The sequence below is a fragment of the Coffea arabica genome, chromosome 6c, assembly GCF_036785885.1.
Source record: "Coffea arabica cultivar ET-39 chromosome 6c, Coffea Arabica ET-39 HiFi, whole genome shotgun sequence".
Classification (NCBI taxonomy): domain Eukaryota; kingdom Viridiplantae; phylum Streptophyta; class Magnoliopsida; order Gentianales; family Rubiaceae; genus Coffea; species Coffea arabica.
Genome location: NC_092320.1, coordinates 20,824,669 through 20,896,194, shown reverse-complemented (window position 1 = coordinate 20,896,194; position 71,526 = coordinate 20,824,669). Strand labels below are relative to the sequence as shown.

The following is a 71,526-nucleotide window of genomic DNA, read 5'->3' as shown; positions in this document are numbered from 1 at the left end:
CGTACGAAGAGTTGGTTTAAATGTTAGGTGCGTAGGTAGGTGGTGGGCCATGGATGGGATAGGTGAAAGCTTCTTCAAGTGGATGTGGAGGAAAAAGGGTTTGAGTACGAGATATGGATAATGGTCATGGTTCATTTTGACTAACAGGTACAGGCTCATGTTGAGTACTGCTATCATGTCCAGCAACTAATTGATCTACTACGTGCCGTTGTGCATTCATTTCCATACTCAACTCATTGAATCTGTTTAGTACTTCGCTCAGTTGAACTCCTAGATTCGCCAAGTCAGTTGATGATGTCGTTATAGGCCTATCGGACGATTCCGAGTGCGTACTCATGTTTACACAATTTCTCAAAACCCGACTATGAGATCGTGCGACGATGGGGTTTCTTCTTGTAGCTATGTTTGCAATTATCTGAAAATTTAGAAAAACCCTTTTTAGATTCCCCTTTGATTAACTGCTGCCAAAAAGAAAAGAAAGAAAAAGAAAAAGACACGAGTTAGTATATATTGAGGCAATTCGGATGCATGTCCTATTGGGGGATCCTTTTTGTGCCAAGAGTAGGCCTAACATGATGTAATCCTCTGAGGTAGGCACTATACCATACCTGATGAATCCGATCAACTCATTGACAGTTGGTTGGAAAGCAATTTGAAAATTTTGGGCCAATTGAATGGCGGGAGACAAATCCGAATGAATGAATAATTTTGATTGGCACAGGAATTCATACGAATTGATTAAACTTTGACGAACTTGCTATTGGAAAAATTGCAATTTCTTAACATGGAACGAACACCATGGGTGATTTTCTCAAAACAACTAGTCATTCCAGTTCTAAAGTTGATATTGAAACCCTACGTTGTCAAATGGATCGGATGAAACCGATAAATTATTAAAAATTGACTGGGTCACCCTAAAGATGGATAAATTGGGCAAATGAAATTGATGATTTATTCGAAATTGACTAGATCACCTTAAAAAAGGATAAACTGGTCAAATGAATTGAATGAAATTTGATAACTTATTCAAAATTGACTAGATCACCCTAAAAAGGGTAAATTGATCAAATGAATGGAATGAAATTGATGATTTATTCAAAATTGACCGAATTGTCCTAAAATGAATGACTGGATTAAGTTAATAATTTAGTTAATAATTTATTCAAAAATGATTAAATTATTCTAAGAGTGAATGAATTGACCAAATGAATTCGACGGTTTATTTGAAAATCAATTGAATTGTCCGGCCATTGGTGGTTTCAAAATTTTATTGTGATACATTAGTCTATGAGCTTTCTAAAATCAAGATTTGGCCTCAATATATTTATCATCTCAATAATGAGGAATTATTCGTGAGTTTTCAACTTAATGTCCTTCCAGCAAGGGATTTTTAAAGATGGCTAAAAAAAAATGATTGTTAGACGCTCATATCATAATGTACAAAAGTTATTGTGTTATTAGGGGAAAGATCGGATTCTACCTTATCTCGTGCACTACCCCTTTGGATGATACAAATGTAAACATGCAAGTCTCATTGGATTAAGTATCCGAGACACGAGATGGCTTATTCCTAACACGGGATTCCCTAAATGGCATTCCCTTCTAATGTGGATGCATGATGCCAATTTATCAAAGCGACTAAATATGCAGTATACAAATGAAACATGACCTAAAAGAACCCCCTTTTGTATGTCGGGGTGAGTCTAAAATGAAATATATTCATGCTGTAAATGTGAAGTATTGAATTTAAACGTGTCATATCAAATAGGGTAGGTTCCTAGAGAGTACCATGTCAGGACTCTTATTTTCTAGGGCTTATGAATGCAATGGAGACAAAAATCAAGAAAAGTTAGTTCAATTAGATAAATACACATAACACATTGTAGAAATACAAAGAGATAAAGCAATAAAAAGAAAAAAAAGATTGGATCCCTCCCCTCGTGAATAGTGTCCCTAATAGGGTAAGGCAGACTCTACCCTAAGTAAACTATCATCGATGCATGGGGCTGAGACTCACTAATGCATCTATACTCGATAGGTTTTAGGTCCCCGAACCTTCAGACTTGGAAACCAATGGTCATCAATCTCAAGGTTCTTTATCGATGGCTCAAGCGATTCCCCAAATATTGCTACGCACACATTGTGTCACGGCTACATGTCATGAGTGAATCTATCGAAAATTCTCAACCTTCGACTGAAAGCTAAAGGCTATGAACCCAAAGTTTAAAATGGAAGATTGAGTGACCCCTCGGATCATGCTACGCACACATCGTGTTGTGATTACAAGTCTAAGTGAGTCGCCTAAAATCCTAATAGGGTGGAGTGGCGTGACAAGCCATTAAAAGAAAAATAAATGAGGGATAAAAAATAATAAAAGCGTATGCACGTATGCAAATGCTCGTTTGGAGGGGAGGGATTAAGAACCAACGCGAGATTCTAGGGAAATATCCCCCCACCCAAATGCAATGCAATGCGTGAGATCATATCACATAAATAAACCATCCATCCATCAAATCAATCGTACGCAAATAGGTGAGGGAGTGAGTTGATACGCGCGAAATGGAAAAAATCCTAAAAAAAGAAAAAATGCAACCCTAAACATCCAAATGTGATACATAAAAAAGGTAAAATAGGAAAAGAATAACTAAATCAAGTGCTCGAACCCACTTAGAAATTCCCCAGTGGAGTCGCCAAGCTGTCGCGCCCCATTTTTTGAGAAAAAGTAAAGTAAGTAAAGTTGTTTGAAGTCATAATACGTAATTTGCATGAAATGTGTGAAGTGTGTGAATGTGGGAAATAAAGGGAAAGGCCATGGGACTTTTTAAATGCAACAGTTTGGCCAAATTGATAATCTAAAAAGGTTTTTAAACATAAAAGTAGGAGTCGCCACTTGGTATTGAGTTGGGGTGTGCTAAGTCATCCAAAAAACAGTTTTTGAAAAAAATGAAGCAAAAACCTTTTTAGACGACTCCTAGTCTACGAAAATCAAAGAGACGAGTTCGGGTGTCACGGTTGATAAAAGGGAAGGCAAAGACAAAGTCTAAGGTACCCTTTTACCCTAACCTAAGCTAGTTGCGTGATTTAGTGACAATTTTTCTAATTTCTACCTAAAAGATGTATTGCGTTTTGGATGTGTTTAACATAAATGCAAATCTAAATCTAATGATTGGTTCGAAAGGAACAAAATGTCTCTTTTGAGACTCAATTGGTCCTAATCACATAAATTGTGATAGCCAATGGTGAATTCTCAAAGAGGTCACGAATAAATGCAAATGAATGCTTGAGTAATAATAAGAAAAAAAAAAAGAAGAGTGTGTGAAAATGTCTTTAAGTGTAAAAACGAGTGCCAGGTGCAAATATGCAAAGTGCAAGTGTGCAAATGGGTGTGTAAAGTGCAAGGGTGCAAATGAGAATGTAAAAGTGTAAATATACAGATGTGAGAGAGTATAAAGTAAAGTGAGAGTGTGCAAAATGAGAATTTTGTAAGTGGGAGTGCGAAGTGATAGTGGGTAACGTGATAGTGTGCAAAGTGAGAATTTTGTAAAGTGATAGTATGTAAAGGGTAAGTGTGCAAATGGTAATGTACCTTGAAAATGCATGAGCCCTAAAGGAATGCAATCAAAACGGGTGCGGAGAGATCCTAAATCGTGACTTTTGATTTGCCTTTTGGTTAGAAAGGAAACAAGCGTGCTAAGGCTATGTGTAGCTATACTCGTCTATTTTCCTTACCAAAAGGGTGACTTCCTAATCTAATCAAGCAAATGAACTAATAACTAGAATGAAATGCAAAATCCTAAAAATCGTATTTCAAATACGGAAAAGGGAATGAAGGGTCATGCAAAAATGCAAAACTAAAAAGGAAAATGAATGAAGATGTAGTGAAGGCATGCAAGTATGTACTAGCGAGAGACGGTCCTATTAGATCTAACATTGGACTAGCCCTTTACTAACGTTCTCTCACAAGCATTGGACTTGTGAGCTCGAGGGGAAGACCATGACTAGCATTGGACTAGCCACGGTAACGTACATTCCATCCACATAATCAAATATAATACTAAAGCAAATAGACATGCAAAGCATATAGTTTCACATAGCCCATAGCACATAAGCATGCTTATCTAGATGCAAAAGCCTAGGAAAAACAATTAAACACATAGGCATATAGGCACACGCAAACACATAGCACATAAGCGCTATCTATTACACTTGGCGAACCCTACTAATAAATAAATAAAATAATAACCTAACTATTACAACTTTGGCATTAAATTACCTTTCAAATGATCAAAATTGAACTAAAATAAATATACCAAACTGAAGCCAATAAAGCAAACAAATAAATAAATGAAATAAATAAAAAACATTCATGAGGCATACAATCAAACACGTAAAGTCACATAGAGTACGTAGAGTCAAATAAAGTAAGAAATAAGGGATAGGGTGTACCTTCCTTGAATTGGGGCCCTAATGGAGTGAAATTACTTATTTACCCTCCAAAAACAAAGAAAGGGGTCAAAGCATCACTTTAATTAACAAATAATCATAAAAGATGAAAATAAACATGAAATTGAATCAATTAGGTTATGTAAACAATCTACATTCAAGAAATTAAAACAAGCAAGGACTCAATTACAAAAATTAATAAAGTTTTGGGGAACAAATCATCATTATCACAAAGATCTAGGGTCAAAATTAAAGAAAAATAATATTTAGGGACCTATTTGCAATTAAATTAGGCACCCAATTGAAAGAAATTAAAGGTTTTTAGGGCCGTAGTGAAAATACTCAAAAGTACAGGAACCCATTTGCAAATTCGTTTTCTGATTTCTTGAGATCATCATGTCATTGGGCCATTTTTCTTTCTTTGGGCCGTAACTCACTAAGCCCGACTCAAAAATCCAAGGAAAATGTACAGGCCAGACCATGATCTTACCCCAAACAAATGAAATCAAAAGGGTTGGCTTTTATCTCCTAAGCCCAAGCTAAAAAAACCCAAGTAAATTAACCAAGCCCATTTACCAAACCCAACCAGATTCTTAACATTAATATGCCCCAAAAGCCCTAAGAAGATATTAACCCAAGCCTTTAATCTATTTTACTAATCCAAGAAGGTAATAAATCTAAAAAAAAAATGTTGGACCTTAATCATGCATTAAATCCCAAGATTAATCTACACAACAAGTCACATATCACAATCAGAAGAAGATTAAAATTTTGAAGGGGCAAAATTGGTTCAATTGCGAAAGTATTTGGGCTATAGTAAAATGAATTAAACTTTGGGGGTAAAAATGCAATTTGAGAAAAAGAACATGCAGCCTGTACGAAGAAGCTTTCTTCTTCAACATTTTTCCTTCTGCAACTTTCTTTTCACCATTTCTGGGTTTCATTTCCACCAAACGCACGAAACGAGTTTCCCAAGCAAGCTAGCTCTTATAACTTATGTGTTTTATTTCACAACCCAATGCTAAACATAAACAGGAACAGGCCATAATCAAGAAAATAATCTGAAGTCAAGCATGGTAGAAACATGAAACAAACCCAGCAGCAACAAAGTCCAAACTCACGTCCAAAGGGTCATGTTCTTCATAAAAATGTGTTAAACCAAGCGAGAAAGAGTGTCATGGTTGCCTGATGAAGTTTTTGGGACCGGATTTGAGCGAACAAACACAGACGGAAGTGGATTTGACGAAGTCCTCCGCAAGGTTGTAGTTTGAGCCGGGAGCATTAAAGCAGCAACTTTGGAGCTTCGATTTGGTCACCTCGAAGGCGTTTTCACTGAACGATTTCTGAACAAAATTTGTTCCCAAGTATACGTAGAAGGTGAAGGAAAAGAAATCTCGCTCTAAGAGTTGGAGATTAGATTGTAATTTGACCGGAAATGGAGCTGTTTCGCCAACCTTCCCGACGAAATTTTTTTGCAGAAATTTTTCTCCTTTCTTTTCTCTCTCGATTTCTCCCCTTTCTCTCCATTTTTTCTCTTTCTGTTCCTTGTTCCACCGCCCCCCTCTCTTGCGTTCTTTTGGAGCCTTTTTATGGGCACTAAAACACCCCAAAACCTAGCATCTAAGGATCAGATTTAGAAATGCATTTTTGGTCCATTTCAAGCCATTAGATGGCTTTTAATCTGGAAGCTTCTTGTCAATTGGGATTGGGTTACGTGGTTTGGTACTGAAGGGTTAAAAGGGAAATACAAATGCCCAAAAATGGGTGGAAAATGGCAGCTGGAAATCGGTACTATTTGCTGGTTTTTGTACCAGCTCCGTGAAGAAGAAGGTGCGCGCGTGGTGCTTGTGCGCGGTTTTTTTTTTTTTTTTTGAATTTTCTAAAATGATTTTTTTCAAGAAATATAAAATGAAACAAAAATAAATTAAAAATAAAATAAAAAGAAAAATATAAAAAAATAAATAAAAACTGGTAAAATTTTGGTGTCTACAGTTTACAACTGTCTATTCTTATAAAGTTGCTGATTTCCCAATCCCAAACATAGTACACTTTATGTTTGCACACTCCACCAGCTTCAGTGAGTCTATCTATTTCAAAAATACTTAAACCTATGCTTTCTAAATAGTTTGACATAAACATCTCCACCCTCATAATGTAGATGAGGGGTGTACGAGATCAGCCCACCGTGGTGACACTTTAGTGTTATAAGTGTAGAACCTTGTTTTGATAAAAAAAATTCACATACAAATCAATGAATCAGGCAAAGCAACTCATAGCAGCAAAAATGTAACCAACAATGCGAACAGCTTGGACCCATCTTAAATATCATAATCGAAAATAGGGACCACATGTAGATTATTCTACCATATATGCTCCGACAAAGCCAAATAAAAATATTTAATCTTTTTACAAAAAAACTCAAATTCTCACTCATATCCAAGCCCAAAGGCCTTCGGCATTTTTTTACTAACCCTCACTCAGATTCTCACTCATACACCCACAACACAAACATCAAGGACCACATTGACATATTATAGCCACAAAAGTTGCTAAATTTACATAATTTATTCTGGTGACTAATTAATGTGAAAACCCTATAAATTTACCGTAGGTTGGCGGCGGCTGATCGTTCAATTCTTTTTCCAAATCGACATCACTCCTATGCTGGCTTTAATCACGATTCGTTAACCTCCAATGTACTGATTTCTGGATTCGAATGTGTAGTTGAAAGGGGTAGAATGGAGGAGCGAGGAACGGGAAGATGAAATTGGGGAGAGGCTATAAATTTTGTTTGATTTTGACTGTTTGACTGAGTATTGTATATCACTTAATAGCCATGTGCAACGCACGTGATCCTCTCTGTCTAATTTCGACAAATTAACGTTTTCTGACCAAATGTGTCCAAAAAAAATTAATTCAGAGACCAAATATGTACCACCTGAAAGTTGAGGGACGAAATGTGTCTCTGACTTAAAGTTTGGGAACCAAAAGTGAATTTTTCCCTTTTCCCATCCATCCCAATGAAAGATAGTTGTGACTCACTAGTCACTAGGTGATAGCGATCAGCTGCTACAACAATATTGGACGACGTCTTTATCTGGAGGAGTCGGTGCCTTTATTTGGTAAAGGATCCTATTTCCCTTTCACGAGATAGATTTGCTCATGGATGTATTTCCCTCTCGCCAGACTCCTATTTGTTACTTTACGCTACACTCCAACTCAACTTTGACTTCTTGAGCATCGGAGTTATCCTAGAGAAAAGTCCCAAGCAGCGTCAGGGTTATCCCCGGGGAGGGGGGAGGAAGTCCCACGCCATAACTTCGTGTGTGATCTTGTATTTTTCAGATATATCCACGGCTACTCATCCCGGTATCAATGAACCAGTTACTCGGGACGTAAAGAAAGATGGTCTGTATAACTCGTACTCAAATCATTCAGAAGGACTGTTTGCTTCCTGGCAACATAGTTAGAATTGTAACTTAGGATACCTTTGATAAAATTAAAATTTAAAATCTAAAAATTTAAAAATTGAAATCTGAAATTTGAAATTTGAATTCATTAAGTTATTGAATTATTAAGTATTAAATCTAATACATTTGAATGTATATCACATTCAGTGATAAGTGAATAACTTGTCACTTAATTTTAGAAACAAGTTTTATTTAGAGAATTCAGTACTACTTAATTAATTTAGATGTTTAAGTTTTTTGTTATCAAACGGTCTAAATATATTATCTAAATCCATTAATTTTAAGTGTTGAACTAAGTTTAAATGCTCGACTGCATTATCAAACAGTGCTTTAGATTTTATTCATCGGTTTGCTTGTCCAAAAAATCGTTCATGTAAAACTCTTCTATTGTAGAATACTTTTAGCATGTTTTGACGAAAGCTTGTGGAGTTTACAGTATACTTTCTAGATTAATACCCAGTGGGAATGGTGACAAATATTGCACTTTTATATATCTTTCACAATTATTAGATCTGTCTTCAAACTCTGTTCGGAAAACTGGGAACAGAAGATATTGCCGATTGTAAAAATCAATAATATATTCTCACTTTCTCAATTATAATAATTGGGCATTCTTCTTATTGCTGTACTACTATGTTTGTAGTGAATATTTTGGCAATGGACAAGACAGTGGTAGAGCCATGATAACTTCTGGATAGGGTCAAAATTAAACAAGTTTCTTTAGTCCGACAAATCAAAACAGACAACATTAATATTCACATAACAAGAATGTAATTACTAATTAACATAAAGTTAATGCAATTGCATCTCATTGAACTACGAGTAACTATAGTCATCATAAGAGTGACCAATTATGTTGCCTTACAAATTAAGGGGGAATAAGGAACAAAAATTACAAGGAAAACAAAGAATCAGAAAAATTACAGGTGCCAAGCTGCTCCAAATCCCATACGCTGACAACCGAAAGTATATTTTTTTTCCGAAAAGTTATTTGAAATTAGTATTCTAAACGAGTCGAATTAAGTCGAACTTTTGATGTTTAAGCTCCACTCATAGTTAGTGAGCTGAGCTCAACTCGACTCGTTTATGTAACGAGCCAAAATTTGTGTTCGAGTTCAGCTTATTAAAATTATCCCAAGCTCGAACTCGACTCATATGACATAAACCAGCCGAGTTTGAATTGGGCTTGAACTTAAAAAAAAAAAAAACTTAAATATGTTTGAATATCTTATATAGCTTTGCAATTCAAAAAAATATAACTAATTTAATTTGCGTAATAAAAAAATTCACTAAATATAAGAAGATTCCCAATATTTAAAAAAAATAAATTCCTAAATAATCAAGACAAGGAAAATCTACATAATTACTAAGAAAAATTAGTAATACTAGCTTAAATAAATATACCAACGAGCCTAAACGAACTGAAATGAACCATTCGTGAGCCAAATTTGACTTGGCTCTTTTTGAAAACGAGCTTAATTTGATATTTGAATTCGACTCATTTAATTAAACAAACGAGCCCAACTCGAACTTATACGATCTGAGCTAAACTGATCTCAAGAGCCATTCATTCGTTTTATAGCTCTATTTAAAATATCCATGTTTAAAAACACATGGAAAAAAATTGATAAGAGCACAGATCTTTTTCAAGACAAACTCATCCAGAGACATGTTTACATAAGGCAGGTTGTGAGTAATTAGAATAATTATGAAGCAATGATGGTGTAATAACATTAAACGACAAAGATTTTGGGTATGGTTTTATCAAGGATAAGTCAGTTTCTCTCATCAGCTTCCCCAATCACTAAGATCTCATGAAAATGACAATTATTCCTACATTTTAGACTGTTGATGTGGTTAACTCGTTCCAGTTAGGGGTGGGCACGGGTCGGATACCCGCCCCCGAACGACAATTGGCTGACCCGACCCTAACATATCGGGTCGCTATTTTTTTGACTCTAATCCGAAAAAATAGGGGCAGGTCATAGGGTACCCGCCCCTATTTAAAGAATGCAAATTCTTGTATATGAACCTGCCGTACGTGATTAATCTAGCCAAAACAAAGACAATAGCAGCATTCGTTTCAAACTAGACAAAGACAATATCATATTCAATTCTCAATAGTTCAGACTTGTGTCAACAACTTGAATGTCAACAAATACAATAAAATTTTAAGAAAAATTACAATCCCTAAAATGTTTTATCAACCTCATCCTTCTACAACACATTAAGGAGCACAATCTTCAAGAATCATCAATCTTCAATATTAATAATAGAATGGTCCTCTGTCAAACCTGAAAAAAAATTAGCTCTGCAACAAGACACGTTAGGATCTATGCAGCTTATTTTGACCCTGAAACTAGTGAATTTGATCAAACACAGATGGACAAACTTACTCTTATTCTTGATCCTACTGATGAGTTCGTTTGGACTGATGATACGTGTAATCAGGTTTACTCTTATTTCCAAGAACTTGTGGATCATTACGAGGTAACTTTTTTCTTTTTTTTTTTCACTTTGCTTAATTATTTAATTCATGGAACAGGAACTTGCTTTTTCGTTCTCTTTTTTTCCCAGTTTTTGCCATGTTGGCTGAATTAGGATGATTAGTACTATAGCAGGTCTTAAATTACGTTTACATTATTATTTTCTGGACTATCTATCCTAGGCTCCTAGCCATCACAATTTGCAAGATGCAGCATTCAAGCACTAAGACTACTCAACAAATCAAAGTTTTCACTGAAGGTCGGCATTCTAAAAAAAACAAAAAAACAAACCTGCAGATGAAGGTCGGTGTAGAACTTCTGCTTGAGGCTTGAGAAATCTGTTGAACAGTCTGCTTGAGGCTTGCAGAAATCGAAATCCAAAGTCTCTGTTGAATCGTCTGCTTGAGGAGGCTTGCAGGCTTGAGTTCAACTTGACAAAATTGAAGAGATGGAGAAAGGGAGTTTTCGAGAAAGAGAAGGAGAAAGTAAAGTGTCGGCTGCTGATCTGAATGGATGACCATTCCAAATTTTCCAATTGACCTTAGGGTTAATAACTTTAAGATATTACACAATTACCCTTATATTTTTAATATTTATATATTATACCCCGGGTCGGGTACCCGCGAATTTTTATTTCTATGATCCGTATCTGTATCTGAATGTTTAGGATACCCGACCCTATCTGATCCATTGATAAAAATCGGATCGGATATCCTATTTTTCGGTGCGAATCGGATCAGGTTTCTCGAATTTTCGAATTTTCGAATTTTTTTACCCACCCCTAGTTCCAGTGGATTTGGGATTTTTCTAACGTCAACATGCTCAATAATCAATGCACTTTCTTCTTTTAAAAGGATGGGATTTATATGGGCATGACTGATTATTGGTTTAAGGTGCCCAAGTCAGAAATTTCATCTTCTTGAGATCTGTTCTTCATTTTCTCATAAAGCAAGCCATCCAATCAGAAAATAGAATTTACCATGTGATATCTTTAATTTTGGACATGCTAAGGGAGAATGTACCATATCTTGAAAAGAAGAAATGCAGCAGCTATTGGAAAGATTACTGTCTAATTGCAGTTCCTGTTATTACATATGACAATAAGGAGAATTTAATTAGAAGGATACACAACTGTGACTTAAAAAACCTCCTCCTTTTTGGTGCAAATACACCTTGATGAGATTAGATCTACTACAAAAAAAATAGCCTCAGGGACTTCAAGTGCATGTCCTTACAGAGCAAGGCAACAATATGAATTCTCATGTTACAGAAATTTAGTATTTCTTGACAAGATTTGATACTGAATTATAAGTCCCCACGCATGCACTCACCAATCCCAGTGCAACAATAGCAATACTGAGCACAACCTGGAAGTAAAAGCCACATGTAATCAAGTGAAAAGATGCAATTATATTCAACACAAGATAAAGGTAACATAAAACACAAGAAACACTTGGGGCATGCTTCTGCTATCTTGACTAGTTAACAAAAACTTGTTCGGTTTCCCAAATGACTATGCTTTCCATTATCGCTAGCTTAGCATGTGGTTATACTTCAGGTTGTGGTTATATTGCATATCTACTACAGTTCAGAAACTTATCCTTAAAGAAATTTTTCCTGCCAAAAAGATGTTCATCACATATGTTTTGACTACAAAATTTATCCAGATTCCTGAATCTTGGCGAAAATCTAAGTTTTGTCTATAACCCTCCCAACATTTTGTTCTACATCTTGCACCTTGTACAGAGAAAAAGGACCAGATAGACAGAGAAGCAGTTCATATATGTTACAACAGCAAAATAGTGCAAGGACTTGCTCATACCTGAGTTCTGTTTGCCTTTTTCCCCAATATTTTCACAAAGCATAGTGCTGGCATTACAATTGCCTGGATCAAGTGGCATGTGTTATATAGACAAGTAACAGCAAATGACAGAACAATTGAAGCATATAATATTTTTTGCCAAAAAAAAAAAAGAGAAACATGAGAAGTCAAAGCAATTGAAAAAGAATCAACATTTTGAGGTGTGAAGTGTGGGAGTGGAATGTAAACTCCTTTTCTGCCATTCTCCTCTTATTTTTTTTTTAAACTCTTTAATTATGCAAGTAACCAGTTACCCTGAAAAGATACCTAGCTTGGTTTAGAACACGAAAAAGCAATACAAACAGCTCTCTGTATGATTCCACATCCCAACATACATGGCACTTCAAGAACAACTTTTCCAGCCTATGGGAAGAGGTGAAAATTAGAATTAAACCAATAGTGATTAGTGAGTCTCTAATTACAGACAAAAATTGAGTAACAGTTACAAGTGGAACAGCCATATAGGTGAGGTGCTTTACAATACTGACATAATTTCCCACGAAGCTTTACATGCCTAATGAATACATAAAGCTAGTGAATGACCAGCACTCCCATAAGAAAACTTGGCATTCTACAAATAACATTAAGTTCCTGCTTACAAAGGTGTACTGGACTTACCATAAGAATGCTAAAGAGCGAACCAACTAGAGCCATCACCAGACCTACAACAGAGAGAGAATACACACTTGAGTTGATCTGGTGGTTGTGTCATCGACAGCAGAATAATCTCTCGAATAGCAAACAATCATGTCACAGATTTAGAAACTCTAATTGGTAGTTTCATCTTGGGGACCTATTAGTTATGTCACTAAACAAAGATTTCTGTTGACAAAATATTTTCTGGTTGACATCAACCAACTTAACTTTGCATCATTAAGAAAATTAGACGAGGATGTAGTAGGCCAATTTATGATAAGAGTCCATTAGGATTCCTTGCAGATATTAAAGAGTGATGAACTTGCTTAAACAATGTTCAAACCAGAATTATAGCCTCACCAACCCATTCTCACGTTTAAAGAAAGTCAAGCCCCAAAAGGAACAAAAATAAGACAAGCACTACTTACCAAAGAAAGGAAGAACGAATGCAACACAGAGAGAAGATAGGACAAGTGCTGTCCTTACAGAAATGAAGCACCAGAGATTATCAGAGAACCTAGCAGGAAGCAACTCTTCTATACTTCTAGCCAAGGGATTCATCAACAGGGCATATTTAAGCAGAGCATTAAGGAATTTATCAGAGCAGTTCTCGAGAACATACGATAACATAACATACAAATTGCTTATATTATCAACAACAAAAACTTATAGCAAAGGATATTTAGTGAGTGGGGTGACAACCTGTACAAAGTGAAAAGAACCAGATGATTAACATTGCGTTGAAGTTGGGCAACCAACAAAATGTATAATTGTACAGAGAGATGTAGACAGATATTTCAGATTTTACTCACTGTCGTCCACAATGCAATTTTCGAACCAACTGCATGTTTTGGCAAATTCAGAGTAATCTGAGATTTTGTGCTTTGACCAAACATAAGAAATCCCATGATTGCAGAACCACCATATAGTAAAACACATAGCATGAAACTGCACAAGCAAGGTGACATTTGCAATTCAAAGCCCGTCAAATATAGTTAACCTGACAAGTGTGCTTATGTGGAAACTTCCACAAGATAAGTGCTTTTTACCTTATGACCACTGCTTTAGTAAATTTGGTTTTATCAGCCATTGATTGGTAGATGTTTGGGAAAACAGAGTGCCCTGAATAGCAGAACCCATAGACCCCAATAGCAAAAGGAATACCGCTCCAGTTCACTAATGGACCATTATGTTGAAATCCAACATGATCTACTGTGCCAAGAATAAATAGGCACAAAACTACGATTACATTTGAAATGACCCCTCCAGCTGCAAAAATCACAGTCAACATTCACATTAAGCAGAAATTATCAGCCCACTTTTCAAACAACAAAACCTTAATAAGAAACAATAGCAGAGCAACACAAAGACCTGAAAGATAAGAGATCAAGCGTAGATCTTTTAGCCAAAGAGTGGGTAGAATGACAAGAGCTGTTAAAACTCCAAACAAATGCGTGGAATCCAGTTGAAAACCAGAAAAATCCATAGATGCACGAGGGAATAATCTGGACAGGTTATCTCCTTCTAGAATTATAAACTCCACGCATGTTGTCTGCACTCCAATGAATATGTGTTAGAAACCCGTGATAGGATAAACTTGCAAAGGGATATATAAACACGTAAGGCAAGTGCTTTGCGTACATATAATTCCGCATACAAGATGATCTGCACCAAAACCGAAGAAAGCAATCAGTGAAACTTCAAATTAATTGCTTAGCTACCATGCATTCACTGTATTACATTTTCCACCTACTTGTTTCCGTTTAATTGAAACAGGAGGGTGGCAGCATCAGAATTAGCTTGCTAGCAAGAAAGGTTTAAGTGCCATAACAGTGTCTTTGTGGGAATTAGTATATAAGTTTATCAGAACTAGAGTTGCAGAACTAGCCCCACATTTATAATTTTTACTGAAGTCTGTGTGGTTGGTTAATTGCTGATGATGCTACATAAATATGGCATCTATCTTGTTGGCAAGCATAAGAAGATTAAAAAGAAAGCCATGCCACTGCAATGAATTGTTGATGACAGAATTAAAGTTTCCTACATCAAACCACTCAGTCATTATTAAGCATGAAATCTGCTAGAGTTCAAGTTTAGAAAAACTTACAGAAACAAAAATCCGTCCAAATCTCCCAAATGCTGCCTCTCCCATGTCTGGAAAGGTTAAGATGCCTTCTTTGCTTTCAAAGCAGTGTCTCATAAGTTCAGCAGTATAGCAACAGACACATGCAAAGAGAATAAGCACAAACAAACTTGCCCAGCCACCTTCTCTAACAGTATAAGGTGTAGAAAGAAGTGCAGCTCCAGCCATAACATTTATCCCTGTTTCATTGCAAGACAATATAGGCTGTTATTAACAAGATAAATTCCGCAAGAAAAACAACAAATATTTTCAGTCCTCATTGCCTCTCATCCCAACAAACACACTCATACAATCATGCTCATACCACTACGTTCTATTGTCTCCATGTATGGTAAGGTATCAGCTTTGCACTCTTAAAATGAGCAAGTACACAAGCCCCAATGAATTTGTTCCACCCCCTTTACATGTTTATGGTGTTTGTCCATAGCCTCAGTAAGAGAAACTGTAATTTCTTTTCAAAACATACAGGTAAATTCCAGAAAAACGAAAGACTGAATGTCAAAGAGTAGCAGAAACAAGAAAAACACATTCACAAATAAAGTTGTTACTGAATTTTAATCTACTTTTGGGAATTCCATAGATAGATAATCAAACGAACCACAGGTGTATGAATACTTTAAACAAACGCCAGTCATTCTTGTAAAGGATATGAAGGAAATGCCTACCATTGAATATAGTTTGTGTTAAGTTACATCCCTGACCAATAGGAAGTTCTCCAGTCAATTGTCGGTAAACAGAACTCTTTTCCAGCCAAGAGGACTGCCTTGCAGATATCCTATCTACTTCTCCTTTCTGATTTATGTTCTTGTACTCGGAAAGCAAAGGTGTCTTCCCACTAATGTCCAAGCTATTCTGACTGCTGCCGTCAGGATAAAATGCACCAGATATGCCCCGAAGATTTCCGAAATTTGGCGATGCTGCAATTGAGTAGAAATCCGTTGTTTCTCTGGAATAATACGGAAAAATTAAAGTACATCCATCAACTTTGCAGAACATATCAAATTTATGTGATCGTCACTAAAATCCATTTTGAGTCATAAAAAAAAATGTTTAAAAGCATATATCAAGATTCAAAAGCAAAACAGAGCACCTTATAGAGTATAACCTCACAAATTTGAGTACTAAAACATGGAAAATGCCATCTTCTTGGAACTAAAACGCCCATAGAACTCAACCATGGACTGATTTTGGCAAATACTGAAGTTATAAGAACATCCAATCAGCAAATAACTCAATCCCAATAGACTAAACGCAGAAAGTTCATGCAAGCACCCATGGAATACCAGATTGGTTGGGAGCAAATCCCACTCCTCCACTTTCCCTGGTACCAAAGCAAAACTTTACGCATGCCCACTAGTTGTAAATCTAAATCAGGTAATCAGGCTTCAAATTGATCAATTCTACCATGAATCCTCAGGTTCGAATTGCTATTGCACAAAAGAAACAGAGCTTCTGTACGAAGCCGTATTCGCATAAATTACAAACTTACTTGCAACTCTGAGGCCATTGTTGAGAAATGAACGAAGAAGAAGGCGAAAAACTACGACGTCCACTTTCATTATCAACATCAGCAACACTTTTGTCTCCTTCTTCTTCTTCTTCTTCTGATTCCATCCCCTCTTCTACATCCCCATCCTCTTCCCCACTTTCGAAGAAAACCACTTCTTCTTTCGCCCATTTCGTCATAGCTACTCCTCCAAATACGCTTTAACTCCTCAACCCGACACCAAAATCCCCAGACCCTTTTCCTATAAATGCTTGCTTTTGTTTAAACGTCCAGAATATACGCGAGAGATCAGATGTTTGAATGACAAGAAACCGACGCCTTATACGATGCTTTCTCTGACTTGTATTTGTCTAACCCAAAATTAACGAGGAACATGTGGATGGCTGAAATTGGAACATTATTTATCGTTATGACGACAAAACCACAACTACGTCAAGGTTGAAAGAGATTGAGATGCTGACAAAGCAAGGAAAAAGGACAGAGATGACAGAGTTGCAATGTGTAAATCTGACTGAATGATTGTTATTATCTGCACGGGGCGGGCGCAAGACTGGTTTGGTTTGGTTTGAACTTTGAAGATAAGCGCGTTCGACGCTGATCTTGCAGCCTGCTGGGTGCCACTGCCACCTAAGTCTATGTGTCTAATGTAGGACGACCTAAGCCTGCTGCGTGTTCTGGCTGAACATTGTAGACGACCCTCGCAGTTACGATGAAGGCCGGGGAGACTTTATGTTTTGTTTTGTCTTTTTTTTTAAAAAAAAAAAAAGAAAAGAAAGAAGTGCTATTGTAAAATTTATAAATTAGGGTATTCATCAACCGATCATTGGAAATTCGGTTTAAAAAATTTATTGATTTTATCGATTTTATTCTGTAAGACCAACATTCGATTACCATATGTCGTAAATTGGGCATTGTTAATTGTTTTTTTTTTTTTTGAGGGACCGATTCCAAAATGTAAAAATAAAACAAAAATTCTGAGTTTCTTCCCACCATCAAATTAAAAACAAGGGGTTGGAATTTGAAAAGTAAAGTTTATAGTACGATAAGTTATAATACTTTTTATTAGTAGGTTAGGACCAAATACGGAATAATGGTAGATAATAATATTTGCTAGTTAGATAATATAACAATTTAAATATCTTCTCAGCTTAAACACTACCAGAGGGCGTGATGGGGGAATATAAGAAAAATTCAAAATTCTTTTTAGGGATAATTTCAGAAACCTCCCCTGAGGTTTGTAATAATTTCATTGAGCTCTCTTGAGGTTTTCAATATTACATTTACCTCCCTTGATGATAAACAATGACTATAATAACCTTCATGATTTTTTCAAAGACAAGTCATTGATAAAAAAGTAACAAAAAAAAAAGAGAAAACAATTCTTCTTGACCAGACCACATATTGTGACCAAACTATTTTACCCAAGCCTATCAAATTGTAACCTTCTATCACACAAAAAATGAAGAATTTTGGCAATTGAGGGACTTGGCTGTTTGAGTAGGAAAAAAGTAAGGATTGTGAGTTTTATGACTAACAGTTTGGTAGGCAATATATGGAAGAAACCTATAGAGAAGTAAAGATTACAAAGGTAAGAATTATGAAAGTGGATTTTGTCATCTAAAATAAAGAGTTTGTTTGAAAAAAGAAGAAGTGATAAGAGTTTGAAAATTTGGGTGGACGTAGGAAACCATGGAATGGAAAATATCAGGACATTGGCTAAGTAATAAAACTCATAATTTTGTAGTATACAAGTGTATTTTTTATTTTTAAAAATTTTTAATGACTATTCATATTCTGAAAATTAGATGAGGGCAATTTTGGGCATTCATATACTTTTTGGTCTTACCTCATCAATGTGAAACCCAAACTTATGTTCTAGAGGAGGTATGTGTTATTTTCAAAACATGAGAAGAGCTGTTTGAAATTATCAGAAACATAGGGAGGTTTCTGAAATTATCCCTTCTTTTTATAAGCTCTAATCATTGTCAATGAAATGGACTGTAAGAGAAGTATAGCCATCAATAGCAATCGACATCCACAAATCACAAGTAAAACAAATTCTGTTTTAGCAATCAAATGATATAACTTTCACCTTCTTAGACAAATTTTGTTTTACATGCATTTTTGGGATATCCATTTTGGCAGGATTCCTAGTGATATGCTTCACCTTTGGATTTAAGTACTCAAAAATCTCCTTAATCCCCTCATATTCAACAAATAAGAAAGGCATATCATGCAGAAAAGAAATGAATAATAACTCTCTAAACTTCTCCTGTTAAGTTTAGGATTTTTGAGAGAGCCATGCTTTGTGTCAATAACGTGCTTGTCTAATGTCTTTCGTGTTTGATTTAGGACAAACAATAAGATGATGTTTCATGTTTCCAGTCCTATTTCTACTTTTAAAACGATATACCTTAGCATAATGGATATAGCTTACCATCTAGGCCATCTTTATCCTACAATAAAATGAATATTTTATCAATACTGAATGAAATAAGAATCAAGAGAAGGAAGAAAATTCATAGAACATCAATTGTTTGATTATAGATTATAACATTAGCTTTGTAAATTGGAGTTAAATACTCTTAGTAATTTCATTTTTTTATACAAAGATGAAATTTTTACTTAAGATTCACTGACAAATTAATGTCAAAAGAAATTAAAAGTTTTTAGGAAAAATACGTTTGGTCAACATAGTATGAGAATACATAAGAATACAAAATCTGGCATTCAACTAAATATCAATTGTTCTTGTCGAAAGAAAATAAGCATATTACTTGACAAAAATAGACATATCAGTTGTCTCCACTTTGGAACCAAGGAAAACGAAATTCTATTATTGTCACCATGTAACCTAGTATTAAGCCAAAGTTTAAACTTCAAAAATATTAGTACAACTCCAACTCCAAACGCAATACATCTACTATTTGGTATGGATATAAATATTCACGATAGAATTCATAATTATGTTAAACAAATTTCAACTAAATCCCAGTCAAATTATTTTTTGAATTTTTTCTTTAACTTTTGACCAATATACTGCACATGCCTGATGTAAAGAAAGATCAATACCTACTCAAACAATATACTTGCAAGTCCAAACTTGTGATTTAGGGAATGGGTTTTAAGAAAAGAAGTATGGCGGTAGGGGTGTAGGGTTTTGAATTTAGAGGAAGACAATTAGATAAATGAGTTGGAGGAAGATTAATGAGTCGTCTTGCATTACGTTGATAATTTATTAGTTTGATTTGTAGGTTTTTAGTTTTTAAGAATTGCCTAGTTTATAATATTCTAAAAAAACTATTTTTTACCAAGTTAACATGTCAACCTGTAGGTTGGCCCATCCCAACTCCTTTTTCGTTATATTATTAATAGGTTGACCTAACAATGATCCACTTGATTTCAAGTCATGTTAATACCTGCTAATTCCAGGTCATGTTCGAGTGTTATGTTATCGTGTCGTGTTAGAAATTCACACCCCTACTCAAATGGGTAAAGTGCCACTTTCAAGGGGACCAAAGTTTTATGAACCCTAAAAATAAAAAATTATTGTAGCTTCAAAATTTGAGCTTTGACACTTAGTACTGGGACCAAAGGAGTCACCTATGTAAATCCACTTCTTAGAAGAAAAAGACACCAAGAAAACTCGCGTTTGTACATCAGCTGGTTTCCAAGTCGATTTCGAACTATAGAACTCACCAATTTGTGATTGGATTAGGATTCAAGGATAATGAAGCTGCCCTGAATGAATTTTCTTTGCCGTGTTGAGCCTCGCAACAATTATCGAGGGATTCCTTGTCCAAGTCATAACACGAGTCAGGATATTAGTAGATGATGTATATAATTCTTAGGCTTGTAGTCTTAAGAATCATGACCTATTGTGTATTTTGATATTTTTAATTGATGAATAGAACTTTAATAAATTTTTTATTTGATTTTCTTTCCAGATTTAATGGAAATTATATTTTGTACAACTAGCTAAAGTCCTCCTTTCATCACAATGGAATGATGAGAAGGCGTGGAATATGAAACCATATCTTCAGACCAAGTGAAAATTTTCATATGCTACTAATTAAAGTTTTTCCCATCAAGAATTACTGCAGAAAATATCATTATTTTGCGGGAGGGTCAGGTTAGTTGATAAGGTGAGAGAAATTATAAGCAAAAAATATAGATTTAATATCTCTCACTTACTACAAAAAAAATGTAAAATTATTTCCCCAGGATGTAAATATTGCGGCAGACCTCCTAGGGAAGCGTAAAACATCTCTCATTATGTCATAAAGCTACGAGATTGAAAATTAAGATTTGCAGCAATTAATTAATTAAATCACAAAGCGGAGAGGGTTAGGTAGAAGGGGTGTTTTTGCTTTATCAATTTAAATTTATTTTGGGTTTTGTTAGTGTTCTTAAATTTGAGAAAGATTGTTTTGGCTCAAAGCATGATTATTTGGACTTTCCTTCTTTTTATTAAAAAAAAAAAAAAAAAGAAAACGATGAATTTTACTTTGCTTCTTCTAAATTGTACCTGATTCTCACTTTAACACTCCGAATTTCAATTTTGGACATTTATACTCTAAACTCTCAAATCTGATTCACTCCAATCCAATTATCAATTGCATTAACAATTGTAGATTTTTTTTTTTTTTTTTTGGATTGTTTACTATAAAAACATCACCCAAATACATAAACTACCACTTTGTATAGGCAACAACTATTGAATTTTCGAAATTATTTTTCTCTACTCTCATAATGACAAGAATTTCCTTCATTTTCGAACCAATTATAGTCTTATAGCACGTCAATGATTTGGACTAGAGGGACGCGAATTGGGGTACCAATTAACCGCTCACATTTAGTCAATTTTCGCTATTAATAGCTCCTCTTATCATTTTGTATGATGACTGATTTTTTGTTTGTGGACATAACATTAATTAGTGGTCTATCATTCGATAGAATCATTAATTATGCCTTCCTTAGCCGTTCATATAAATCTCCCCAGAGTCTGAATATTTGTTTTTGGGATAAGTCTAGGCAATAACATGAAGCAACCAAAAGTAACTTCTCCTTGACCTTCAAGGAATCTAATATTCTCATCCCTCACTTCCAAGTTTCATTAATCTATGCCTCACAAGACATTTAAATCCTCCACATTCTACAATTGTCAACCAAAACCCTTGATTTCTTCCTAGCTAACTTAACTCCTCCAGACATGGGCCAAGTTCTCAAGAAATTTGGTTCTCTTATCTTTCTCTTGATCCCTCATTATCACATAATTTTGCATCTTTTTCCCCTTTATTTGGGCTATTGTGGAGCTAATACTATCTTCTTTAACTCATTTTGATGCAGGAGGTGATGAGAAAAAGGACAAAGACATGGTTCCTGTAATACAAGAATGTTACGACAAATTCTCTGTGGACACTGAGAATTGGAGCAGGGCTGACTTCTACCATGCAGTGTGCTTGACTGTCGAGTATTCAAAATTTTTTTATTTTTCTCTTTTTTTTTTTAAATTTCTTTTCTAATTTAAAGAGCACTAGAATTTTTAAAATTTCCTTTTTGTACGTAAAATAAAGAAATTAGGATAAAGATAAATTTTGTTGATTCATGTTCTTTGGTCCTTGGCAGAGAAATCAACAAAAAGTTGGGCAGCACACAATTTCGGGTGCCAAAGGCATCAACCCTTCAGCAAGCATATGAAGTAAGTTTATCATTCCAAATTTTTCCTAATATGTCAATGTATCATATTTCAGTCTGATGCTGATTTTAATTAGTGTAAAATTTGATAATTTATTGATCTCATTACAGTATTTAATCGAGCTCTAAGATGATTATTTAGACCAATTGAACATTTTCTTCATGTTGTAATAGTAGAATGTGGTGTATGATGTGCAAGAACATCACTTTTTTGAGGTGCAAGGTGTATTTTCTGATCATTAAGAGGGAAACTGTCTATTTCCAATATCTCTCCATGCTAATTTTCCAGTTTCGAAAATTTAGATTTGCTACAAAATTTTGGTAGATAAAAAAAAAAAATACCAAGGACTTTGTATTAAACGAACCTAATAGCCAATGAAAGCAGCAAGAAACTGAAAAATTGGTTGTCCCATATCAAATAATTTTGCTGTCCCAACTTTTGAGGAAAAAAAAGGGGTTTCAATTAAAGTTTGCTGTTAAATAGTAAAGGAAAATTATACTGCAATTCCAAATTAAATCATCACTTCAAAATATGTGATGTAAAGGGTAACTTAATTTCTTGAAGTTTCATAAGAAAAGAAAAGCCTAACTTTAACATTTTTATTCATCTGTTATCACTTTCAGAAGCATCACCAAGGCAAAGGTAAGGCTTTGACAAAGGAAGAATTTCAGAAGATACTCCAAGATGTAATTCTTGATACAGGAGTCACTGGCATTGGAGCAAAAGATACCCTATTCTACATGTTAGGCGTTCCAGTGACTGCACTATTTTTCAAACAACGCCTAATTCCAACAGCAATACCTAACGAAATCTTCATTCCTGGGGTCACATCTGCAACTGTTTTTCTTCTTGCAAAACTCAACAAGATATGAACAAAGCCCAGTTGAGTTCTTCTATGTAAATGTACCCATGTAATTGATTGGTTGTTGGATTTTTTTTCTAATCTTTTTGAGCTATGCCAAGTATGTTTTAAGCTGCTATTTGCAAATTTGCTTTTCGTCAATTTGTTCTATAATCAGCTACAATGCTAATGATATGACTTATCCAAACAAGTCCTTTCTTCCAATGATTTCTACTTTTCTTTAGTACATGGTGTTGCTTTAGTGCATCAAGCCAAAAGGGGAATGAATGCAGCTATTGAAAGTGACAACATGACAAGTAAATCCAACCCTTCCTCTGCGAAAAGTTGGAAAACATGTTAAACCATGTTAATTGATTGTAATAAAGACACCAAACAATAGCCGTAAGTGATAACCTACAGCAAAAATCATCTATTCACCCTAGTGAAACATACGAGTCAAATTTAAAGATGATCAAATTTTGTAGATTTGGAATTGGGGCGAGTTATTTCATGAATTTAAAGTCCTTTGAATATAGTTTACAATGTAATAAATAGCACCCAATTTCGAATTTTCTCAAGATATGGCCAAAATACTAAAATTGTTATCTAATTTTTTGAAAATGGTAGGATCGCATCAGGATCGTAGGATTGTAGAGTCCAAATCAGAATCCTATCGATGTTCCTAATTTAAGGCTAAATTTCGATCCTACTTATGATCTGGATCGTTAATTTTGATTCCTACGATCCGACTCGTAATCCTAACAACTGCGAAAAAACACACACATACACACACACAAAATTGATGTATAACAATTATAGGAGTGCAGAGTCCCTCATTCATCCAAAAATAAAAAAAGAAGGAAGAAAATAACAAAATAGTAAAATGAAATTTCTAACAAGGCCCGCTAACCAAAATTACCTCTCCAGTACAATGTCGAGGTGCTTTACCAATAGATTATACGGATCATTACCTTAAATCCGCTATTGCCTCCAAATGTCAGATGGCCTTCCCATCAAATTTGTGTTTGCGGTTATAGCGGTTTATCAAAGAAGAATAAGTCTTCCTTCCAAACCACCAATAGGGGGACCAAAAGTAGAAAAAGAATTAACAGCACCTTGGACCAACATTGGCAAGATATGCCCCTTAAATGGCTGTCAAATACCAATTCAACGTATTTTCAGATTAATTGCTCTCTGGATCTTGATTTGACCTATGTCCAATGACTTTAGATACTCTAAGCACAATCAGACTTGTACTGTCACATGTTGACCATTATAGTATCAACAGGTGTCCTATGTTAGTTCTTTCCTTTCGTTAGCATGATCATAGGGTCTTTGTGGATTTGCTGTCTCTCAACTCAGCACAACCTAAGATTAGACAAAAATGTACACCAAATTTGGCAACTTTGGTGGTTTGTCTTGCTTGCCTCCTTTCCACATTCTTCACAGAAAAATGAGGAGAGAGAGAAAACAGAGAGAAATAGAGTAACAGCCAGAGAGAGAGAGAGACAGGGAGAACGTTCCAACTTCCAATCATTATGCATGCTTCTGCATGGTGAATCAATGCTGATTGAATTTGCTTCTGCGATTTCCATGAAATACAGGTTCCTAGATTTGCATTGGTTTTGAAAGCTAGGAGATTATTGATATTGAAATCAATGTTGATGAACTTATCCACATTGTACAAAAGAATAGTTAAACGATCAAATAGTGTCAAATAGAGAGAGGGATAAATATATATAGACCTGTGGCATCATGAAGGCTTGGGAGGCAACAGTAAGAAAAACGCAGGCCGTGGCGAAGAAACGAGCCAATACCATCTTTGGGACGTATGCAGCAGCCCCAAATGTGGAAGAAGAAATGATTGAGGACTATGAGGAAGAAGAACATCCAAGTGGAGAGGTGTATCAAGCAGAGAGATTTCTTCCCAATGGCGACTACTACACGGGGTATTGGGCAGACAATTTTCCTCATGGAACTGGAAAGTATTGGTGGACAGATGGATGTATGTATGTAGGAGAATGGTTTAGAGGGAAGACTATGGGAAAAGGTACGTTTAGTTGGCCTTCTGGGGCTATGTATGAAGGCAATTTCAAGAGTGGTTTCATGGATGGAGAAGGTACATATTCAAGTTCCAATGGTGACACATATAGGGGTTCTTGGATGATGAATTTTAAGCATGGCCGTGGTATAAAAGAATATGCCAACGGAGATTGTTACGAAGGAGAATGGTGTCGCGGGCTGCAGGAAGGTCAGGGGAAATATCAATGGAAGAATGGGAATTATTATGTTGGTGAATGGAAAAATGGAATTATTTGTGGTAAAGGAAAATTATGTTGGACCAATGGAAACGTGTATGAAGGTAATTGGGAAGATGGATTACCTAAGGGAAACGGAACTTTCAAATGGCCTGATGGGAGTCTTTATAGTGGTAATTGGAGTAAGGATCCAAAGGATCAGAACGGGACTTATTATCCAGCAGGATCAACATTGCTGGATGGAAATCTTGAATGGGATCCTCAAGAAGTGTATAATGTGGATTTGAAAGATTGTAAGGTGTGCCCAAGTGAAAAGGTTTCAATTTTGCCATCTAATAAGAAGCTAGCTATGTGGAGATCTACAAAGGCATCTGATTCCAGCACAAGGCCAAGAAGAATGTCAGTTGATGGGAGAATAGATGCTGGCATAGATAAGGAATTTGCTAGAATTCCGACACCTGATGCTGCTGCTGGCAGACATAGTTCTGCTGGTACTTCTGATAGAAATGGGATGGATGAAAGCTTTGCAGGTCTACAGATTGAAGATGTCAGTACACGCGGAAGCCCAATTAGGATACCAAAGGTGGTGAAGAAACAAGGAGAGACCATCTCTAAAGGGCATAAGAATTATGAGTTAATGCTCAATTTGCAATTGGGAATCAGGTAACTCGCCTTGTAGAGGTTCTAGTACATCTCATTAAACATTTTACCATTCTGCTTCCTGCTTTTGGTTTCAGGCTCCTGTCTTCTTCTAGAAATGACGATTTCTCACAATAAATGCAACATTTCTTGAGTTTCAAATTTCAAAGGCACATTAAAATGCACCAGTTAATGTGCTTTAGGCATTAAGTTGTAGCCTTGTACCCTCTGTTGAACCTTCTTGTGGATCAGCTTGTCCCTTTGAATCATCTTTCAGGAAGGAAACTAATTAAAGTCATACATGATAAGGTGAAAGTTAGTTGCAGTATACAAAATAGCAAATCTGTGGAAACTTAACAGGAAATAGCAAACCTGTGGAAACTGCAATAAAACTTTTAAATACTGTACAATTAAGAAAATGACAAGCATTTGGCTTAATTAATCAAGAAGTCCACCAGAACATGAATCAGAAGCATTCAAGGTCTAAATTAGTGATTATCAATCAGGTGGAGTAATTTATGTACAGATGGATGGTAGAGATCATACTAAGAATAAAGCATTAACCATTTTTTAATGGTTACGCAGGCATTCTGTAGGGAAACCTGGTCCACCTCCATCACTTGATCTGAAACCATCAGCTTTTGACCCTAAGGAAAAGTACTGGACAAGATTTCCTCCAGAGGGATCCAAGAATACTCCACCACACCCGTCGTGTGAGTTCCGATGGAAGGATTACTGCCCAAAAGTTTTCAGGTCAGTCTTGTGACTGTTTTATCCTAGCTTTCAGACAATTGAAGGTTATGATTATCATTGTTCAAAATATTAGCAACTTACCATGCACTCAGATGAAGTATAGTTGTTTTTCATGACATATTTTACATCAGGACCCTAAGATTGTTATTCAAGGTGGATCCAGCGGATTACATGTTATCCATTTGTGGAAATGATGCCCTCCGTGAACTTTGTTCACCTGGCAAAAGTGGAAGCTTCTTTTACTTGACCAACGATGATCGCTACATGATAAAGACAATGAAGAAAGCAGAAGTGAAGGTATTATTTAACATAAGCGGCTGAAATCAGCATTGGTTTCACCAAAAACTGACCTCAGTTTTCGTATCCTGTTTAGGTTCTTCTGAGGATGCTAAATGCCTACTATAACCATGTTCGAGCATTTGAGAACACTCTTGTGATCAAATACTTTGGTCTACACTGTGTTAGGTTAAATGGACCAGCACAAAAGAAGGTACGAAAGACAGAACTAGAATTCATGTGCAGTAAGTGTAATGCAAGTACTTGATGCAATGAGTGATATAGGTACGCTTCATCATCATGGGAAACCTGTTCTGCACAGACTACACGATTCACAGACGATACGACTTGAAGGGATCTACTTTTGGCCGCATTACTGATAAGCCAGAATCGGAGATTGATGCAAATACAACTCTAAAGGACCTAGATCTTGACTTCATATTCCGATTGCAGAAGAATTGGTTTCAAGAGTTTCGAAGGTAAGTAAATCTTGCTTTAGAATTTTATGTCCTTGTTACTTCCAATCTGTTTCTATTACTTAAGCAGAGCCATCCAAATTTCGAAGTCATCCATAAGAATTCTATCTTCATTTGCATCCAAAGACTGAGGATTGAGATCTCAAACTAAAGAGAAATTGGTCATTTCTCTACCCTTTTCTGCTTCACCTTTTGCAAGGAGTTAAAAACAAAACTTCTTCTTGCAGACAAGTTGACAGGGACTGTGAGTTTCTCGAGCAGGAGAGGATAATGGACTATAGCCTTTTGGTTGGTCTTCACTTCAGAGAAGCAACAAACAGCTGCGACCATACTCCCCCTGGTTGTGTAACACCAACAGGTAATTACCAATTGAAGCCCTGTGCCATCATATACCATCATCATCTTTTAGTCATTAATTATTCTTGGCTGTTATATGTCATTGGCCTCTTTTTCTTGGTTAATTCCTTATCAAGAATTAAAGAAGCTATCACTTTTGAAACAACTAAGAAACGTCTCTCCACATTAAGCAGATAATGGTGGTGCAGAAGAATCTCTTCCCCGCCTTTCTAGAGCAGACATGGATCAACTGCTTCTGGATCCTGCAGGGTAATTAGTCATCCTATTCAAGAAAAACATTACCGTTGTTCATCTACAATCTCTTACGATTACAATCAATCTCTCGGTAACCCATCAGTGCTAAATATATTTACAATCTTTTGTCACCACAGGTGGGCTAGCATCAGATTGGGAGTGAATATGCCTGCCAAGGTTGAAAGGACAGAGAGGAAAAACGATGGCGAAATTCAGCTAGTAGGAGAACCAACTGGAGAATACTATGATGTAATAATATTCTTTAGCATCATAGACATACTTCAAGACTATGACATTTCCAAGAAGCTCGAGCATGCATACAAGTCCATCCAATATGATCCAACTTCCATATCAGCTGTGGATCCTAAACAATACTCGAGGCGTTTTCGAGATTACATATTCAAAGTTTTTGCAGAAGACATTTGAAGGATCAGCCGGCAACTGCAAGCCTCCAATCCCTTACTTATGCTTATTTGTAGCACATCCATAAGGCTAACAAGATGGAGCTTGATTCATATACTAAGATGAAACGCCCACCAACAATTATGCATTGCTCCAATACGTCTTGGAGGACCAAACTGTGTCATAATGGCTGTGGCTTAGACGACAATTTCTTGTTATGTTCATTCTTTTTATTTCTGTACAAACATATTTCTTCCCCCTGTATTCTTTGATTGTTTACACACACACAGAGCACAGAGTTAGACATTCGTTCGCTAATCGCGATAGCGGACTGTAGACTTATAGAAAGAGGTGTATAAAATCTTGCCACCAGAAACTGTTTACAAGGTTCAGTGTTCTCGTAATCAAGTCTTTATTCTTTGGTTTCTCAGCTCATGAACTGAAATAATTCTTTGGTTTCTCAGCTCATGAATTGAAATAGTCATTCTGAGTGCTTATGACTGTGACATGGCATTAGTAGCTATACAAATTGAGGTCTCCCTAACAAAAGAAAATTTAAAAAAATAAAAACCATCCATTTTTCTTCCTATTCCAGAATTAAATAACGAAGTTTTGATCTGTTTCATAATGTCCTTTGTCAACCATAAAATTCAAAAGGGTCCATTTTATGTCAAATACATATGAACCGAATTTGCAAAGTGATGATGCCTGAAGTAGACTACAAATTAATAAAGTTTGCACAATGAGCTACCATCCCATTTCTACGGCTCCTCAACACCTTGGCTGCCTACACGACTTAGGATTGGCAGGAATGTAGCCGCCAGCCACCCTCCTAGTGCCATGCAGGGAGTAGACTTCATCATTTTCCACCATAGATTCCTCTACTATAAATACCCCTCTCACCACTCACAAAAAGGGGGATTCACTACTACTGTTTATCCTTTAACTCCTGATCTATAACTGACTTTAGTATCAGAGTTAGACCGACGGGGCCTAAACCCCAGCCATTCTCTACTTTGACAGGTGATCGTCAGCTGCTCGTTGTCAACTCGCCTTGCGCACCCAAAAATCACCTCATCAATGGGGATGGGTGTCGATGAAGAAAGTGAAGATCACTCGTATGGCAACCATTTTTTTTTAGCATCAATCAGGTATAAGAACAGTAGCAATCGAAGTGCACCACCATCGAAGAACAAGACATAGGTGCATTTGATAAAACTGAAATCTGAATCTATTAATTTATTGAAGTGTAAATACTAAAACACTAACATTTGAATGCATTCTATATTAAATGATAATGGTATATCACTTATTTTTTAGAATAAGTTTTAACTACACAATTCAGACCGTCACTTAATTAATTAAGATGATCTATTTTTGATTATCAAACATTTCTAAACATGTTAAGATCTTAATTTATTAAGTTCAAATACTAAATTAGATTGTCGAGCAGGACATCAGCTGGGCATGGTCTTGATATAGCATTTCGTCTAGGATTAAAATTTTGCTTTTAAGTATAAACATTTACCTAGTGGGATATTCTAAAAACTTTTAATAATTGCTTGATCAACATTTTAAGGACTAGACTAATTTAGTAGCCCCTTAGGTTTCTGTGATATGGTCAAAATCACAAACGCAGCGGACAATATATATTCTTTCCGTGTTTACTAACACACGTACACCTTCAAGAAAAGGAACTTATGAATGACAGGAATTTCTGTTTTCAAGTGGTATTTTTCTAGTTCATTTGCTGTGTAAAAAGATAGTAATTTGTTGCACCACCAACTTCATAACGAAACAATAACGACTCCCATCAACTAACTGTGTCTTATTATTATTGTTGTTGTTGTTGTTGTTATTGCATAATGAAATAGATATGGTAAAGAGAGATGCATTTCTTTTACATCTCCAACAAAACGCAATATCACATTGTCTCGCGAGACAAACATCAGGGAAGCCCATTATCATCCCAGCAACAATTGGTAGCATCTCTACCACCTTCAAATGCAATTAAACAAAAATGGAAAGCAGTGATCAAACAGGAAACGCTTGTAAAACCCTCCACCCTTTCCGAAGCAGAACCAGAGAGCTTAGTTCCGTCCCCTGACCACTCAGAAAATGCCATCAATTACCAAGTACAAAGATTTTCAGTGTTGTCTGAAAAGTTCAGTTAACAAAATCCCTCCATCGCTTCTGGCATTGTCATTCCACACCAAACTAAACATCCTTCAATTCAGCTGCTAAAACATTGTCAAACTAACAAAAGGAAGAATTTCTCTCTCGTTTTGTCACACACTTGCAATTTAGATCCGCAGCACAAGGTTATTCTGATCTAGTAGTAGTTTCATAGAGAGGTTACACTAGTATTTTTTCCCCCCCTCCCACAAAATATCATAATTCAGACGTTTAAAATATGCAAAGGCAACCAATGGACAAAAGATACCTGCTTTCATAGATTCGACAAATGACAGGACATTTGCAAGATAGAATAAACATCAAAATAAGTAACATATCTCTAGACGTCAAAGAGAGATTCCAAGTCTCAGTGGTAATACCACTTTGTCCACACAGCAGAACACAAAAGCACAAATACAGCATCAGTCTATATTATCAACCCTGAAAGTTGAATACTGTATGCGTTCATAGTCGCATATTTATTGCCAACCAACGTCCACAAGATAACTCCAATTATAACATAACCATCTTCCATGATTCTCACTTGAGAACTTCTGGGCAGACATGGGACTGCCAAGATACTTACCTTAAGCATTCAACCAATGGGAACTGCTCATCATGGCATGCCCGGCAAAGACTACTACGACTCCTCATAAATACCTTCTATGAGCCAGGTAAATTTGCTAGTATATCTTTTATTCCCTTCCAGTTTCCCACCACAATCCCAAATCTGAAGTCACGTCCAACCCATCCAACCAGACAAGGCACTTAATATCAGAAATCTCCCAATTTTTGCACCTATCGACATCATAATCAGTGTCAACCAGCCTGGAAAGCTCGGCACCAGCTGCACAGCAATTTAAAAAAAAAAAATGAGTTAGCAATGTCACGAGAAAATATTCTATCACCACTCACAGTACTCGTAAAGAATTGCACACACATCCTCAGAACATCACAAAGATTCTTTAATATATAGAAGTGCAAGGACAGGAAATGATCCTCATTCCCCCACATCCTCCAACTTATCTACAGCATAGCTTGTAACAGGTTACATAGAATGGTAAAACAGACCAGCAACGCAAGCAAAGAGATGAGTAGAGCATGCAAGATGCACAATGCGCCAATCATTATATGCCCTAACATAAATCTCCAATTATTCTTTTAGTCCTTAAACCATCTCCATACAACTGCACAGTGGTCAACAAAATCAGACTTTACACTTGCCACAGAGAGGGGTATAAAAGATATACCCGTTCAATAGCAGGTGCCTGCTAGATTCCAAGACCATCCATGCTCCAAGAAAAACTTAATAACATTGGCCACACTGCAAATGCACGATGGCTGAACTTGCAGCACCAAGAACTGGACAACTGCTGTTGTAAAGTGTTCACAACCTTCACAAATAAGAAAAGAACAAAATAAGCATTTCAATCTTGAAATAAAAAATTGAGTATTTATTGAACACGAGGCTCAAACAGAAAGTTATTCATCTTACCATCTACCCTTCATAATCTCTCACACAAAGAAACGACCTTCCCAAAGAGATTGTCCCTGATACTGCTGTTGCAACACAGCAGATTGCTGATTTGCTTTCTGAAGTTGCTGCTGTTGCTCCTTGAATAGTTTCATCTGTTCAGAGAACTGGTAATCCTGCCAACTCTTCTCATTCTCAATTGGGACTTGCAATGTAGTTGTCTGCTTCCCAGGAAAAGGAAAGCTCGGCATCCCCATTGAGCTGCTGCTCTTGCTACCAATAGGGTAACCCTGTCCTGGATGATTAGAACTATTAAGCCCGGCCACACTTCTATTGACCAGAGGCAACTGATAGCCATCGAGCCAGCTGTAATCATCCATTTGGGGAATGGTAGCATTTTCGTTCTTAAAGGACATAGCAGATAGTGACTCATCAACAGTTTTGGATGGTACAGAACCAAAGCCAGGTGGAGGACCGAGATGCCGAAGAGGTCGACCTACTGGATTTTTCTTCAACCCAGCAGGTGAGACGGATGAAGGCTTCATGGATATGTTATCAGCTCCTAGAGACATGATTGAATCAAGCTTTGAAGGTACCACAGTTTCGGGTAACTGATTAGGGAAATTGCTGCCAGTGCCAAAACTCGAGTCTGGAAGGGAAACAGGAAAGGTTTGAGCTGGCAAAGCTCCAAAGTGTTTTTGCGATTCAGGTTTCTTTATGAACCCATTCTCGAACAAATTCAAATTACCAAGCCCATTCACAAGAGTTCCTTGTTCTGCCATCCAAGTGGTACTTGGTTGAACTGGTTGCAGATAACTAGAATTCACAAGGGAAGTAGGTGGCCTTAAGCTTGCACTGAAAGCATTCTGTGCAATATAACCCTCACGTCCGGTAGAGAAAGATCCAACATCACCCCCTATACTGGCAGCATTCATAGTAGATCCAAATACCTCTGAAGAAGTCGGATTTAAAGCTATCCCATCTAAATGCTTTTCAGTCATAGATGGCTTGAACACAATTACCTCATCATCCTCTTCTTCACCTTCCATGTACAACTGCGGCTTTTGCTCCAAGGCCCTAGGAGTCATTTGACCTGAAACTAGATTATCCTCCACTACACCACTTAATTTTGGGGCTTCCAAAGTAGTAGTAAGTGAAAAATCATCAGAAACTTGAGGTTCAACGCCAACAACAAATCTCTTCGATTTTGTGTCAAAGTAAATTCCCTCTTCCCCAATCCGGACCACATTAGCAAGAGCCTTTCCAGCCGCTATAATCCTCTGAACACGGGCCTTTTTTTCCTTATTGCTGTCGCTTCTGAAGGAATGCTTCCTTGAAAAATCAAGAATGAGTTGCGCAGGAAGAAGAGGAACAAATCCCCTCAACTCAAAGTCCTCAGATAATGCCAGCCGGTTAGCGGTTTCACTTTCATCATACCTGCTCATGTTAGAAAAACATGTCTCTTCTTCATCTTCATCAACAAACATAAACCCTGAAGATATGAGCCTGTTGAAGAAGGAGATACAGTTGTTCCAGAAAAATAACCTAGCACTCGCTTGTTTTTCTTCCAATTCACTTCCAACTGCAATATCTTGATGACAAGCCAACCATTCCACAAAAACCATGATACCAGGTAACAGATAGCTCGATGAAGGATCATTTAATTGGCTGCAGCGTTCAAGAATGTGGCCCATAAACTCAAAAGTAGCAGTAAATGCATTCTGCAGTAGGACCGAGCGTTGAAGAATTTCAGCATAGGACTGGTTCTCAGTTTCCCTATTCACATTGTGAATGGTGAAAATGAGAATAGCAACCATTCTGCCAATAGCCAGTCTACAATCAGTAGCATCTGACCCAAAATTGTACTCCTCATCAGTCCCAGAAGAAAGAAGCTCCAGCAAATCACCTCTAACCACAGCAAAAACATCCCCAAATGTCTCCAAGCTGATTCAAATTAGCAATAGAACACATCATTAAGTGTACCGAATATTTACAACACTACAATTAACAAGAAAAGTAATACCTTGTGCGTGTGAAGAGAATGCCATTTAGCCGAACAAATCGTATCCCAAATGCTCTGAAAGTTTCCAATGTGGTGGATGTTTTTTCCTTGACAGAACTTGCTTCTACTTTGTTATCCTTGGATGCAACCCTGCTTTCACCTCTGCCCCTTCCTTTCCCATTTCCACGCACTGAAGTTGTCTTGACAGAGGAAGCTCTGGCATCTCCGAGCAGCTGGGCAAAGCTCTGGCGATTCTGCCAAATCGATCATAAAATCAGTATTTTGACAAACATTTCATGTTTCATTATCAAGGAGGAAACAAGGATCAGGAGCAGGAGCAGGAGCAGGAAAAACCAGCTTAAGAATGGTTCTGTCATTCAAATTTGAACAAAAAATAACAGAAACATACAAAACATTAGAAGAAAATAGTACTTGAGCAAGTGCATGTACAAAGTGCAGGATATAATTGTCCATACAAAAGCTAAACTCCAGATATGCATGGAACTTAAGATAAATTCCCATTCTATTACTTCTTTCTAGCTTAAACCAATGGAACGATGGAACTCTCAACCTGCTATAATCAATTTACTGGCAGGGCTATAACATCTTGATTTCAAGTCGATACTGAACTTTATTTTATTACCCAAGAATCAACTACTTAACAATTGCCTCCATCCAATGACCACAACAGACCTCCTTCAAATGCACAAGGGGAGTTGTGTGGTGGTTGTAATAATGGTGAAGCAAGGAAGGAAAGGCAGTTAGAGGGATAAGATAGGGTCTCCGGTACTGTTGGTGTTTGATCTGGTAGAATAGTGGAAGGATATCAAATTGCCCTAAAATGTGGTGTCTAGAGGCATCGAGATCCAGATGTTACCGGTCGATGGTGGTGGGTTGAAAGAGGCATCCAGGTCTTGGCAGCCGATGGTTGTGGGTTGAGATGGTTGAGCTATGGGAATTAGTGAGATAGAACTACTTAGAAGGGAAGATCGTTGTGTCGAGTGCTGGAAACTCTGGTTTGTTAATGGTTATGACATGGCAGATTCTCCAACACAAGTTTTTGCCCAGGACCATACAACTCAGATGGTCAAAATAGACATTCCAAATACACAAAACAGAGACCCAGGAAGATATTCAACATAGAGAATCAGAGATTAACCAGTATTGACTGTAACCATGATTTATGCACAATTTAAGTAGCAACACTGCACTGAAATGAATAATTGTCTAAAAGCAGGAGCAAAAAGAAAATAAAGGCTCCTTTCGTCATAAATTGTTCTTTTGAAAAGCTCACCTTCTCAAATGCAATAATCAAGTTATCTCTAGCTGTTGTAAATGGACTATCAACTGCCAAGCTTCGAAAATACCGGTAAATGGCCACCAATTCATCACCAGAGTAGGAAGCCAAAATAGCAAGCTGAAAAGCAATAGATCACAGAATAAATCAGGCAAGCTATGTACTAATAACCTGTTCAAAATGAAAAAAAAAAAAAAAAAGAGTAAATCACCAAGCAAATGGCCAAGAAATACAACACCTGGTGATGTGGATTGCCACTTGAAGGCCAAAGGGAAGCTGCTTGCATGTAGTAACTAGAAGCTGCTGCAAAGTCCCGAGATTTAGAATCACCTTCACCATACAAGCCCTTATAACGAGCAAGATCCCCCAGATAAATCAAACAACGATGACAGGATATCAATCCTTTCTTCACTTCTGCAGATTTATTCCCATCTTTACATAAAGGAATCTGATTCTCTGAATCATCGGAGAAATAACCCAATGGCAAACCATACTTCGCCCTAATCTTCAACATTAAATCATGATAAAATCCAGTGGCCTCTGACAGGAAGGTTTTAAATTGAGTACGGATCTTTGTAAGTCGATCAGGTCCACCACGTGTTGGACCTTTACCGTTCTGTGATGTATTTGATCCTGCTGAAACAGAAGCAGCAGCAGCATTGAAGTGTGCTCGCAATTCCTCAATTCTTCTGTAATGCAACTGCCACAAGGCATACTCTATTTCATGTTGTTCAGAAAAGGCATGATCTTCTAAGACAATAGCTTCATAGTTCTCCCGCATTTGTTGCCATGCATTTGGGTCAGAAGGAATTCTGGCCTGAGCTGCCTTACGACGCCTATTTTCCAGCTCAACATTCTAAAGGAACACATGAACCAAAATAAATGTAATAAATGAATACCACGCTTCACCGCAAGAAAGATATCCAGCTAGAAAACAAGTAACTGTAATACAACCACGGATATTATGCCTATTCAACTACTTATCATACAAATGACAGAAAATACAAGGGGACACATGAGCATACCTTGTTAAAAAGTTTTTGAACACGCTCCCTTGATGAATTATCTGGATTGTTATCCATCGGAATAGTCATTATCCATCAAATGATTGAACTGATGAACTTTAAAATCAGTAACCCCGTTGGCAACATACATCTAATCCGCAAAAGAACCTACAGCACATCAAAACCATCATGCATGAATATTTTGAAGTAAATCCTGCAATAGAATGCAAGTCTTTTAGAAGAAAAAAAAATCACATATACAATTTGCACTAACTAGTAACCATGAGATCAGGCTCCAGAAGGACTTATTTTAAGTACAACCAAGACAGAATCCCCTAAAAAGAGTTCTAAGTCACTTGATATTTTTTCCACAACAAACTCGATAGAACACCCCTTTAACCTCCTGGCAATAGCGGCAAAACCCTAAAACTGGTTAAATAAACTAATAAAAAATGGGGCTAAGTATAAAAACTCTCAGACCAGTAAACTTGCTTGATATGCTGCATACAGACAAACCTCATCCATGGCAAGCAAGTCCAAGTTACCCCATCATTAAATAGACGCAGTCACTCTTAACTTGTTAATGATTATCACAAAACTTATGAAAATATTAATATCCAAAACTACACACGAAAACATGTAAAGCATTGATTTATGACCAAACAAAAGCAACCAAAAAAGCAGACAAGAGACAGGAACAATATCTTTGCTACAACTTTAATAAAGAAACATACTCTTTACTAATTTGGAGTGCATTATCTGAAAGGAAGCATACAAACCTCAAGCATGGCACACAACCATACCAAAACATCCAGTCAGACACGATAAACAAACAACAAAGGACGCCGCCACCACATTCAATGGCAACATTCTGAGAAAACTACGCCATAGGCTGATCGACAATCAGATACCTTTTTAATCTTACCATTACCAAAACATCCAGTCAGACAAGCTAAACAAGTGACTAAGGACGCCACCACCACATTCAATAGCGACATTCTGAGAAAACTACACCATAGGCTGATCAACAATCAGATAATGGGACAACACCAATCAATTAAAACTACGAGTCAAACCGTTACCCATTGCTAAAGTAAATTCATAAGATACCTTTTTAAAACAAGAAATAGGCAAATCATTAAAATTGCTTTCAACCAATGGAGCTTTTCTACCATAAAACACATCCCTATACTTTGTGCACCCAACCAAACACACACACACACACACACAGCCCCCCAAAAAAAAACTCCAAAAAACCAAATAGGAAAAAACAACAACAAAAACCGACAGCATCAAAAATACCCTTGACCGTATGAAAACCAGGAAGTAACCCAAAAAAAAGCCACCACCGCCAGGACCTCAGCTCCGCGTTGACTTAATATGATTTTCTCCTTTACCTCTGTTTTCTTCAGCCAAAAATGGCCTTGAGATTTCTGTGACGACTTCGTATCTAGGATACCGGCAACACAAACCCAATGGACATCAAAAATCTTTTTTATAATTAAAAAAATGCCCACAAATATTAATTCAATTTTTTCTTCCAAACCCCAAAAAAATCAAACTCAAATTTACATAAACAGTACAAGATTTTAGCATAAAAACCCTAATCCCAACTCTCAATTCTAACTCCCAATTTCTATCAAATAAAAAATATTCTGGAAAAAGGTTGACCAATCAAGAAAATAAACAAGCCAAAAAATCCAACTAATTCAAAGACATACAACCAAAAACCAGAAAGAAAACAAGTAAGTTAACGACCAGAATAGAAAACCCAGAAGCTTACCCTAATTCATAGCCAGATCTAAGCAGATCCCCCGGCGAATTCTCCCCCAACCACCTCTATTCCGTCTCAATTAGCTGTTGTCCTCGAGCGACGAGAGGACAGAAAGAAGGGAATTAGGGTTTGTGAAATTTGGGGCTCAAATTATGAGTTGAAAAGGACAAGAAGGAGGAGGAGGAGGAGAAGAAGAAGAGGAGGAGGAGAAAAGAAGGAAAACAGGCAGCGAGAGACAGAGAGAAATAGAAAGAGAAAGAGAAGAAAAGACTCTTTGTATTTTATTTTTATTTTTCAATTTTAAGTTTGTTACGATGAGACGATGAAATCATTGGAAGGTGTGTTTTTTTCCAGGCGCTGTCTGCAGGCGGCGACGACTTAAAATATAAATTATGTAATATAAATAATAATAAATTAGTACGGGGCACACAGTAAAGGATGTGCCTGTACTTTTCAATATGAAAGCACACACATTTACATCTTTCTTAATTCTTGCCAAAAAAAAAACACTCTAAGAAAAAATATTGAATAAAAGTATACATAATTACATCTTTCTTTAATTCTTATCAAAAAATGACAGTAAGATAAAAGAAAAAAAGTCTGTTTAATGAGTGCCTAGAGGACAATAATTAATATATACTTTATATGATGTGATGTATGTGAGATAAAAAATTATTGAAAATATAAAAAGGTGGATTGGACGCAAGCGAAATATTATTTGGAATAATTGACTATCCAAACAAACCCATGTTAGATTTTTAAAAAAATAAAATTAATTAGAAAAAGTGTATAAAGGTAAAAGGATTAATTAAGGAAAGTGCATAAATGCATAATAATGTAATAATTTCAGGTGTTAGATTTTTAGAATTATAAAATTAATTAGAAAAAATACATAAATACAAAGGAATTAATTAGGAAAAGTATATAAATGCAAAAGAACGTAGTACTTAATTGTTAGTGCATATGTACGTACACATAATAGATTGAGTGGAATGTAAATGTGTTAACGGACACCTATTAGAAAATTTTGAAAAAAAAAATGGGAGTAATGGTTTTATACACCATTTTAAATGATCAATGGCTAGATTTGATCCAAAATTTAAATTTAAATTTAAAACATGCATGGTATAGATTACACAAAGAATTTTCCGATGTTGCCAATTAATGTTTCACATGATACACATTCCTACTTTAACTTTGGGAAAATATGATAAAACTAGTTTTGTACCCATTCGTTGAACGGGAATCATCGAAAAATAATAAACTATTTAATTAATTTTATAAAAATGTCGATATAAAATAAAATTTTAATGTATAATCTATTATAATTTATCTTAAGTATATTACTATGTGCGCATTGTAATACAAAGTATTCTTATAATATAAATTTGAACATCTAATTCAGTGAATAATAATTCAAAAATAGAAAAAATTTCATTCAACAATACCATAACATTAAAAAACTTGAAAATAAATAAAAAGTGCAGTAAATAGTGTCAAATAATATTCTATTCTTCATAAACTTGTTTTTGTTTTTCTTCTGTTTGAACATTCTCCTTGATCTGTCGGTGCAAACCAGCATTTATTGATTTTCCATTATCGCTGCATGATAGCAAAGCAGGATAACTAACTAATGGAAAAAAATGATTTATCGCATTCAAAGTTGTGTATAACAATACGTAAAAATTATAATTTAAGAAAGTAAAATAGTATATTAAATTTACCTTCGCATGCAAATCTTTTTATGAGCATTCCCTTCCTCTGTAGTTTTTGTTGAACCCTCTAATAAATGATTCATATAAAGTGTATTGAAATGTTGTTGATTAGAATCATCTGTTATACTAATTGGGATCTAGGAAGAAAATGCTTCAGATTGGTATTGGTTGTCGGTTCCACCAATCTGATAATGATTTATCAAAATTAAAGACAAAAATATCATATGAGATATAATATGTGAAATATAAGATAAATTTATTGCACATTACCTATGAAAACATGAAATGCGTTTCCCTCCCGAAATCACAGCGGAACCATCTAGTCACTGTAAATCTATTACTACCTTGTTCCAGATTATAATTGTTCAACTTGATTTGGAACACAAAAGATTTTCACGTGATCTTATTTATAATTGATGACACGATTTCACTGCTAAATCTTTCTTGAAAATGAAATGCATAATAGATTTTTTTTTGTTAACGGCTAAGATAAGTGTCAGATTGTCAACTATTATTAAAAGAGTAAATCTTTCCTATACTGACAGCGTATACACTATTATCGTTGAATTCATGACATGTGTGCAAAAATTGAATTTCAAATTCAAATTTTGCATAGTTGTCATTCATCAAATGCTGATAGTATAGGAAAAATTAATCCTTATTAAAAATATTTTTAAAAATTAGATATAAGTTTACCTTGTTAAATTCGTCAAGAACAAAAGAAAGTTTGTGTTCTATTTTTTTTTCAGCCTCTTGATCAAATATAACAAACCAAGCACTACCGGTTGCATCACTTGCCAAGACTTTTAACATATACCTATATAAATATACATATTTAAAAGTTATATCTATCTAGATATTGTAACAATTAAAATGATAAAAAGGTTAACATTTTCTTTATGGACTTTTCCAGAAATTTTCAATCAGATGAAATGCCATTTCTCTTTGCATATCAATTATGCATGGGGACTGTGAGTCTTGTAAAAACTTTCTTGGGCTAACTTTCTTTAATTTTCATGTATAGATTATTTGTACGTTGTTCTATATATGGGTAGATTATCTTAAAATAAAAAGGATGTATGATGAAGCTGTAAAAAAAATTAAAAAAAGGACACTATAAAAAATATATATTATGATTTATTCCTATATATCTAATAAAGGAGATGTATGTCTCTTTTATTTATATCGAATTACTTTTTAGTTCCTTTTTTGGGTAAGAAATAAGAATCATATAATATTAAGAATTCTTATAGGAAATAAGAATTGATATACATCCAAACAAAAAAGTAGCAAGCCACATAGGAAACTACTTGCCGTCTCATTAAGCCACGTAAGTAAGAGAAAACGCGAAACGATAAGTATGAGGATACGACTTTATTATTTATATATATGATTGGAGAAGTAAAATATTCGTACTCAGAATTATGACACTTCCTAATCTTTAATTTGTATTAATTACTGCCCTTGATTTTAGCGCTCCAATCTATGTGATTGAAAAATGATATCTAACTACCTTAAGCCTTTTTTTTTTTAAACTTTTTTTTAATGTAAATGAGAAGTTTCGAATTAAAATCTCTCACTTACACTCCATCTTCCAATATCACCTAATTCATCCCCATACTAAATACATCAAGCCTATACAATGAAAAACGACATATTTTGCCTGTAGTTTCCTGTGATTGTTCAAAGATACTTCTTAAAATTTTTGCTACCTCAATCTTTTTTTGCATATCATTTAACAAATAAAAATACCAAACCACTTAGGTTTATGTGAGAATGTGGTGTAAAATTATGCCACCAACTTCTCCACAAACGTAACATGCCAAATGTACAACATCAAAATGGTGAGAAACTTTAAAGTATTAGCTCATAAACATAGGATGCTTGAAGATCAAATTTTCCTTCCCAATAGAATTTCTTTTGTAAAACAAATTAAACAAAAAAAAAAAGAAAAAAAGTACGGCTTAAGATTCCATAAAGTTTCTGCAATACAACAAAAGCATATTGCCCAAACATGGGCCAAGAAAAGAAAGAAGCTAAATCTTGACAAAAACGCAAGACATCAAGCTAGTCCTGGCATTTTTTTTTTACGGTAACGAAAATATTACTATAATTTAATCTATTCTAATCTAGAGATATAGGAGTCTAAAAAGACTGTGTATAAGTGATTAGTAGGTATAAAAATTTGATTAGATCAAAGAGGTATTCTGACATTTCCTTTAAATTTTTTTCATTGCAGGTAGGATTCAAACTTTCGATCTACAGTTCTAACAGTCACACAAGTCGGGTAAATTTGAGAGGGCCGTTGATTGGTATTTGGTGGGTTAACATTGGGTTGGGTCACATTAGGTTCAACCACAACGAAAAATGACCCAACTTCTTCCCCCTTGTTTTTTGTGTATCATTCGCTTGAACTTTCGGCCTGAGGGCCATGGCCGGTCAAACCATCACACACTAATTTTGCTCAAGGACCATTTCTTATGCAGGTTAAAAATTTGGAATCATAACCAGGCAATACATATACATATATATATATATATATATATATAATTAATTGTGAAATCACCGTTTGCGTAGCTACCAAAAATAAAAATGAAATTCAAACCATAACTTTGCTTCAACTAGTAGCACATTTACTATGTATTTTGTTCGAAGATAACTAAAAAGTGAAATAAAAAACTTTAATGTCCATATTTTAGTGAAATTAGAACGTCTTATGCTGTCAATATATTTGTCGATAAGCACATCAATGGATTCCCCTTGTTGAGCAGACATTTGTAGCATGTTAGAAGGCAATGTGATAGGAGGAGCCACAGACTCATAAATGGAAGCCAAGAGAAATCAAGCAAATTATCAGGTTAAAGACATGTAAGCGAGTAAAAATGTGTGTGGTGATGAGGTAGGTTGGTTTAAGAGAAAAATACTAGTAAAAGACCAGATGGGTCCTCATCCAAAGCGAACTCACAAAACAAGTTATTGGCATGGGGTATTTGTCAGCCAAGTAGGGTGAGCACAACTCAGTTAAATCCCAAAAATTAATGGAAATGAATTCAACCAAAAGTTTGAATTGGGTTATTCAATATTAAATTTAGAGTTCATATAGATTAAATATTTTTATAAGTGTTTTTCAAAAATTATACTGTAACACTATGTTTGAAAAACTCTATTGTAGAATTATACAAGTGGGTCATATGATCAGGCAGGGATAAATAGAATGGAAAGGGGAAAGGGTGGGGGAAAGGGAAAGTGGCATGGGAAAGGGAAAAATGGAGGTGGTGAGGGGAAGGAGAGACGAAAAGAGGAGGAAGGGAGGTCGTGGCATGGAGCAATGGTAGGGGTAGTGGTAGACGAAGAAAAGATGGTAAATTTTTTTTTTCTATTATTATTTTTATTTATAATTATTTTTTGATGTTTTTTATTAGTGTTTTTGGGTATTTTTGGGGTGTTTTGAGGTGTGTTAGTGTAGACTTATATGTGAAAAACTAGTATATGAACAATAGTCTAATCCAAGGAGAGTTTTTTGACAACTACAATTCGATAGCAGTTTCAGTTTTTTAAATTCGAGTTTGAGTGAAAATAAAAATTCACTTTTGCTATTGGTAAGTGTAGGGTTTTAAACCTGTAATCTCTTATTTACAATTTCTCTCACCTTACCACTTAACTCAACCTTCCATCTTCATCATTTAACTTTAAAAAAAAAAATCCTTATATGCATATGTTACTACATGCTTTCCATTTTAACTAATTAACTAAAAACCGAATGCATTTAGAGAAAATTAATCCATTTTTGCTAATGTGTAATTGAATGTTTGCCATTTCAATTAACCCAAAATAGAATTGAATATTGAGCTAAGTTTTATTCATAATTTAATTCCATAAAAATAAATTAAATTTTGAAATCTTTTTTTAATAAAACAAAAGCCAATATTTGATTTTTGGTATATGGGACGAGTTAATTCATTAAGCGGTCAAATTTGATCACTTTAACTACCCAAAGACCCAATTGAAACAATCTACCTTTTATCTATTGGCGTGTGTTTTTTTATAACAAAATAGCATAATTTTATTAATCATGATATCAAATCTACAACAAGTGCAGAACTAATAAAAGATGAAGGAGAGTTTCTCTGTATATAAGAATTTAAAATATTAACAGCATATTTAGCAAGGTTATAAGCAGGAACATTAAATGATATAGGAATTCATGAAGCTTCCCAACACATAAATCTTGACAAAAGACAATGGCATCATCAATCAACAAATCACATAATGAATCATTAGATTCCAAATGGTCCAACATTTTGATGACCTTTCGTGAATTTCTTTCCAAAACAATCTTATTGAAACGCAAATCATGTAGTAATTGATTAGCATGTTTGGCCGTGTATGATTCAACTACATTTGGTTCCAATATCCTAAGAATTTTTTTTGGAAAGTCCAGCAATAAAGCTTCCTTTATCATCCATAAACACAACTCCATCAAAGTTTGCCTTAACAAAACCCGTATTGGGTCGTATCTAATGAGATATTGATAATCTTGATTGGATAGAGGTAGGCGTATTGAACTTATCTTTGGAATTTGCTTCATGAAATTTATTAGGAATGCTATAGACAGGGAGACCAAACTAAGAGGATCTCTATAAGGCCTATTAAAAATCACTCCATTCTGATTATTCCACAAATTCCAAAGAATAACACCCACCAATTCCATCTCTTTGGTTGATAGTCGAAAGGAAGGTTGGAAAGCCAAGATTTGATCTAATTAATCGAATGCAGTTGAATTTTCAGACTTAAGAAACTAAGCGCCATGATTGCATAGCTACAGGACAAGTCAAGAAGGTATGATCAATATCATCAACTGGATGAGACATAAAGGGCATGAAGTCCCTCAATGAAGCCCTTTAGTATTGAGTTTAGTGTTGGTTGGTAGTACATCTTTACATGGCCTCCATAAGAAAATTTTAATTTTCTCAGGAACATTTAAGTGCTAAAGCTGAGACCAAACACTTTGCTTTAAAGTGGTACTACTTGATGGTAAATTCTCCCTTTTAGAAGATCACTGATTGATCAAGTGATACCCACTCTTCACAGTAAAAGATCCATTCTTTGAAAAGTGCCAGATTAGCTTATCCCTATTGCGAGCATCTCCAACTGGAATGCTTTGAATTAATTCAATCTCCTCAGGCCAAAAAATCTCCGGCAATAAGTCAACTTGCCAAGTCTTTCATTCATAATCTATGAGCCAATTAACAGTGGAATTCTTAGGTAATCTAGTAGACCGTGACACGATTTGAAAAAGTTGATGGCCACGGAAGCCATCTATCTTTCCAGATCTTGATAGAATGGCCAGAACCAATTTGCCATCTGCTTTCTGCTTCAATATACTTCCTGACCTCAAATAATCCGCGCTAAGACCAGGAAGGCCGAGATCCTTCTTAATCTTGAAAGAAATTAGTATTGGGAAAATATTTAGCTTTATATACCCGATGAAGTAGGCTAGATGGTTGTGTAGCAATACGCTGGTCTTGCATAGACAACAATGTGAGATTTAAAGTCTTAAACTACCTGAAACCCATTCCTCCATCTTCTTTTCTATTGCAAACTTTATCCGAACTAACCCAGTGCATTGGTCTAGCCTCATTTCCATCACCCTAACAAAAATTGCTCATCATTGATTGGATATCCATCAACAAAGAATCTAGAAATTTGAAACAAGACATTGAATATGTGGGAATTGCTTGAACTGCTACTTTTAACAAAATTTCTTTTCCCGCATTCGATAATCAGTGTTCATTCCATCCTTGAATTCGTTGCCAAATTCTGTCCTTGATAGAAGGGAATACCTCACATTTGGAGTGTCCAATGATGGTGGGAAGACCAAGATATTTTTCATGTGCGACCATTTCTTTAATATTTAGGAACTAAGTAATATCTTGTCAAGTTGACAAATCTGTGTTACTACTGAAAACCATAGCTGATTTCTCAAGATTGATCTCTTGCCCAGAAGCCTCCTTATACAGCCACAAGATATCTTGAATATGTCGTGCTTCTTGTAGTGTCGATTTGCCATCTAACAACGTATTGTCTGCAAATAATAAATGAGAAAGCTGGGGGTCACTCTGTCCTGACAATTTACCACAAGCCTCAGCTTTTTGTAATAGACAAGAAAAAGCCTATGCACATATAAGATATAAGAAATAAATATGGAGAAATTGGATAACCTTGTCTAATGCCCCGCTAAGGTTGTAGATAACTAGATTGAACACCTTTGGTGTGTGTTTTTAATTGGTGTGTTATGCCCTAATCTTTTATTTCTTATGGAATTAAAAGCAATCCTAAGCAGGTTATTAGCACCCAAAGCTACAATTCATTAATATTTAAACTACTTAAGAGAAATTGAAAACGAGATTCTCCCTAAGATTATGATGATGAACACAAAGTTTATCTGAGCATTCAACTTAATTAAAGTCCCACAACAAGCAATTGAATGGATTATCAGAATTAAACTTTTGGTGCACTTGACTCAAAATTTCTACGTATGCCAAAGATAAGGAAGGCCATGAATGAGAGAAAGGAACCAAGCAAAATCAAAAGATTTAGGGTGTGTTTGATAAAATTGAGATTTGAAAATCAAAATTTGAAATTTGAAATCTGAATCTATTAAATTATTAAATTGCTAAGTACTAAATCTAATACATTTAAATGTATATCACTTTAAGTGACAAGTGAATAGTTTATCACTTATTTTTAGGAGTAAGTTTTGCAAAGAAAATTCAATGCCACTTAATTAATTCAGATGTTCTTTATTTTTTGTTATTAAACATGTTTGAAAATGTTAAGATCTGAACCCATTAAATTTAAGTGATGAATTAAGTTACAAATAGAGTCTTAGTAATTTCCAAACAAAAGTGATTAAAATTCTTTGATAATACATTAACAAACACCGGAACAAATCAAGCAGGACACAATCCCCTTCTTTAGAAACAGGTGTTACAAAATCTCAAAAAGAAAAATAAGAAGATTCAAGGGTTTGCTTTGCTAGGCCTAACTTTAGATTATAAAGGATAATTTTGAAGTATAATCATTGTTAAAGGATATTTCATTGAGTTTATTACGGTAACGTTATAATTTTGAAGTAAAATAACTTATTACAAGATATTTCATTGAATTATAATCATTTGTTTCAAGATATTTTATTGCTTCTACTACTTGATTAAAATCCATAGAAATCTAGATCTTCCATTATAGTCAGCGGAGCTGATCTCATCCAACATTAAATTAGTAGAACACAATTGACATTGGGCGACTCACATGCGACCTTATCAATAGCTTTTTAGATCAGACAAAGGTTACAAAACATATTCTATCTAGATTGCATTATTTCTCAAACTCAATGCTACTATTTTATGAGAAACATGCATATGTTGAATCTATTGATACGTTAATAAGTGTAGTCTTGTTTCTAAGATTTGCTGTCTATTACACGTTTCCCATCTCTATATCCTGAGGTTTATGGGCAGCAGCGGATTTAGGCTTCTCAATTGAGCTAAATTTCTTGTCTTCAACACCTTCTATATTCATTTGAATGCCTTCCTTCTGTTCCATAGCCCCTTCAAGCTTTGTGTTTATTTCACCGTCCTTTTTTGCATCCTTGTAAATGAAGTAGAGAATCATTTGAACAATTCCAAATAAGAAGCCCATTACATTTGGTACCTGAATCATCGATAGAGGACAAAATTAGTCCTTGGAATTTAAGTTTTTGCTTCAAAACAATTGGAATATATTTTCCCTTTTCTCAATGATTAATCTTCATGAACCGCTGTATACTTACAGCAATGTAGTAATCCCTTACGAAGAATCCGTAGAAAAACCAAGATGTGGCACAAAGTGTGAGGAAAAACGACAAGGTGAATGGCATGTATTCGACACTCTTGGTTCGTATTACTTGCGCCTGCAACAGCAAAAATCAAGGAGAAACGTTACCAATGGAAGAAACAGGAGCAAGAAAATTCAGAACGGCGATCTCATATTGGTTTTTTCTCGCTTGGAGGATTGAGAGACTTTATAGAAAGATGATGCAGAGGATTACCATGATGCTCAGGGGAGCAGCAAATACAGCCAGGTTGATTACAGCACAAAACCATCCTACGAGTGATACTCGCTTTGCACCTTTTGCAAGTGCAAGAGAAACAGCAACGATGACACCTAAACATCCTATGTTGAAAAAACCTAGCAACTTCAATGTAAACATCTGCAAATGCAGCAAGATAATTTTTTAGCCAAAGACAGCTTACAATAATAATAGTAGCTAGAATATTAGAGAGTTTCAATATAAATACTAAGAAAGGCAGATCATGACATATTGTCTTGTTAAACATGATATCCTAATAGATTCTCTCATAACTCGTTTTTCTTTAATATGTTTACAATTAGTCTATTGCTGATCAGGGGGGGGGGGGGAAAGAAACTTATTCTACTAACAAAGTTTTACACAAAAGAATTTCGATATATAGTCTAGAATCTGATTTCTTGTGATATATTGAGGAGTGGAGGAAGTAGTGAGAAAGAATTTGATTTACCTTAGACGTCTTGGGTGCATATAGTACGTACATGGATAGGTAAATTGTTTCAATGATGCATCCAATAGCATTAATAGTGACGATCAACAAGGCATTTGTCTTGAGAAAGGCGTAATACAGCAACAGTGATGCACTGAAAAGTGCTACCACATATGGTATAGATTGAAACCCTTCAGATGTCTTTTTCTTGTAAATGGTGTAGAACGTCGGCCTGCAAGAAACGAAAACAAGGAATTTGCATGTATTTTTAAATAGACCATGATCTACACGTATATGTAGTTTTAATTCCATAACTAAAATCTATTAGGAAAGTGAGATAGTATTAAAACTAAAGCTTACAGCGGAGCAAGGAACACCAAGAATGATATGATATTACCTGTGGAAAACTCAAAGTTAGATAGCCAAACTGTAATCTCACATTAAATCACATATTCTACGAGAAATATTGCACAAGAGTTCTTATAGCTTATTAGCATTGTATGCTCGCCAAACTGCTCATCAGATGAATGGCTATCACCTTTCTTGCCATTGAATTACTAGAGGTGAGTATATTGTTGCCTGTTCTAGTTTGCTTTAGTATTTTTTATAACTTCATCAGATCCATTCAAGAAAATGATAAAATACCTTTATTTGATAGCTAGTTTAAAATTCATTGTTTAACTTTTAGTTCCCCAACAAGTGTGTTTGGGTGAATCAAAGCTACAAAAAAAAAACATAAATTTGCATAAATGATTGCAAGAAACGTATAACTTTGTCTGTACCCAGAAGGCCAAAAATGAGGGCCAAGACTTGAGCGCTTAAAACTGCCATTTGTAAGAGGATCAAATTGCTCTTGGTGGTCTCCTTGCCCTAGAATGCCGGTTTACAGTACAAACTACCAAGGAGACTTGAAGAAACTACCCCGCACCTCAATCCTATATATAGTAGTAAGAGCAAGGTAGCTAGAAAAGTTGGGTGAGGACATTTGTAGTGAATGGTGATGTTTGGCAATAGTACACTGCATGAACGACCTTGTATGGTGCCTTTGTCATGTAGTAGCGTGGTGTAAAATCTCTAGCATTTTATTAGAGTGGGAACAATACTTCAATCTCTTGATGGTGTGACCAATTTGTTTTACATGTCTAAGATATATATATATATATATATATATATAACAGACACAAACTTTTTCATTATCGCTTTAAAGTGTAAAAGGTACAACAAAAGCATACAAAGTTTCTGAAAACACTGATTGTCAGCCTGAATCTTTAGATTCTTATTATTTTTTTGGGGAACTATTGTGGTTGGGTTGAGGGAGTAGGGGCGCCATACGTGGTTGCCTTCACACACAGTGGAAAACTTACTTAACAGATTGTAATTCATTCTTGAAGAGTATCGAACTTATTGTAATTCATTACAAATAACTAGTACAACTTTGTTACAGGAAAGTAAAAATTCAAGTACTATTCGCATGAACAGTACATGAGCCAAGATTTTACACGATCATATCAAGTCATACTTTATTTTTTTATTTTGGATTTTAGATCAGATCTGCCTTTCTTGGTGATCGGGTACGGGGGTGGATCTACTACATTGATACACAATAGTCAGCATATTTTTGCTTTTATATATCTTTCCTTCTGCATGGCAAAAATTTCAGATTTCAAGGGCTTATATAATTAGGAAGTTTACCTAAAAATGTTACACCAACGAGATGATAGATGATATTTGTGACTCCAACAATGGCTTCTGCCACTCTAATCTAATCTTTTATTTCTTGAAGAAAGGTCTAGTGCTGCAGGATTAGTTTGAAGTTGGAATATAATTTGTCATAAAGGTCTCACTTAGGAAACTATGTGGTGTTTATAGTGTAAGTAGGGATTTCTAATTGGGATCTCTCGCTTACACTTTCTTCCCGTGTATCATCTAACATATTCCTCTCTAAAACAGCTTGTAGTGGTCCAGTGCAAAAAATGCATAGAGTAACGCATGCATCAAGCACATTTAGCCCAAAATATCTCTATATGAAGTATATTAATTAGAAATTGTCGACTTGAAAGAGAAACGATGAAACTTCAACAGCCACGACTTCTGTCTCCATGGCTTGAACTTTACTAAATAGTGGGAAAAAAAAATGGGACAATTATCACTTTGCAATCTTCAAAGCGTAAGAATTATGACAATCCGAACTCAAATGTTTAGTTATATATTTCTGTCACCATGCGCTGACTAGGATAACATTCACTTTTTACCACAAAAATTAAAACTTGATACTCGTTTGTCCCCTCCCAAGTTTTAAGATTAGGCAAAATTTCTCAATTATGGATATATTGACTGTTTACTAGGTTAACCAAAAACAATTATACACCTACTATTTTAACAAACTATATTCAAGAGCATATGGTGCTTTATGCATCGTTAAGGATACTAGAGTTAAGCAAATTTGGTCCCTAAAGTTTATGATTTTAGGCACATTTAGAACAACTATAGGAAATTCAAGAATGCTTAATAGTCAACATCAAATTGCTATTAGTCAACAACTTTGAATTTGCACCTTTTGTCTCCAATATTTTGATTTTCAATCATCACATTCTCCTAAATTTTAAATAGTGATGTTAAGGGTTTTAGGATGAAATGAGATGCAAATTAATTTGAAATTATATTAAATGGAAAATAAAAATTCTAATTAAATTTTTTATTTTGCTTTTATTTAATTTATTCATGCCACTAATATCTCATGTACTTGTTCTCTTTGCATTTTAATAAGTTATCATTGAGTTTAAAATGAACTCAGTTTCATAAATTATTTGAATAATTAAATGATTATCATGATACATGGATATTAAAATAAATATTTTGACACTATAGTAATAGAACGTTAGATTTTAATTGGTAAGAAAGACAACAAAAAAGAAACCAACAATTTTCCAAAACTTCCTGAAGACACTTTATATTGGCATTTATATAAATATCACAATAGTTAACTACAAGAATTCGAGGCCAATATGCACAAAATAAACCGGAAGTTATGTAGTAGTAATTGTACTAAACTTGAGACTAACAATGCAAAAAAGAATAAGTATATGAGATATTAGTGGTATGAATAAATGAAATAAAAAATAAAAAACAGAAAAATATATTTAATTAGAATTCTTATTACCTATTTAGTACAATTTCATTGTAATTTGCATCTCATTTCATTTTATAACTCTTAATATCACTATTTAAAATTTAGGAGAATATAATGATTCAAAATCAAAATATTGGGAATCAAAAGTGCAAATTCAAAGTTGTTGACTATCTGCAATATGATGTTGATTGTTAATCATTCTTGAATTTTGTTAGTTGCCCTAAGTGTGCCTAAAATCATAAACTTTAAGGACTAGATTTGCTTTAGATGAAACACATTAGGGACTAATTTTGGACACAGACCAAACATTGGAGACCAAAATTGCATTCTCTCTAAAGCAAACACGTTTTCTATTATTTAATTTCCTTAAAAGTTTCTCTCCTTCATTATGGTGATTCAATGTTCGTGTTTATTATATCTTTTTATTTTTATTTTTATTGCACTTAAGTGAATGATTCCTATACGAATTATGATGACACTATAAGGTCAACACATAAAATAATGTTAAAATCTTTAGTTTTTAAAGAGTAATTTTGTTATTTTTTAGATTGTACAAGTTGTTTGAAGGGTAGTGTTATCAATTTGAAGTCAATAAAATTAGTCAATGATTAAGTATTTAAACAAAACTATAATGAAGGGCTGATACAGCTTATTTCAAACTTGGAGGGGATATAGATGTTAAATCAAAATTAGTGGGTAAAGTGAAGATTATCATACATGTAATTGGCCTAAAAGTATCATTTAAAACCATGTTCATAAGTTGAGGGACCTAATAAACGCTTCTAATGAGTTGATGGACTAAATAGAAAGACGGGTATGAGTTAAAGAACCATCTATGTGAGTTACCCGAAATTTTCATCAGCAATAAAGGTATAGACTTTAGACATTTTTAGTCTTAATTTAGACTTTAGATTGAAATGTTTCACCATCATGATGGTTTGACAATAAAAGCTGGCACTATGTGATACCTAAAGTGCGACCCTAACATCTAATTTTGCCTTGAGATCCAAGCATCAATATGAATGACACCAACTAATTTGTCGCATTTGTGATTGTGATTATGACATATAGTTGCCTAAACTTATCGGACAGAACCAAAAGCCCTAAAATCAACCTTCCTCCTCAAGCACTTGAAGGACATGAACATCAATGTTACATTAGCTTAACATTAGATTTTTTAAAGGTGCCCGTCACAGATAGAATCCCAATGCTTCCATGGTAGTATCCTCACCGTCCCAGAAAGAAGAAACCAATTAGGAAGCTGAAAAAGTATCTTGTGGGCATTTGTTTAGCCAAAAAGTCTACCAAGAAAGAAAAAACAAACATCTAACCAAGCAAGAAAATGTTTGCCAAGAATACCTTGCACTTCATTATGTTTCGACTGGACTCGTCAGAAATCTTCAAGTTTCACGGGCTTGTGCCAAATTTCTGCTGGGATTCTCCATATATGCCTGAAATGGAAACATCTTGCCTTTCTTCTCACCAGTTTTGCTTATGCAACTGTAGAGCAAGTTGCATGATGGACGCGAGGAGAAATCCGTCTGTAGCAGGTACTCTCTCACTACTTTACGGCACGTCAAGAACCGGCTTCATGGTCTAAAATGCACAAAGATCCGCGCGCACGAGAGGAGAACTAGAGCTGCAAATGAATCGAGTCTATCGCAAGCAACTCGAATTTGACACGAACCGATCAAGTCAAACTCGAGTTCGAACTCGAGTTTAAAATACTACGATCGTTAACTCGCGAGTTGGTTCGAACTCGATTACATATTTTATTTTTTATTTTAATAATAAAATTATATATCTATCCCTAATATTTTATTATTTGTTAAGAAAAATTATTATTTTATTTATTTTTTTTAAAAAAAATAATTATTCTATTTATTTTTTTAGCTGGAGTTCGAGTTTCATAAATTTAAGTTGAGATTCGACTCGATTAAGTCAAATCTCGATTCGACTCGATTCATTTGCATCCCTAGGAAGAACTAGCGGATGACTTGGACTAAAAATTATAAACAAAGAATAAAAAATAGTGGCTGGCAGTGGAAGGAGCATGTAAAACAACAGTACAAAACAACTCCGAAGTGCAAATTGTTGTGGGATATCCTTGCAATTTACAAGAGGGACTGAAGTTGCAATAACCTTGTGGGCAAATGCAATATTGACAAATCAATAGAAAATTGTACGTTATTAAATATTGGATATGTGTGTCAGTATACATGACCACCTAGTTGACAACATATTGAATTTATAATTGATATTGAAATACAAATTTATTGGTGATCAAAGTCCACCTGAGAATAAAAATTATTGTAAATACACGTATTCTGCTCTTTAAATTATATATATATTTTTTTGTCAAATCTTAGCCTTGAACGCTTCAGGAACTCCTCCACATTGGACAGCCTTTGTCTTGTCCATTATAGTTCGGACGCATGCTCACTTCCTATAGTGGGAAGTTCCTACTATAGACCCATCCGCCGTATGAGGGCAGAAAACTTATACCGACTTTTCTATGTATGATTGCGTAACTTGTCACGTCCCTTCATGTAAAAATCCAAACATGTGATGATGTGTATGATTGTGTACGTAACTTGTCACGTCTGAAAATCCAAACATGTGAGATTCCTCTGTATGAGTGTATGTTGTATAAAACATCGTCTAGAAAATTAAGGATCATAGTAAGTGAGGGTTCTTAATCTTTTCTTTTTTGCTACTGAAAATTTTGAGTGAATTCGATTTCGATTATCACCACGATACAGAGATTCTTACACGTCACTCATCAATATAGTTCTGATCACATCGATAATTAGACTCGATAACACGATCTTTTATAAAAAAGTAGTCCGTCCTTGAAAATTGAGACAACTTGTGTTGACACCAAGTTCGTATTCTTCAAGTCGCTTTCAATGAGCATTAGATAAGACAAGATTTATAGTATTATGGGTATGTCAGGTGGATTGCCCTGGTAGGGTTTCATGCACCATAAAGGCAAACGAAAGTTAAATTTTGTAATTTTCTTAAAACTGGACAGATTTTTTAGGAGAATCATGTAGACAACTTTCTTGACCTTTCCTACCGACCACCGAAATCTAGCATCCATACCAGTTATGATGAGGTCAACCATTCCAATGTTTATGGAGTTGCTTTAAAAACTTGGACCTAAATCATGAATTTAGGCATTTCTTATCAATCTAATGTGGAATTCGGTGTGATTATGAATTCGTTATTCATTTCCTTGTAAAAGAAATTGAAAAAAAAAATAAATTCTGAGGTGCCTTTTGGGTTGTGTACGAAAAATTACTATATCTAACTTTGGAATTCTAGCAAGGACGCTGTAATTTTAAAAGTTATAGACATATTTTGAACCATCTAAAACTTTAACTAAAATCGGGTACACTGTGTACTTTAACTAAAACTTCATTCACGAAGGACAAATTACTGCAACATTTTGCATACTTCTGAATATCAAGCGAAATTAGGAACAAAAATAGAGATGCTGTTTTTGAAAGCTTATTATTTTCCGATGATTATACAACAACAAGTTCTTCTTCATCATCTAATCCTTCCCTTTGGAACCATCAAATTCATCGCAAACAAAACCAATCGAAATCATCAAGATTATCAGCAGGTGGATGCATGTACTTTTGTTTTTAAAGATAGATAAAACAAGAGAAGCAAGAATGTTGGAGAATTGGTGAAAAGGGCACGCCCTTAATGCTTAATCATAAACCCTGTTAGGCCTAGTGCCAGTCTAGCATGACAAGATACAAGTTACAAACAGCTGCACAAACACAACTTGTGTATTTTTTTTTTTTGAATGATTTACAATTTTTTATGTGCAGGTTATAGCAAAACAAAGCCTGTTTTTTTATACCAAAACAAAGCCTACTTAAAAGTTTCGCCCGGGGTCGCTGCGTGGGGCTGTGGCGCACTCCTCCGGTTTGGTGTGCTGGCTCGGATCCTAAGGGTTCGAATCGGGGCATGTTCCGGGTTATCAAAAAAAAAAAAAAAACCTACTTAAAAGTTTTCTACAATTTTTCGTGCAACATTAGGACATGTACATATTTCCTGTAAAACAGCTTCGAATTTTAACTACTCCTATTTATTCTAATCTTTTTATCTTTCACGTGTTTTCCAATTTTATACTCTATAAAAGGTATTTAAGGGACAGTGAATTTCCCAACACAAGTTTCGTGGCTTTAGAGGTTTTTGGGCCTATCTAATCTGTAATATATACAGCTTGAAATTTTTAATTATGTAACAATCAGATTTTAATATACTATGAAAATTTCTTGTAAAAATTTTTTTTTTTTGAGATTTAAGTATTATGCCAAGTTCCCATTGAGGTTTTTATAACTACACGATTAGCGTAATAGAACATCAAGGATGAGATTTTTGTTGTTAATTCATGTGAGAAAACCGTCTCTTGCTATGATCATTTTCTAGATGATGCTTTATACAACACAAGTGTTAGAAAGAACATAGAATTTATTTAGAGAAAAATATAGGAAATATTTGAAAGAATAGTATTATGAAGTCAATTTATTACTATTTTATATTTGGATAACTTCATTATTTGTAAAAAGTTAATAATTAACTTAATAAATGTTAGAAGTTTTAATATCGTATTGGTGCTTAATTGGAGTGTGGATTTAATATGGAAGGGTGTGGATTTTGTTCCTCCCTATAAATAATAACTAATAACTAATAACTAAAGTCAAGTTGTGAAATAAGGCTAGCGCTTTTATTTTCGGCCACATTCTAGATGTTTTTCATCAAAAAGATTCGCTTTGGATCAAATGGGTGCAATCTTATTTGCTTAAGGATTGTGATTTTTTGGAGCGTTGATCCCAAGCCTAATGATTCTTGGAATTTAACTAAATTACTTGAAACTTAGGGCTTGCTAAACGGTGTATTCAGATGATTATAGTTAATAGTAAGTTTATGGTCCTGTTTAATAACCCAATTCAACACTTAAATTTAATAAATTTGTACCTTAATATCTCCAACATGTTTGATAACAAAAAATAGAACGTTTTTAATTAATTGAGTGACTTTGAATTATTTAGGCCAAAACTTACTTAAAACAATAAGTGATACGTTGTTCACTTATCATTTAATGCAGAATACTCTCAAATATTAAGATTTTAATGTTTAACAATTCAATAACTTAACAGATTTAATTTTTAGCTTTATCTCTTTGTGGCATGACTGGTGGCAGCATCAAGGACCACTTTACTCCTCTTGCATTCTATATTTGTTTAGCAGCAAGTCAGCAGGACTAAACCTAAAGTTGATAGTATCATTGAGAATGATGGCCGAAAATGGACTTGTTGCAGGAAATTAAGAAGTGAGGCCTTGCAGCAGATACGGGCTGCTGCTCCATTCTTCAGAAACTAACTAACGAGCCCTTTTCAGTTTAGTGAGGTTCCTGTAACTTTTACAATATTTCATGTAAATTCATACAATTCTGGTGATAATCATGAATTTTACTCCAATTGAGTTGTATGAACTAGGGGTGGGCAAAATTACCCGCTAATCCGAAAACCCGTCATATCCTATTCGATCCGATTCGAACATTAGAATATTCAATTTTTATTATTTGATTGAGTCAAAAGAGGATTGGGTACCCGCTAAGATGCGGGGCGGGTTAGGGTCACATAATTAAAAATTTGTGGGTACCCGATCCGTCCCGCATTTATATATTTTTTATTTTTATACACACACTATAAAATAATAATTTAGAACTAAATAAGTAATTTTATTGAACAAATTACATGACAAATATGAGATATTATAGTTTATTTATAAGATTCATTTGTAGAGGTCATGATCTTATATTTTATAGAAAAAAGTTTTAATTAATGTGGAACATATATATGTTAAAAATTGTGCTACTTATTTCAAATTTTTATTGATTTTGAATTCTTTTAATTTTTTGCATTTATCTTATATTCTCTTCACATGCTTGTTTCTTGGTGGGAAATCTTTTTTAGAAAAAATTTTTATTAAATCAAATGAATGTGTAAAATATAAAATTAAATTGGTACAAATTATTTTTTAAAAAAATTAAATGATAAATGGAGTGGGACGGGTACCCGCTGACCCGACCCTATCTCAGCGAGTACCCGATGTGGGGCGGGTAAGGGTCAAAAACTGGCTGACCCGCAAAGTGCGGGTCAGATCAGCCAAATGGTGAATGGGGCGGGTACCGACCCGCGCCCACCCCTAGTATGAACCGACAAATTTCATGATTATACTCAATATTGTAAGAATTAAGACCATGGGTATTTCATGTCTGGATCTACATGGATTCTCCTGATTCTGTTTTTGGGTACCAGGTATGATTCAAAGATTCGGTCGAGCCATCACGGGAATGGAGCTCTCCGATGCAATACCGGTACGAGATAACTCTAAAATAATGAACTACCGAAAAACTCGATCGAGACGTCTCCGAAACAGATAGAAATAGCCGAATTGCTCCGAGTCATCTTGAATTAACTCAAATTTTTATTATTTTTGCTAATTTTTTAATATTATTTACAATTTTTAAAATATTAAATGTTTCAAAATTTGCATATCGTCGAGACTGTGACCGATATATTGAAATCGATGTGAAACGGTCCAAACCACGACTGCGACTTTAAACTATGGTACGAGGTAAGCAAGGAGTGTATTTCACCAAATCCGCTTCAGCTCAACCACTGTGTTGAGACATGCTTTCATACTATTGCTTGTAGGACAGTTTAGCTACTAAAGATAGGCTTTTGTGATGGGAAATGGATGTAGAACCAATGTTTTAATTCTGTTATTTACCTCCTGAACCTTTATCGGTCTCACTTATTTTTCTACTGTCCATACTATTGCTTGTCCTCCTTGCCATCGCAAGGACACTGAACCACACAAATCCTAACTTAAAATGGACCTTCATTGAAACACTGGTACATCTCAGTCTCAATAATTTCACTGGAACATAGATGGCGTGTTATGCAGTAATTACATCTGCGAAAGCAGCAGCTTCAAGCTTGATGAAATCAACTGCAATAACATGTTTTAAATGATGATTAAATGAAGAAACTAATAAATTAAACAGTCTCAGACATGAGGTTCCTTGGTACAAACAAATGATTTGCACAACTCAGGAAGGTTAAGCAAGACCAGATAGATGCATAACTTACCTATTCTAAGGTCATTCATCAATCAGGAGGGAACAAAAACAAAAACAAATGCTAGAAAGCATCAATCAATCATATTTCCTAGAATGCAGTCTAAAACTATGGCTCCCTGATAGGGTGCATTTTAGTAGGATATTTTGGGCATTATTTCATAATTGTTTGACTAAATATTTCATTAATTGGGTGGATTCTATTTAGATATGATTTTGGTGCTAATTGCAGGAATTTATACTGAAAGGTGCTTAAAAGTAAAATCCAGAGGATTTGTCGTACGTGGGGCACTTCAAGCAATGGGGCCCGCTTGAGAAGCTGAAGAAATTAAATTGTAAGAGACTTTATTTTATTTTATTTTTAGGGAGTTTTGTTTTCTTTGAATATCAGTTTTTGGATAAGAGGAAATCCCTTCCTCCATTTTCGGGGGACTACTTGTTTTAGGGGATTTTCGTTTGGCTTAGGTTTAACTTCCACTTCTGCTTTTGATTTCGGTGGGCCGTAGCTTTGTAAAGAAGGCAGATGACAAAAGCCATTATTGTTGACTTTTGAAAATCAACTCTTCATGCTTGAATTGACCAAATTGAGAAATCAAGCAAAAACCTTTCTCGTATGTTTGTGAGCAATTAGGATGCCAGCCGCCATTGTGGACCTTTGACTTTGCTTTTCACTTGATCTCGACCGAAATTGGAAGACAACATCAGACCATCGTATTCATATGCTTTTGAGAACAATTGGAAGCAATCAAATTCCCTGCGCTTTTCTCTTGTTGTTGATCGGAACTGGGAGAAGTGATTTGAAAACGTTTCCAAACTCCACACGCGCGGCTTGTTCTCTAATTATGGGGAACTAAACCCCTCATTCTAGTCAAGGGGGCAACTGACGAATTGGTTCAACAACTACTGTGAGATCTAAACCATTTTTAATTATTTTCTTCATTTATTGATATTTATATGGTTCCTGCTTTTAATTGCTATAGTCTTGTATATGATTGGTTAGTGCGCAATAATTAATTATTCATATAGTTTATTTTGCTAACTAGGGGTAATTGAATCCGTAATTGTTCGTTATCTCTGCCTTAGTAGCAACTGCCGTAATTGGGTTTATGTCAGGGGAACATACGATCTAGTTTAAACAAACCCTCGTAGCGTGTTTGTTAGTTAGAATTGGACCTTTCTAATTATTAATGCAAGTTAGAAATTAAATCCTACGGTCATATCTAAGGTTGTTTTTGGGTTAGAGAAATAGCTAACGGTCGTACCTTAGCTATCGATAAATTAAGGAAGGGTTAGTTGTTTATCGCGTGCATGACAACTATAACTAATCTATTAATAAAAATTGGAATTTTCTATGAATCGATTATCAGTGCATGAATCATTTCTGAAGTGTACCATTGGCTAGAGTTTCTCTTAATTATTTCTCTTAGTTAATTATTTGCTGCAGTTAAATTATCTAGTTAGCTCTTGATTCTAAAACCCCCCTATTAATCTTGAGTTGAAAAGAAACGAATTTCTCGCTAGTTCCTGAGGAGACGACCCTGTTTGCCATTATCTACTAGTTAGTGAATTCAATTAAATAATTAATTCAGGTATATCGGATTAAGCAAATTTTTCGAGAACAGAGTGAATCAAATAACCCATTGCACACCTAGAGTCCCTACTCCAGTACTTAGAATTGATTATTGACTGTTTTTAGTAGTAGTTAGGTTTTATTTATTATTATTGTACAGGTTCGGCACTTGTCAATTTTTGGCACCGTTGTTGGGGATTGGCGTTTGAAATATTTATTTCTTTTTGAGTTCAATTTTTTTTTCTTTTCCTTGGTATTTTTGCTAGTTTATGTCCCTTTTTTCTCGCACAAGTAAATTGATATACGACCTTGAGGTTGAGAAGACAGCGCATAGGGGAAGGCAAGAGACTAAGAGACGGAAAGAAGAGCATTTATCTACTGCAAACGAGTCAGTAGAAGACGAATTTAGCATGGCCAACACCCAAACATTAAGGGAGTTGGCTGCTCCGGAGTTGACTCACTAGTGCTTGTGCATCACATTCCCCACTTTGGCTGAGAATACCGTCTTCGAGATGAAGTCGGGGTTGATTCACCTCTTACCCTCGTTTCATGGTCTCTTTGGTGAAAAATCTCACAAACACGTCAAGGAGTTCGAAATGGTTTGCTATAACATGAAACCTCCTGGAGTTACTGAGGAGCAAATTAGATTAAGAGCTTTCCCTTTCTCTCTCAATGATGCAGCTAAAGATTGGCTATAATACCTACCCGCAGGTAGTATCATCATATGAGCACAGTTGAAAAAGAAGTTTTTAGAAAAATTCTTCCCTGCATCCCGGGCTGCGAGTTTGAAGAAGGAGATATACAGTATTAAACAATATTCCGGGGAGTCCTTGTATGAATATTGTGAAAGGTTTAACAAGTTGTGCACTAGATGCCCGCAGCATCAAATTAATGAACAACTGTTGATCCAGTACTTCTATAAAGGGTTCCAATCAACTGATAGGAGTATCATTGACGCTGCGAGTGGAGGAGTACTGACAAACAAGATACCGAAGGAAGCGTGGGAGTTTATCGAAACCATGGCAGAAAACTCTCAGTAATTTGGCTTCCGTGAGAGCAACTCCACCTGTAGAGTCAATGAGGTAGAAACGTCATCCATTCAGCAGTAACTGTCAGAGTTGACGTTGGTTGTTAGCCAATTAGTCATGGGGAATACGCAGCGAGCGAAAGTATGCGAAATCTGTGCAAGTATGGACCACTGTACAGACACATGTCCCCTTTTACAAGAAGATGGAGTTGAACAGTTAAACATGGCCGGAGGCGTGCTCGCTGCCCGAAGGCAGTACGACCCGTGCTCCAACATTTACAATCCGGGTTGGATGTTGGAGAGACCATCCCAATTTCAGTTATGGGACCAGGCCACAAAATTCATTCCCAAATCGTCCACCAGGATTTCAGCAGCCATGACAAACAAAACCTCAACCCTCGTCCTCCAATTCAGGAAGCTCTTTGGAGGATATTGTCAAAAGTCTGGCTACGACTACTACTCAGCTTCAACAGGAGATTAGATCTTTGACCACGAATACCGCTCAACTCTAGCAGGAAACTAGAGCCTTAACCGTGAGCACTACCCAATTCCAGCAGGATACCAAAGCGGGCATGAAAAACCAGGATGCTCGAATAAGCCAACTGACAACTGCCATCAACCGCTTGGAGTCCCACGTTTATGAAAAATTGTCATCGCAACCCGAGGTAAATCCCATGAATGTAAGTGCCATGACACTGAGGAGTGGCAAGAAACTGGAAGGGCCTAAAGTGAAAAATTTAAAAAGCAAAAGTGAGGAGGAGATAGAAAAGGGAATTGAAGAGGAAGGATGTATTCGCGAGAATCCTAAGGTAACATTCACTTCTCCACCTACTATTAAATCTAACTTATCTCCTTTTCCTTGCAGGTTGGAAAAGACAAAGAAAGCAAAGAAGGAAAAAGAGTTTTTAGATGTGTTTCGAAAAGTAGAAATCAACATCCCCTTACTGGATGCAATCAAGCAGATACATAAGTATGTCAAGTTTTTGAAAGATTTGTGCACCTACAAAAGGAAGTTAAGGGGTGATGAGAGAGTGGCGGTGAAAGAAAATGTGTCAGTTATGTTTTTAATGAAACTGCCACTAAAGTGTGGGGACCCAGGTATATTCACAATTCCTTACAAAATAGGAGGTACCCCAATTAGAAAAGCGATGTGGGATTTAGGGGCGTCAATAAATGTAATGCCTAAAACTATTTATGCGTCTCTTAATCTTGGGCCATTAAAAGGCACTAGCATTATAATCCAATTAGTAGACCGTACCAATGGTTATCCAGAGAGGTTAGTTGAAGATGTCTTGGTACAGGTCAATGAGCTAGTCTTCCTAGCAAATTTTTATGTCCTAGACATGGGGGATGAAAGGTCATTAAATCCGTCGCCTATTTTGTTAGATAGACCATTTTTAAGCACTGCTAGAACAAAAATAGATGTGAATGAGAGTACTTTGTCAATAGAGTTTAATGGTGAAATTGTAAATTTCAATATTTTTTATGCGATGAAATACCCTGAGGAATCTAATTTTGTTTTTGTTTTGAGTGTTATTGAGTCTCTTGTACTGGAAACATTTAAACTGGATGGGGAGGACGCAATGGAAGTGGCTTTGGCCAAGCACCTTGAGATGGGGGCAACTCTCAGTGTGAAAATAAGTGATGAGCTGTATCGTGCGGTGGAAGCACTACATTCACTTCCACCAATTTTCTCAAGGTATGAGATCCCTTCTGTATTTGTACCAGAAACTCAGACAAAATTGTTGGCTTCTGTTATGCAGGCACCCGAGTTGGAGATTAAGCCTTTCCCAAAGCATTTAAAGTATGCATTTCTCGGAAATAAGGAGATACTACCGGTGATAATTTCGGCACACCTGTCACCGAGTCAAAAAGATAACCTAATTCGTCTTCTTCGAGATCATAAGAAGGTGATTGGGTGGAGTATAGTAGATATCAAGGGAATTAACCCCTCTTTATGCATGCACCGGATACGGCTTGAGGATGATGTAAAGCCGGTAAGACAGGGGCAGCAAAGATTGAACCCACTAATGATAGAGGTAGTTAAAAAAGAGATACTAAAACTCTTAGAAGTGGGAATCATCTTCGCCATCTCAGATAGTTCTTGAGTGAGCCCAATTCAAGCAGTCCCGAAAAAGGCGGGAGTAACTGTAAAAGAGAATCAATTGGGCGAGATGGTTCCAGTGAGAAAACCCACAGGATGGCGCCAATGTATTAACTACCGGCGTCTGAATGCTGTGACGAAAAATGACCATTTTCCCCTCCCTTTTAGTGATCAAATGATAGAGAGGTTAGCTGGTCGTGTCTATTATTGTTTTCTTGATGATTTTTCAGGGCATTTTCAAATTGCGATAGCACCAGAGAAACAGGAGAAAATTACATTCACTTGCCCATTTGGCACGTTTGCCTACCGGAGAATACCTTTCGGCCTCTGCAATGCTCCAGCAACTTTCTAGAGGTGTATGATAAGTATATTTTTCGAATTTGTAAAAAAAATTATTGAGGTGTTTATTGATGATTTTAGTGTATATGAAAATAATTTTGAAAAATGCCTTGATAATTTAGCTTTAATTCTGAAACGATGCATAGAGACAAATTTAGTTCTTAATTGAAAAAAATGTCACTTCATGGTGGAGTATGGTATTGTCTTAGGATATGTAGTGTCGGCTAGGGGTATAGAGATAGATAAAGCAAAAGTCGATATTATTTCTTCTTTACCTTACCTCATAAGTGTACGGGAAGTGCGTTTCTTTTTGGATCATACAGGGTTCTACAGGAGATTCATTAAAAATTTCTCAAAAATTGGAATACCCCTATTTAAACTGTTGCAAAAGGGCGTAGCATTTGACTTCACCGAGGAGTTCAAGATAGCATTTGTCAAATTGAAGGAGTCGTTGACATCACCGCCCGTTATTCAACTCCCAGACTGGAGTCTCCCATTCGAAATAATGTGTGATGTAAGTGACTACGTAGTGGGAGCGGTGTTGGGGCAAAGAATTGGCAGGGCGACACATGCAATCTACTATGCATCGAAGGCGTTGAACGAAATTCAACTTAACTACTCTACAACGGAGAAAGAATTACTAGCTGTGGTTTTTGCATTAGAAAAATTTAGACATTATTTGTTACGTGCAAAAGTAACAGTTTTCTCTGACCATGCAGCCTTAAGGTATTTAGTGACAAAGAAGGACGTGAAACCAAGGCTCATCAAATGGATTCTGCTTCTTCAAGAGTTCAACTTGGAGATTAAAGATAAAAGTGGTGCAGAGAACTTGGTCGCTGACCACTTGAGTCGCTTGCTTGCTCATAGGGAGAAGTAACTATTGAAAGAGACATTTCCAGACGAGCAACTACTTGCTTTTGATTCGCCTGCACCTTGGTATGCCGATATCGTGAATTTCTTAGTAACTAACCAATTGCCTGCAGGTTGGCCCAATGCTAGGAGAGACAAGTTAAAAAGTGATGTCAAATACTACATTTGGGACGATCCCTACCTGTGGAGGCAATGTTCGGACCAGGTACTAAGAAGATGTGTAAGTGCAGGTGAATTTCACTCCATTTTAAATTTCTGTCATTCGTTTGCATGTGGAGGGTATTTTGGACCCAAGCGAACAGCTCGCAAAGTGTTGGAGAGTGATTTTTACTGGCCCACCATTTTTAAAGATGCGTACTTATTTTGCAAATCTTGTGATAGGTATCTAAGGGTGGAAAATATTTTTCGTAAGGACTAAATGCTTCAAACTCCCATGTTGTTTGTGAAAATTTTTAATGTTTGGGGGATAGATTTTATGGGTCCTTTTCCGTCGTCTTTTGATTTCCTATACATCTTACTTGCTGTTGACTATATCTCTAAATGGGTGGAAGTAAAAGTCACCTGTACTAACGATTCTAGAGTGGTTGCAGAGTTTTTAAAGTCTAACATATTTGTCCGCTTTGAGATGCCGAGATTTGTGGTAAGTGATAGGGGCACGCACTTCTGTAATAAGACTATTGTTGCTCTGTTCCGAAAATATGGCATGCTCCACAAGGTATCCGCATTGTATCATCCGCAGACAAATAGTCAAGTCGAAATGTCAAACAGGGAGGTTAAATCAATCTTAGAGAAGATGGTACGCTCGGAAAGGAAGGATTGGAGTTTGAAGTTAGAGGATGCACTGTGGGCGTACCGCACTGCGTATAAGACGCAGATTGAGATGTCTCCGTACAGGCTAGTTTTCGGTAAGGCTTGTCATCGTCCTGTGGAGTTTGAACACAAGGCATTCTGGACAGTGAAGCAGTGCAACATGAACCTGAAAGAGGCGGGGGTTCAAAGGAAATTGCAATTACAAGAATTGGAGGAGATTAGGAATGAAACATATGAGAATGCCACGATCTACAAGGAAAAGAGTAAATCTTCCATGATCAGCAAGTTTCAAGAAAATCTTTTGTAGTGGGGTAAAAAGTTCTCTTGTATCACTCGAGACTTAAACTTTTTTCCAATAAGTTGCGTTTTCGTTGAATTGGTCCCTTTGTCGTTTCTAATGTGTTTTATTATGGTGCAGTGGAGATTCAAAATTTAAAAACGAAGAAAAAGTTCGTGGTAAATGGCCATCGTCTCAAACCTTATTATGAAAGATTTTCTGTTGAAGAAGTGGAAGTTGTACACCTCAAGGATCCAATTGATCTTGTTTGAGGGTTCCGGCTGTGTCTAACTAAAGACGATAAAGAAAGGCGCTACTTGGGAGGCAACCCAAGATTATTTGTTTTAGTTTCATACATTTTTTAAGTTTTAGTTAAGTATTAGTGTCATTTGATAGTTTGTTGTTTTGTGGTAGGAAGTTGGCAGTTAAACGTGCCCACGCGAAGTGGTCACGTCTAAGAAAAAGAATTGGAAGGCGACGGTCAGAAAACTCCATAGCAGTTAAGCGTGCCCACGCCAAGTGGTCATGCTTAAGGGAAGAAAATTCTCGCCCGCGGTCAGAAGACTCTACAGTAGTTAGGCGTGGCCACGCTAGGTGGTCACGCCTAAGGAACTTAATTTTTGAAAATTGGTCAAAAAACTCTGTAGCGGTTAGGCGTGTCCACACCTAAGACAAGGATTCCTTGTTCCAAAAAAAAATGTAAAAAGATGAAAATGCCCTTGGTAAAAACAAAAAAAAAGGGGGGGAGGACCCACGATGACCTACTTCTCCTCTTCTTTCTTTCCTTTCTTTTTCTTTTTTCTTCTTTTTCTTTCTTTTTCTTTCTTTTTCTTCTTCTTCTTGTTTCCACCTTTGGCCGCCACTCACCCTCCTTTAGCCTGACTGCGCCCTTTGAGCCCACCGTACACAGCAACCAGCCACGCCCATCTCGCACCAGGTGCGCAGCTCCATCAGCTCGCGCCAGGCCAAGCGTGGCCCCCCAGGCGCACTCCAGCGCGAACCCAGCAGCAGTAGCCGCGCGACTTTGCCAGCGAGACCTCCAAGCGCGCAGCTCTCCTCAGCCAGGCGCGAACCTAGCTTCTCTCCTCGTGGGGCCACCAGTACTCGAGCAACGCCCGTCCGCAGCCTTCGTGCACCCGACAAGCGCGCGAGCTCCAGCCCAAGCGCACCAGCCCAGACGAGCTCGCTCCAGCAGCGCCAGCCCAGATCAGATTAGCAGCAGCAGGCCTGAGTTCAGCCGCGCACACCAGCGAGCCAGCCCACAGTGCGCGACCTCCGCGCGCCTGCCCAAGCGCGTGCGACGCATGCGCGGTGTCTTCCTTCTCCTCCGTTGCCGCCCCTGCTCTCTACTTTCGCCCACTGCCTCTTCAAAACTCCGGTGATTTCTTTTTAAATTTCTGTCACTTTAGTTAAGGCCAAATTACTAGTTTTTAAAATTAGCTGCAGACAGAATTTTAATTTCTTAGCTGAGGCCAGATTTTTTATTTGCTAGCTGAGGACAGAAATTTTGTGCTTGATTTGGGTGCTGTGATTTATCTGTGGCTATGTTGACTACTTGTTAAATTTTGGGGTTCAACCAGTGGTTTTTGGGGGAAGTTTTTACTCTGATTGCCTGTTTAATTAGTTTTTGGGGAAGTTTTGCTGTGTTTATCTAATTAATTAATTTTTAGGGTGTTTACTGTCTACTTGTTAGTATTTGGGAGCTGTGTTTGGAACCCTTGCTTGGTGGCTGCCTGTTTCCTTCTTTTGAACACTATTACCTTGTCTTTGCCCTGTTCTCTGATATCTAATGACTAAACCGAAAAATAAGGGTAAGAATAAATCTTCCACCTCCACCCCACAGCCTACGATCCCCTTGGGTGGACCTACCCCAGCGACTGGTCTGGGAGGGCCCCTGACCCGCCTTGGGCGAAATAGGGAGGTTCATATCTCCTCTCCTGCCTATTTTGGCGATCATTTGACCTTCACCCGGGCTGCCGACAAGGAGCGGTACGCCTCGGCTTGCACAAGGAAGATAATTCCTTGTAAATATATCCACGGCCCTACACTTGATATATTGTATCTTAGGGATGAGGTCACGAAGCATTTAGCTGACATAGGTTGGACCCGTTATGCTGCTATCATTTTACCTGCTTTTACTGAGTTAACTTGGGAATTTTATGCCACTTTTGAATTTAATATCCCTGACGAATTCTCTGCTACTACTCCGGGGGTAGTGCGGTTTAGGTTAATGGGTAGAGAGTTTACCCAATCTATCACGGAATTTAATTTGGCCCTTGGATTCATTGACGTTCCCTACTCCCAAAGCGAGGAATATATGCACAGTCCATGCGAATACACGGAGCCATTTTTCTCTCATAACATTGGTTATTGGAGAGAATTGTCGGTTGACTGACAAAACTATGACCCCAGCCAGTCTAAGCCATTTTTTCTTAAAAGTCCCGCCTACCGTTATTTACATAGATTTATGGCTTACAGTTTCTCTGGTAGAAAGGATAGTTTTGGTACTTTGACCAAACCCGAATTCTTTTTCATTTGGTGCTTGGTTGCTCGGACTAAGGTCAATTTGGGTTGCTGGTTTGCTCTCCACCTCCGAATTGTCTTAAGTAAGAAAAATAAGCCATTAATCTTGAACTCATATATCACTCAATTAGCCATAAATCTAGGGATTTTGGACTTAAATAATCATAATCTGCATCAGGCATGTACTATGGAACCCCCTAGATTTAGTTTGCCTGGAAAAAATGGGCCTTGTGCAACAAGTGAATGGCGTTTTTCAGTTCGCCCCCCGAGGCCAATTTATGTTGCTTCGAAGCGCAAAGCTTCCAAATCCACCACCTCGGAGGCCGGTGGTCCTTCCACGGATGCCCCCGGACCGTCTTCTTCGGCACCTCCACCGCCGATAGCCAGTTTGCAGCCCTTCAGTTCCAAATGCAGCACATAGACACTCGTATGGAGCGGATGGAGCTTCAAATGGCCGGAATGGCCCAGAATTTGGCGCAGTACCTCCACCACGTGGGTTTCCGCCCGTCCTTCCCTCCACGGCCTTAGTTCACCTCTGCTCTCCTCCGTGTTAAGGAAAGTGCCGTTGCCCAATACCTCTGCTTTGATCTTTATGTGCTTACATTGTGGGCAATGTAAGGTTTAGATGTGGGGGAGGGTTAACTATGCTTTTAGTGGAGTTTTTAGTTGTTTTGTTTGTATTTTTCTTGCCTTAGTAGTTAAACGGTGATGAATGGGATTGAGATATGAGTATAAGTAGTAAGTTCATGCCATGAGGCGTTCTACTTTCCTTGATAATGAATTGATTGATGAATATGCTGAACTTGACATAAATTTAACCACTTGGGCGACTTTTGGGCGACTTTTGGGTCTAATTTTTTTCGTTTGTTTGAGTGGTTAGTGCATATGGTTTGTCATTCTAGAACTTGTTCGGTTATGCATGTCAAGACCATATTTAAATGAGTTTAATGCATTAAAATGATAGGGCACCTAGGATTGAGCCATTTTTGGACTTTCTTAAAAACCAACCTTTAGTTCATTTACCATTAGGGAGCCAAGTTGAGTTTTAACCCTTATTCTTCGTTTGAAACCTTAGTTTTTACTCGTAAACCCTCTTTTTAGACTTTTTTTTGAACTTTGTGTAAAAAAGTGCTTTGATTTCATTACATAGAAATGTGGAGTATTATTTGGGAGGCATTACGTATATATACGAAAAAAAAAGCAAAAGAAAGAGAGAAAAAATTGTGAAAAGAAGAAAAAGTGCAAGGAATCAACAAGTGGAGTTGATTTTTATGGTGTTGGAACTTATTGAAAAAAAAAGAAGAAAAAGAGAAAAAAGGGGAAAATATAGAAAAAGAGAGGAGAAACAGATGAATGGGAAAAAAGAGAAAAAGAAAAGTCAAAGGTTGTGGCGAGGGCCAATTTTTACTTCATTTGGGGGATTGTTGAGGTGCCTTGAAGTTTCAAATGTGCAAGAATCTGTGTAATGAATTTCTGAGCATTTTCTTTATATTTTTATACCCTTTGAATCCTTTTTATCCTACCTTCTCACCCCAACCCCGTTACAACCTTGCAAAGTCCCTTGATTGCTGCATTTAGATTCATGAGTAAGTGGTGGCGATATGATATATGAGCAAGTTTATGGTAGTGTCATTCTATTGTGTTGATTTGAGAGCCATCTTATATACATATCCTATACACTTTGGAGTGAATGAGTGCACCTTAAACTGTGAGAATTGTTGATTTGGTATATTCTGATTTCGATGAGGTTATTGGGGAATTCGGATTTTTGGTATGAACTGCTGTGAATTGCGTAGTATCTTGATTGTACTTCTGAGTTAATTATGCTTGAGAGCAAGCATAGTTTAGGTGTGGGGGAGATTGATAGGATGCATTTTAGTGGGATATTTTGGGCATTATTTCACAATTGTTTGACTAAATATTTCATTAATTGGGTGGATTCTATTCAAATATGATTTTGGTGCTAATTGCAAGAATTTATGCTGAAAGGTGCTTAAAAGCAAAATCCAGAGGATTTGTCATACGTGGGGCACTTCAAGCAATGGGGCCCGCTTGAGAAGTTGAATAAATTAAAATGTAATAGACTTTATTTTATTTTATTTTTAGGGAGTTTTGTTTTTTTTTTTTTTGAATATCAGTTTTCGGATAAGAGGAAATCCCTTCCTCCATTTTTTGGGGATTACTTGTTTTAGGGGATTTTCGTTTGGCTTAGGTTTAACTTCCATTTCTATTTTTGATTTCGGTGAGCCGTAGCTTTGTAAAGAAAGCAGAAGACAAAAGCCATTATTGTTGACTTTTGAAAATAAACTCTTCAGGCATGAATTGACCGAATTGAGAAATCAAGCAAAAACCTTTCTCGTATGTTTGTGAGCAATTAGGAAGCCAGCCGCCATTGTGGACCTTGGGCTTTGCTTTTCACTTGATCTCGACCGAAATTGGAAGACAACATTAGACCATCGTATTCGTATGCTTTTGAGAACAATTGGAAGCAATCAAATTCCCTGCGTTTTTCTCTTGTTGTTGACCGGAACTGGGAGAAGTGATTTGAAAACGTTTCCAAACTCCACACGCGCGGCTTGTTCTCTAATTATGGGAAACTAAACCCCTCATTCTAGTCAAGGGGGCAACTGACGAATTGGTTCAACAACTACTGTGAGATCTAAACTATTTTTAATTATTTTTTGCATTTATTGATATTTATATGTTCTCTGCTTTTAATTGTTATAGCCTTGTGTATGATTGGTTAGTGCGCAATAATTAATTATTCATATAGGCTATTTTGCTAAGTAGGGGTAATTGAATCCGTAATTGTTCGTTATCTCTGTCTTAGTAGCAACTGGCGTAATTGGGTTTATGTCAGGGGAACATACGATCTAGTTTAAACAAACCCTCGTAGCGTGTTTGTTAGTTAGAATTGGGCTTTTCTAATTATTAATGCAAGTTAGAAATTAAATCCTACGGTCGTACCTAGGGTTGTTTTTGGATTAGAGAAATAACTAACGGTCGTACCTTAACTATCGATAAATTAAGGAAGGGTTGGTTGTTTATCGCGTCCATGACAACTATAACCAATCTATTAATAAATGTTGAAATTATCTGTGAATCGATTAGCAGTGCATGAACTATTTTTGAAGTGTACCCTTGGCTAGAGTTTCTCTTAGTTAATTATTTGTTGCAGTTAAATTATCTAGTTAGCTCTTGATTCTAAAACCCCCCTATTAATCTTGAG

At 36.1% G+C, this 71,526-nt stretch overlaps 5 protein-coding genes across 13 annotated transcripts; 2 read left to right on the top strand and 3 right to left on the bottom strand.

The window, feature by feature from the left end:
* Positions 1-11,450: 11,450 nt before the first annotated feature.
* On the bottom strand, positions 11,451-17,112 carry LOC113694269 (amino acid transporter AVT1A-like). Its single transcript, XM_072053272.1, has 11 exons — positions 16,529-17,112; positions 15,705-15,985; positions 15,004-15,218; positions 14,538-14,561; positions 14,268-14,448; positions 13,946-14,165; positions 13,705-13,844; positions 13,325-13,486; positions 12,879-12,922; positions 12,222-12,284; positions 11,451-11,766 (listed from the first exon to the last, which is right to left on the bottom strand). The coding sequence occupies exons 1-11, from the start codon at positions 16,723-16,725 to the stop codon at positions 11,674-11,676; spliced, it is 1,620 nt and encodes a 539-aa protein (XP_071909373.1). The 5' UTR covers positions 16,726-17,112; the 3' UTR covers positions 11,451-11,673.
* A 4,529-nt stretch (positions 17,113-21,641) lies between these two features.
* On the top strand, positions 21,642-23,187 carry LOC113694210 (uncharacterized). Its single transcript, XM_027213072.2, has 4 exons — positions 21,642-21,783; positions 21,896-22,019; positions 22,175-22,247; positions 22,868-23,187. The coding sequence occupies exons 1-4, from the start codon at positions 21,759-21,761 to the stop codon at positions 23,114-23,116; spliced, it is 471 nt and encodes a 156-aa protein (XP_027068873.1). The 5' UTR covers positions 21,642-21,758; the 3' UTR covers positions 23,117-23,187.
* A 1,614-nt stretch (positions 23,188-24,801) lies between these two features.
* On the top strand, positions 24,802-28,866 carry LOC113692454 (phosphatidylinositol 4-phosphate 5-kinase 4-like). Of its 7 annotated transcripts, none has more exons than XM_072051660.1 (8): positions 24,802-26,006; positions 26,568-26,735; positions 26,867-27,032; positions 27,109-27,225; positions 27,297-27,490; positions 27,715-27,827; positions 28,015-28,093; positions 28,216-28,866. In XM_072051660.1, the coding sequence occupies exons 1-8, from the start codon at positions 24,841-24,843 to the stop codon at positions 28,502-28,504; spliced, it is 2,292 nt and encodes a 763-aa protein (XP_071907761.1). In that variant the 5' UTR covers positions 24,802-24,840; the 3' UTR covers positions 28,505-28,866. The 7 variants fall into 7 exon arrangements, with proteins under 7 accessions (XP_071907761.1, XP_027066664.2, XP_027066663.2 ...); XM_027210863.2 differs by having other exon boundaries at positions 27,715-27,845; positions 28,033-28,093; XM_027210862.2 differs by having other exon boundaries at positions 27,715-27,845; positions 28,018-28,093; positions 28,225-28,866.
* Positions 28,867-30,909: 2,043 nt separating this feature from the next.
* LOC113691614 (nonsense-mediated mRNA decay factor SMG7) lies at positions 30,910-38,487 on the bottom strand. Of its 3 annotated transcripts, XR_011815973.1 has the most exons (8): positions 38,216-38,487; positions 36,454-36,600; positions 35,667-36,284; positions 35,426-35,548; positions 34,153-34,385; positions 32,151-34,073; positions 31,906-32,049; positions 30,910-31,502 (listed from the first exon to the last, which is right to left on the bottom strand). XR_011815973.1 is itself a non-coding variant. In XM_027209840.2 (7 exons), exons 2-6 carry the CDS (start codon positions 36,520-36,522, stop codon positions 32,171-32,173), a joined length of 2,946 nt encoding a protein of 981 aa, XP_027065641.1. In that variant the 5' UTR covers positions 36,523-36,646; positions 38,216-38,351; the 3' UTR covers positions 31,971-32,049; positions 32,151-32,170. The 3 variants fall into 3 exon arrangements, 2 of the variants coding, with proteins under 2 accessions (XP_027065641.1, XP_071909372.1); XM_027209840.2 differs by lacking the exon at positions 30,910-31,502 and having other exon boundaries at positions 31,971-32,049; positions 36,454-36,646; positions 38,216-38,351; XM_072053271.1 differs by lacking the exons at positions 30,910-31,502; positions 31,906-32,049 and having other exon boundaries at positions 32,147-34,073.
* Positions 38,488-47,400: 8,913 nt separating this feature from the next.
* On the bottom strand, positions 47,401-49,310 carry LOC113696549 (bidirectional sugar transporter NEC1-like). Its single transcript, XM_072053517.1, has 6 exons — positions 49,262-49,310; positions 48,840-48,876; positions 48,501-48,711; positions 48,011-48,172; positions 47,753-47,872; positions 47,401-47,634 (listed from the first exon to the last, which is right to left on the bottom strand). Exons 1-6 carry the CDS (start codon positions 49,308-49,310, stop codon positions 47,401-47,403), a joined length of 813 nt encoding a protein of 270 aa, XP_071909618.1.
* Between the last annotated feature and the right edge of the window lie 22,216 nt (positions 49,311-71,526).

Coding starts and splice junctions, on each gene's coding strand:
- LOC113694269 (XM_072053272.1), bottom strand. CDS start 16,725: ATGACGAAATGGGCGAAAGAAGAAGTGGTTTTCTTCGAAAGTGGGGAA. Junction 13,487..13,704: donor TGCATTGTGGACGACAGTGA/GTAAAATCTGAA, acceptor CTGATAAATTCC/TTAATGCTCTGCTTAAATAT. Junction 12,285..12,878: donor CGCTCTTTAGCATTCTTATG/GTAAGTCCAGTA, acceptor CACTTGATCCAG/GCAATTGTAATGCCAGCACT.
- LOC113694210 (XM_027213072.2), top strand. CDS start 21,759: ATGGGCCAAGTTCTCAAGAAATTTG. Junction 21,784..21,895: donor CCAAGTTCTCAAGAAATTTG/GTTCTCTTATCT, acceptor ATTTTGATGCAG/GAGGTGATGAGAAAAAGGAC. Junction 22,020..22,174: donor GCAGTGTGCTTGACTGTCGA/GTATTCAAAATT, acceptor GGTCCTTGGCAG/AGAAATCAACAAAAAGTTGG.
- LOC113692454 (XM_072051656.1), top strand. CDS start 24,841: ATGAAGGCTTGGGAGGCAACAGTAAGAAAAACGCAGGCCGTGGCGAAG. Junction 26,736..26,866: donor TACTGCCCAAAAGTTTTCAG/GTCAGTCTTGTG, acceptor ATTTTACATCAG/GACCCTAAGATTGTTATTCA. Junction 27,867..28,014: donor TAATTACCAATTGAAGCCCT/GTGCCATCATAT, acceptor CTCCACATTAAG/CAGATAATGGTGGTGCAGAA.
- LOC113691614 (XM_072053271.1), bottom strand. CDS start 36,522: ATGACTATTCCGATGGATAACAATCCAGATAATTCATCAAGGGAGCGT. Junction 36,285..36,453: donor TTCAAAAACTTTTTAACAAG/GTATGCTCATGT, acceptor GTGTTCCTTTAG/AATGTTGAGCTGGAAAATAG. Junction 35,549..35,666: donor GTGGCAATCCACATCACCAG/GTGTTGTATTTC, acceptor ATTGCTTTTCAG/CTTGCTATTTTGGCTTCCTA.
- LOC113696549 (XM_072053517.1), bottom strand. CDS start 49,310: ATGGCAGTTTTAAGCGCTCAAGTCTTGGCCCTCATTTTTGGCCTTCTG. Junction 48,712..48,839: donor TTGGTGTTCCTTGCTCCGCT/GTAAGCTTTAGT, acceptor CGTTTCTTGCAG/GCCGACGTTCTACACCATTT. Junction 48,173..48,500: donor ATGCACCCAAGACGTCTAAG/GTAAATCAAATT, acceptor CTGCATTTGCAG/ATGTTTACATTGAAGTTGCT.